Source organism: Neoarius graeffei, chromosome 2, assembly GCF_027579695.1.
Source record: "Neoarius graeffei isolate fNeoGra1 chromosome 2, fNeoGra1.pri, whole genome shotgun sequence".
Taxonomy (NCBI): Eukaryota; Metazoa; Chordata; class Actinopteri; order Siluriformes; family Ariidae; genus Neoarius; species Neoarius graeffei.
In genome coordinates, this window is record NC_083570.1 from 45,219,248 (window position 1) to 45,291,336 (window position 72,089).

The 72,089-nt window shown below is 42.3% G+C and overlaps 2 protein-coding genes across 2 annotated transcripts in view; both read right to left on the reverse strand.

Moving 5' to 3' along the window:
* Positions 1-27,999: 27,999 nt before the first annotated feature.
* caprin2 (caprin family member 2) lies at positions 28,000-56,093 on the reverse strand. The gene is made up of 22 exons (XM_060907912.1): positions 56,017-56,093; positions 55,837-55,875; positions 54,217-54,460; positions 54,069-54,131; positions 53,897-53,983; positions 53,568-53,803; positions 53,335-53,417; positions 49,810-49,932; positions 49,695-49,732; positions 49,256-49,513; positions 49,115-49,156; positions 48,895-49,029; positions 42,629-42,710; positions 42,369-42,421; positions 42,167-42,286; positions 41,910-42,002; positions 31,364-31,486; positions 29,946-30,117; positions 29,564-29,749; positions 29,260-29,357; positions 29,102-29,168; positions 28,000-29,009 (listed from the first exon to the last, which is right to left on the reverse strand). Exons 2-22 carry the CDS (start codon positions 55,839-55,841, stop codon positions 28,468-28,470), a joined length of 2,850 nt encoding a protein of 949 aa, XP_060763895.1. The 5' UTR covers positions 55,842-55,875; positions 56,017-56,093; the 3' UTR covers positions 28,000-28,467.
* Positions 56,094-71,646: 15,553 nt separating this feature from the next.
* The window catches only part of sinhcaf (SIN3-HDAC complex associated factor), a 23,688-nt gene continuing 23,245 nt past the window's right edge, over positions 71,647-72,089 (reverse strand). Inside the window, exon 6 of the mRNA XM_060907922.1 lies at positions 71,647-72,089. This exon is cut by the window's right edge and continues 1,351 nt beyond it. The gene's annotated coding sequence lies outside the window, so the exon portion shown is untranslated.

The following is a 72,089-nucleotide window of genomic DNA, read 5'->3' on the forward strand; positions in this document are numbered from 1 at the left end:
AAAAAATATCCCAGGGAGCACCATTAAATCCATTATAGCAAAATGGAAAGCGCATGGCACCACTACAAACCTGACAAGAGAAGGCCGTCCACCAAAACTCACAGACGGGGCAAGGAGGGCATTAATCAGAGATACAACAAAGACACCAAAAATAACACTGAAGGAGCTGCAAAGATCCACAGTGAAGATGGAAGTATCTGTCCATAGGACCGCTTTAAGTTGTACACTCCACAGAGATGGGCATTCTGGAAGAGTGGTCAGAAAAAAGCCATTGCTGAAGAAAACACGTTTGGAGTTTGCCCAACAGCATGTGGCAGACTCCCCAAACACATGGAAGAACATTCTCTGGGTCAAATGAGACTAAAATTGAACTTTTTGACCATCATAGGAAATGCCATGTGTGGCGCAAACCCAACATCCTGAGAACACCATTCCTACAGTGAAGCATGGTGGTGGCAGCATCGTGCTGTGAGGATGTTTTTCATCTGCAGGGACAGGAAAGCTGGTCAGGACTGAAGGAAAGATGGATAGCACTAAATACAGGGCAATTCTGGAGGAAAACCTGTTTGAGTCGGCCAGAGGTTTCAGACTGGGAAGAAGGTTCACGTTCCAGCAGGACAATGACCCTAAACATGCTGCTAAAGCTACACTGGAGTGGTTTAAAGGGAACCATTTAAATGTCTTGGAATTACCTAATCAAAGCCCTGACCTCAATCCAATTGAGAATCTGTGGCATAACTTAAAGATTGCTGTACACCAACACAACCCATCTAACTTGGAGCTGGAACAGTTTTGCCTTGAGGAATGGGCAAAAATCCCAGTGGCTAGATGTGCTAAGCTAATAGAGACATGTCCCAAGAGACTTGCAGCTGTAATTGCAGAAAAAGGTGGCTCTACAAAGTATTGACTTTGAGGGGGATGAATACCCACGCATGCTCCAGATTTCTGTTTTTTCATATTAATTATTGTTTGTATCACAATAAAAAAAAACAATGTGCACCTTTAAAGTGGTAAGCATGTTGTGTAAATCAAATGGTGCTAACCCCCCAAAAAAATCCATTTTAATACCAGCTTGTAATGCGACAAAACAGGACAAACACTAAGGGGGATGAATACTTTTGCAAGGCACTGTAGATGACTGGTCTGAGCATCTCCAAAATGGCACATCTTGTGGGGTGTTCCTGATATGCAGTGGTTCGTACCTACCAAAAGTGTTCCAAGGAAGGACAACCGGTGAACTGACGACAGGATCATGGGTGTCAAAGGCTCATTGATTCACATGGGGCACAAAGGATAGCCCATATGGTCCAATCCCACAGAAGAGTTACTGTAGCACAAGCTGCTGAAAAAGTTAATGCTGACACCTTTCTGTTTTATCCTATTGGAATCCGGCATCAGAGCAAACATTAATGCTCACTGGAAAATATTCCAAGTTACTCAATCAAACAAGAATGTTGTAACCAAATTTAATTAATAATTGTGTCCATTTAGATTAAACACACCCATGTGTGATTACTGCCAGCCCTGATGAATCTAAACATCACTAAAATAAAACCTTTCCAGCTGTGCAAAGAAGACTAAAAGGTCTCACCAAAGCAGCACACTGTGCTTCAATTCAAAGGAATCTGGAGTCTGGAAAGGGTTACAAAGCTCTAGGTCTCCAGTGAACCACAGTGAGAACCATTATTTCCAAATGGATAAAACTTGGAACAGTGATGAACACAAGGTGGCTGCCCAACCAGATTTCCTCAAAGGGTGCATCAACAACTCATCAGGGAAGTCACAACAGAACCCAGATGAACATCTGAAGGAACTGCAGGTCTCACTCACCTCAGATAATGTTCATGATTCCACCATTAGAAAGAGTCTGGGCAAAAATGGTATTCATGGGAGAGTTACAAGGCAAAACCACTGAGGAACATAACATCTTGCCTCATTTTTGCCAAAGAAAAACAACTTGATGACCCCCAAGCCTTTTGGGAAAATATTCTGTGAACAGACTTGAAAGTGGAACTTTTTGAAAGACATTGGTCCTACAAGCAGTGAAACATGGTGGTGGTAGTGTGACGGTGTGGGGATGCTTTGCTGCTTCAGGGCCTGGGTGACTTGCCAGAATTGACAGATCGAGTTCTGTTCTCTACCACAAAATGCTGAAGGAAAATGTCCAGTCATCAGTCCATGAACTGAAGCTCAAGCACAATTAATTTATACAACGAGACAATGATCTGTAGCAGAAGAGCAAGTCCAACTCTGAGTGGCTCAGAAGAAACAAAATTGATGTTTTGGACCAACCTAGTCAAAGGCCTGACCTGAACCCCACTGAAATGTTGTGACAGGACTTTAAACTGGTAGTTCATATTTGAAAGCCCTCCAACGTGACTGAATTAAAGCAATTTTGCTAAAACAGAGTGGTTCAGTTTTCCTCCAAAGCGATGTGAAAAACTGAACTCCAATCATCAGGAGCATTTGGTTGCAGTTGTGGATGCTAAAGGTGGCACAACCAGTTATTACTGCTGCATTCAACGAGAGGTTGTAACTAGCAATTCCTAACCTAGGATCAGAAGAAGCAAAAGAAAACACCCTTCGCAACTCAAAATCCCTACTCATGACTTCGGGGTCGTCTTCTCAACTGGCCGTTCCATCACTGGAACAGAGGTGGTGGTCTAAGACACCATTTATCAGCCACCTACAATGCAGTCCTTGGCACACTTCCCAGACAACTGAATGCACACCAAAACCCAGCTGTTTTCAGTGCTAGTGACTCACAGGAGGACAGAGAGGACCAACAACCCATTGATCACCCCAACGACTCTCTAGGCCGTTCACACCCAGCCCCCAGTGACCCACACCAACAGGATGGCTCAACGATGCCTTAGGATTGCTTTTCATCCATGAGAGGATAAATACCTGATACTCTCCATTAGTCAGACAGAACTGAAGAAGCCTTTCGGATGAGAGGTGAAACGTCTTCAAGAATCTTCAAGCAAGTCCAGCTGCTCTCTTTTACCACCCACAGTTTACTATGACCTGGCTGACTGAGAATCTTCACAGACATGTTATGGTAAGTATTAGGGTTAGACATTTAGTTGTGATGGTTAAGGTTAGGGTAAGGGGCTAGGGAATGACCTCAATGAGACCAGTGAATTAGTATGGTGGTGTAGTGGTTAGCACTGTTGCCTCACAGCAAGAAGGTTCTGGATTCGAGCCCAGTGGCTGACGGGGGCCTTTCTGTGTGGAGTTTGCATGTTCTCCCCATGTCTGCGGGGGTTTGCTCCTAGGTTAAAATGGGATAGCCATGGCCTGAAGGTTGGGCTGAAGTGCCCTTGAGCAAGGCACCTAACCCCCAACTGCTGCTTGGGCACTGTAGCATAGCTGCCCATTTCTCTGGGTATGTGTGCACATGTGTGTTCATTGCTTCAGATGAACTGTACAGTGAAATGCAGAGGAAACATTTCACTGTGTTTAAGTTTGTGCTTGAGTGTACATGTGATAAATTAATGCCGTGTTCACACTTATACCGGTACGAAAGTGGTATAACTGTATCGATACAAAGTATACCGGTACAGTTTAGTGCATCTGTCCACACTAGCGAGAAATGTTTGCGGTTTTCTTTCACGGTAGTTGAAATGCGTGTGCGCGAAATGTTTCCGTGGTTACCGAGTAACTTCCTTCCGAGAATATATGGCATCCGTTATTTCGAGATCTCGAGAAAACAAAACAATTATTCCGTGATCTCGAGAAAACAAAACAATTATTTCATGATCTCAGCTGGATCACTGTATCTCCGTCGGTAGAGACGAAGCCGAGCCAGTCTTCTGCGGAGGTGCCGCAGACTAATTTTGAAATTATCCCTTATTAAAAGACTTAATGCAATCTCTCCCTGTGTCAACCCCTGATCAAAATATTGCCTTATTAGGTGATCGATTATTCCAGACATTCTAATGACCAAAGTTGCGTCTATACAGAATGAGAAATAGCCCCAAAGTCAGCATATCACAAGTCTCTTGGCGCACCTGAATGAACCATTTCTCAGCTGTTTACTCGAGATCATGAAATAAATGTTTTGTTTTCTCGAGATCACGGAATAATTGTTTTGTTTTCTCGAGATCTCGAATTAGTTGTGTTGTTTTCTCGAGATCCTGAATTAATTATGTCGTTATCTTGGGATAACAAGGTGAATAAAAAAAGGATTATATGAAGGGCCTCTCTCGGCTTCCGTACGGATGAAACAACGTGTGTGCGCTTTTTGTTGTCAATGTACAGTCTGTATTTCTGGTGGTCATTTATTCAGTCGAATCGTATAAAACACACGAGGCAGTTGAGAAAGAAACAAAGAAAACAAATTTCCGTTCTTCACTATTTTATTCAGCGAAGACATCGATTGAGGTGTGTGACTTTGCGCATGCGCATTATATTTGTATCGATACAGAGCCGCTTCATCTGTCCACACTACAGCGACGCGCTACAGTACCGATACAGTTATACCGCTACAGTACCGGTATAGTTGCTAGTGTGGACAGGTGTTGCGGTACGAAAGTAGTTTCGTATCGGTACAAAATCCCTAGTGTGGACAGGGTACAAGTCTTCTTGTTGAAATTGTCAGTGAGTGTCCCCACAAAGGTTGAAGTACAAGAGTGTGTGTGTGTAATGGAAGGGTGCTTTATTTTTAAAATAATATAATGATTAAGAAAGTCATCACACAATGTATGGGTCAGAAACTCTGCCCATGTGACAGAGAGCTATTTTACTCCAAGCTACATTGTCCAGTGAAGCTCACAAATTCACTCAGACACACTCAGAGAGAGAGAGAGACTGGACCTTTTCAATTTCTCCCTCTTTTTTCTCTTTCTCTGCTAGTTTGGCTCAACGAAACACATAATCGTGCATAGGATGGTCATTTCCCCTAGAACAGAGACTCTTATTCAGGCTTGTGTGATTACAGTGACCTGTGACTTGCCGCTTGGCCTTTGTTCTCTTTTGGGGCAGTACACCAAACCGTGTCACAGTCATCACTATGGCACCTGAAACGTAAAAGAAATAATCTGTCAGATGTAATAAGGAAGGGAGTTTACATGGAAATTTTAGCCTTGCACAAAATCATCAGGAATGATTCATAAACATGTTCGAACACTTTTCTTTTGCAAGCTTTCTGATGTAAACCTTTGTCCTTCTTTTTTAAACTTCTCCTTTAAAATGTGCTGTCAGCATTTCACATCTCTCTGGTGTGTGGTTTGTTTATGTGCACAAAAGAAAGTGTGTGTGTCGGTAAACTCACTTGTGAATTTTTGTAAAATTCAGGCACAAGGGTATGTTTTGTTTTCTTTATAATTAACAATGATTCGTGATTATGACTCAGTATTTACACACACACACACACACACACAGACTGCGAGTATAGTCTCCAGCGGTAACTCTAAGATGAATGCACACATTAGCTTTAGAGTGTGTTTAGAGCATTTTGCCTGATGACTGGCTGAACTGGAAGCTTCTACTTGTGTCATGAATCCCTTCAGAGTACGGTGCGCTTGCCAGCACAACATGCACAGCCTGTTCTCTTGGGTCACGTGATCTTTGTTTTGCTTCTTGGCCGTGTCTCCACCCCATGCTGTCATTTTCATATCACCTGATTCATCTCTAGCTGTTTTGTATTTAGTTTGGAGGTTCTTCAACCTTTTCGGGCAAACGACCTCAAGCCTTTTCCGTCCTACATTTAATTACAGATTTATACTTGAGAACATTTGAACGTTTGATTATTTCAGAAGGAATATTCCTCACATGGATTTAAATTTAGTGGGAAGAGTGAACTTGTATTTCTTGACACACCTTTTTTAAAGGGCGCATCTCATTCTGCTTTCACATCCAGCTTTGAACAATATATAAGGTATAAAACATGACAGGGCATGTTGTTATATAAAAATAATCCACACTGGGGCCTGGTTTAATGCCTGATCCATGACTTTGTGTGTCTGTGCAGGAGTAGCGATTGTACATATGTGCGGCATGCATTCACAAGATGGCAGACATCAGCACCAAAAAATCCCTGTCCGTCCGGTTTTAAAGCCAAACAGCAAAATGTTTACCGATTTCATCATGCACAGTGATGTAAAACACACTGCCTCTTGAAAAACTTCCTGCTGTCTTCATGATCGTTATCATGAGCTACGTCTGACGTCAAAAATGCTGACCTTACATTTAAAAGTATTTGCTAATCTAGAAAATCCACAGAACTTGTACGCAAAGTCGATTTGAAGTCTACATGAGAGGGTTTTAAAAACAACTGTAGTATTATGAAGCCCGTTTGGTGTTAATACTTAATTACAGTATGTACTGTATGAAAGTATGAAAATTGAGACACAGCACTAGTTTATTTAGTGGAGATAAATGGATGGGGAATTTTTTCCATTTCTTTTACTGAATTCCAGTAATCATGATGTCAAGATAGTGAAAAGACGACAGTAGTATGTACGCTCTTCATTTGAAATATTAGAACACAAAATCTGTCTTTATAATTAGAGCAATAATTTGTTTAAAAAACCAAAACAAAACAGGAGATTGTGAGTTTCTCCCACAACCATGTTCGTAAATTAAGTGAACCAACGTAGGGTGTCGACCCTGACTTTGGGAACTCCTGCGTGAGTGCATTATTATTTAGCCTACTCCATCATGCTGTTGCATGCTTTCCAAACTAGGCCTTTCCTGACCGTCATGTCTGTCTCAGACTAGTTCAACCACGAGCCAAGGTACTTGAAATCAGAAATCTCATCAAGACATTGACCTTGGTGGGAGCGAAGTGGGATGTTGCTTGGAGTGTGACAGACTAAAACTTTATGCATGACGGATGTTTGGCTATCAAATCTATCTAGACAGCTAAAGCTTTGTTTCTTCTCAGCTACTGTCGAATCTGTTTTGCTTTATGGTTGCGAGGGCTGGACCATCACAGTTGCATTGGAGAAATCCCTAAATGGCACCAACACGCGCATGCTGCATAGGGTACAGTGTCTTGCAAAAGTATTCATCCCCCTTGGAGTTTGTCCTGCTTTGTCGCATTACAAGCTGGAATTAAAATGGATTTTTGGAGGGTTAGCACCATTTGATTTACACAACATGCCTACCACTTTAAAGGTGAAAATTGTTGTTTTATTGTGACATAAACAATAATTCAGATCTCATCTCATCTCATTATCTGTAGCCACTTTATCCTGTTCTACAGGGTCGCAGGCAAGCTGGAGCCTATCCCAGCTGACTATGGGTGAAAGGCGGGGTACACCCTGGACAAGTTGCCAGGTCATCACAGGGCTGACACATAGACACAGAAACCATTCACACTCACATTCACACCTACGGTCAATTTAGAGTCACCAGTTAACCTAACCTGCATGTCTTTGGACTGTAGGGGAAACCGGAGCACCCGGAGGAAACCCACGCAGACACGGGGAGAACATGCAAACTCCACACAGAAAGGCCCTCGCCGGCCATGGTGCTCGAACCCGGACCTTCTTGCTGTGAGGCGACAGCACTAACCACTACACCACCGTGCCGTCCAATAATTCAGATGAAAAAACAGAAATCTGGAGTGTGCATAGGTATTCACACACCTACAAAGTCAATACTTTGCAGAGCCACCTTTTGCTGCAATTACAGCTGCAAGTCTCTTGGGGTGTGTCTCTATTAGCTTAGCACATCTAGCCACTGGGATTTTTGCCCATTCCTTAAGGCAAAACTGCTTCAACTCCCTCAAGTTAGATGGGTTGTGTTGGTGTACAGCAATCTTCAAGTTATGCCACAGATTCTCAATTGGATTGAGGTCTGGGCTTTGACTAGGCCATTCCAAGACATTTTAATGTTTCCCTTTAAACCACTCTAGTGTAGCTTTAGCAGTATGTTTAGGGTCATTGTCCTGCTGGAGCATGAACCTTCATCCCGGTGTCAAACCTCTGGCTGACTCAAACAGGTTTTCCTCCAGAATTGCCCTGTGTTTAGTGCCATCCATCTTTCCTTCAGTCCTGACCAGCTTTCCTGTCCCTGCAGATGAAAAACATCTCCACAGCATGAGGTTGCCACCACCATGCTTCACTGTAGGAATGGTGTTCTCAGGGTGTCGGGTTTGCGCCACACATGGCATTTCCCATGATGGCCAAAAAGTTCAATTTTGGTCTCATCTGACCAGAGAATCTTCTTCCATGTGTTTGGGGAGTCTGCCACATGCTGTTCGGCAAACTCCAAATGTGTTTTCTTCAGCAATGACTTTTTCTGGCCACTCTTCCATAAAGCCCCTCTCTGTGGAGTGTATGGCTTAAAGTGGTCCTATGGACAGATACTCCCATCTCCGCTGTGGATCTTTGTAGCTCCTTCAGTGTTATCTTTGGTGTCTTTGTTGCATCTCTGATTAATGCCCTCCTTGCCCCGGTCTGTGAGTTTTGGTGGATGGCCTTCTCTTGTCAGGTTTGTAGTGGTGCCATATTCTTTCCATTTTGCTATAATGGATTTAATGGTGCTCTCTGGGATATTCAAAGTTTGGGATTTTTTTTTATAACCCAACCCTGATCTATACTTCTCCACAACTTTGTCTCTGACCTGTTTGGAGTGCTTAATCAACTAATTATGTGACTTATGAAGTGAATTGGTTGGGCCAGCTCTTATTTAGGGATCTCATACGAAAGGGGGTGAATACCTATGCACACCCCAGATTTCTGGTTTTTTTCATCTTAATTATTGTTTGTGTCACAATAAAAAAAAATTTCACCTTTAAAGTTGCATGTTGTGTAAATCAAATGGTGCTAACCCCCAAAAATCCATTTTAATTCCAGCTTGTAATGCAACAAAACAGGACAAACACCAAGGGGGATGAATACTTTTGCAAGACACTGTACTTAATATCAGCTGGAAAGACCATATCACCAATTTTGAGCTGTACGGTGAGACAAGATTGGCTACAGGAGGCTTGGCCTTGTTGGTCATTGCTATTGCCACCCTGACCTTCCCGCAAGTCAGCTGGTGCTGTGGCGCCCAACCCATGGTCATCTGAGGAGGGTCCGCCCTCCAGCCACCTTTCTAGACACACTAATGAGGGACCCTGGGACTCAGAGTCTCTCTGAACTAACATCGTGCATCAACAATCGTGATGACTGGGCCCCAGGTGTATAGATCCGCTGAGGCCACGTTGATGATGATTTAGCCTACTTCTTGTGTCATTGTGTCTTTGTGATTCTTGCTTACTATATTGTATGTTGAGAAGCCTTGTTTGCTGTCCTGTTTCTTATTTCCATGTCTAATATCTAATGGTTTAGACCCTGTTTTCCATGTTTTGGATTCTATACTTGCTGATTTTTGTATTAATCTTGAAAATCTGACTTGTTCAAAACGTGAATCGTGTCATTATTTTGTAAGGAGAATAGTATTGACTCAATCTGGTCTGTAGATACGATTAGTAATAACTCAGTGGTTCAGGTCCTGAGCTGGTGACTGGAAAATTTGGAGTCCACATACCCAGGGCCGTCAGAGAACCATCCTTGAGCAAGCCCTCAAACACTCAACTGCTTAGCTACATGCTGGATTGCATTCTCTCTCAACTGTCAAATGAAAGTGTATCATACACAGGCACAGTGAATGCTACTGACTTTATGTTAAAATAACGTGACCTGGGTTCCTGCTGTTTACACCCATCAAGTCCTGTCGTTTTCCTTGTTCGATGTCTGGTTGTTAGTATACCAGTGGTTTCTTTCTTCTTCAGGACATTCCTGATTGTTATATTAGCTATGCCCAAAGTTTCTGCAATGACTGATTGATTTCCCTTCTTTTCTCAGCTTCAAAATGGCTTACTTTTCTCCCATAGACAGCTCTCTGGTCTACATGTTGGTTTATCCTTTTTAACAAATACAGCCTTCGCAGGGGAAACAGGACTCAAACTGAGAGCAGACATTCAGAGTTATTCATCACTTAAACGATCAATGTAACAGAGCACACCTGGGCAACAAGAAACACCCATGAGTCACGTGTTTCGATAATTTTGATCACTTGAAAAATGGGTTCAAACAAAAGGTGCCATGTTAAGTTAACACGTGTAGATGTAAATATCAGGAAAAGAAACTGCAATTCTGAGCTGTCATCTCATATTCATTTTTTGATCTCAAACCCAAACATCTTCAATGTACAGCAAAAACAAAAGCATAGTTCTCATCATTCCAATACTGTTGGAAGAGTCTGACAAGTACTTGACTCAGGCTGTTACAAAATGTGAGTGGAAATTTTTATTTGGTCGCTGTGCACTTCCTGCTGATGTAAGAGACTTTAAATCCATTGGTTTATTCTAATTAAAAAATGGTTGCTAGAAAATCAGGAATATCAATATGATGATTCATCATACAGCATGTTCATAATGCTCACATGCAGGGGCGCCGCCAGAAATTTTGGGCCCCATGAAAGATTAGAATTTTGGGCCCCCCAACTTTCAACAAAAGCAGCAATCCTAAAGCATTTATGGGTTGTATTGCTGCTTACCTCCTTCTCCAAAGGGGGGTTCAGTGGTTTGGTAGGGCGGAGGTCCCCCTGAGGCTGAATTTGTGCATATTTAGGGCACCCCATTAGTTATGAAACTGGTTATTAGCACTAGTTATTAGCACCAGCATAACGTAATATTTCATCTTGTTTATCACACAAGTCAGTTCAGTTATTAAAATGGAAAAAATGTCACTGTACAAACTGTAAAAGTGTTCTCTTGATAGGCTAATCCAACCACGTTCATACTGTTCATTTACCATTGGCTAATATTTTGAACACACGTGAGCGATAGCTACCTTTCTTTGGGAAAAACTGAGTGACCAGTTGCCTGCCTCTCCGGTCCCTCTCAGCTTTCAGCTGTCTTTCTTTACGTTTTTGACAGCCACTCTTCATATTTAGCAATCATAGACTGTACGCACTCCACTGCTGGCTGGCTGCTGCACCGCGACACAGCAGCAAGTAGCGTTGCACTGATCAGCACACAGATTTAACGCGTCACGCTTCTACCAGAACTGGACCGTACCATTTCGCAAAAGGGGGAGGGTTAAATGACCATATGTTGAAGAACTCAAGAAATAGACAACCTTGTTCAATTAGCTCATTTTACCAGATGGAATATTGCATTGTTGTTATTTCAAAAGTCTTATTAAAATCATTAAAAGCATATTATCAGCCCCTTAAAGGGCCCCATGGCAGTGCTGGGCCCCTAGAATTGTTCTAACCTTTCCCCCCCGGCGGCGCCCATGCTCACATGAACCAGTACTGAGATTCTATTATGCGTTTCTAGTCTGTTTGGTTAGTTTGTGCAACTTTTTGTAATATTTTTCTTAAACATTAACCTGCCTGTCAACAGCAAACAAAAATCTGACACATCATGAATAATGATGTTGATGATGTGTATTGTTCATTACTAATCTACCATGCGTTTTTAAATATTACACAGATTTAGACGCGTCTGATGCTAAAGTTTTGGCGTGAAGATAGCCTTCCTCTGGTGTTAGCTTTCTGTTACTATCTCTTATGTTAACGGGTCGGTTTTGACCCGTGTCTTAAATCAGCCATAAAATACCCTAAAAACAATTATTTATCATCCAATTTGTTTCTTACCTCTTGGTTACCTTGTTAGGCTCCCTTATCCATGAAAAGATTGGTTTTAATATTTTTGTTGTGGCCCCCTGGGCCTTTCTTTTAACAGCATACCCCTCATTTTCAATATAAAAAAGTGGTCATATGAACCTCAAGAGAATAATGTAAACAAATAAAAGGTTGTTCTGTTACCTGGCTATTACTGAGGGGTATTAGATCACATCTCTTAAATGTTCAAAAAAAATTTAATTTTAATATTATCAACTATAGTAACATCTATGGTGCTTCGGGTCAATTTCGACCCATATATATTTACTTCAAGAAAAGGGCAAAAAACAAGTCTTTTTTTTTTCTGTTGACTATCAGTGGCCTCATTGCTGGATCTGTACACTCCAGCAAGGAGAACAACACCAGTGTAGGCATCCAGGCATGCCCAGATTTTTATTTTTATTTGCCTGGCTTACTGGGCATGTATTGCCGGAACGGGCATTTTCCACGGAAAGGGAGAAAACGTTCATCTATTGTCACCTCTGGCCCTGGGTTGAACATCAGTGGAAGGAGTTGCACCTATCTCTCCCAGACATCCCTGATGGGAGCAAGCTTGTCAGATTTTGCTCTGATGTCTCTGTTGTCAAATCTGAGGACTCTTGATATCATTCGAAAGGTCTGAAGTGACATTGTTGCCCAGAAAATATTCCTGCCTGTCGATGCGTCCCAGAGACTATCAGTGGCCTCATTGCTGGATCTGTACACTCCAGCAAGGAGAAGAACACCAGTGTAGGCATCCAGGCATTCCTCATCAATGTCATTCCACATGTTGCCATGGACTTTTTTTTCCTTCAAGGTTTGTCATAGCAATTATGACTTTTTTTTAGTGACAATGGTATAAACAGATCAAAACATGACTTGATGTCACTTACTCTTGTCACAGCAAACCTTGTGTCACAGCAAACCTTGAATTGTTACTTGTGCTAGGACCACATACAGCTAGAAGTAAGTTTTCTGATTACACAGTAACTCTGGATGGCCTTTCTGTTTCTTCACGTGCAGCAGTAAAAGACCTCGGAGTGATTATTGACCCCAGTCTTTCATTCGAAACTCACATTGATAACATCACCCGGATAGCTTTCTTTCATCTCAGAAATATTGCAAAGATAAGAAATTTAATGTCATTGCATGATGCGGAAAAACTAGTCCATGCTTTCGTTACCTCCAGGTTGGATTATTGTAACGCCTTACTGTCTGGATGTTCCAATAAGTGCATAAACAAGCTCCAGTTAGTTCAAAATACAGCAGCAAGAGTTCTTATTAGAACTAGAAAATATGACCACATCACCCGTCTTATCCACACTGCATTGGCTCCCAATCAAATTTCGTATTGATTATAAAATACTACTATTGACCTTTAAAGCACTAAATGGTCTCGCACCACAGTACCTGAGTGAACTTCTGCTCCTCTATGACCCGCCACGCCTACTTAGATCAAAAGGTGCAGGCTATCTGCTGGTACCTCGTATAGTGAAGGCTACATCAGGGGGCAGAGCCTTTTCTTACAAAGCCCCACAGTTATGGAACAGCCTTCCAAGTAATGTTCGGGAATCAGACACAGTCTCAGCATTTAAGTCTAGGCTGAAAACATATCTGTTTAGTCAAGCCTTTTGTTAATGGTGTTTATGAGGTAAAGGAGTAGATCTGGAGGGTCCTCAGACATAGAGTGTTTTGGTAAACTGGGATGTATGGATGCTGTCAGTCCCCACTCGCTTGCTCACTCGAGTTTGTTGACAGTGTAGTGGCTGGCTGCTTTATGTCCCGGGGCTCCCTCATGCCTGTGTTACCTTCTGGCTCTCTCCTTTTAGTTATGCTGTCATAGTTAGTTGCCGGAGTCCCTGCTTGTACTCGGTGCAATATGTATACTGTTCCTACTTATTCAGGTGACATTGGGCATACCTAACCACCTGTGTTTTCTTTCCCTCCCCCCCCACCCCAAATCTGTCCCTCTGAGTTACATGGAGTCAACAGGAAATCTTTTGGTGGAGAGGGTGGAGACCTCGACTGGCTATCGTAGCCTGCAAGGAATCGGCCGTCAGACATTCTGTTGCATGTCCCAGACCCGGTGAAATGTAACTGAATTGTCTTGGCCAGCCCTAAGGGTCCCATCTGAATCTCATCATTGCTGAGGAGTGTGCTTCCATCACCCAATCAAGCATCCAGCCAGAGCAGGTCATGATATATTTTACCATATTAACATGCCATTGTTGTGTGTTATGCCTGATGTAAAGACTCTCGTCTCTGTGAGCCTACCACACAGATTTAATACTTGTCATTTTTAGGGCATACCTAACAACGTGTTTTCTTTCTCTCTCTCTTCCCCCCCCCCCCCCCCCATCTGTCCCCCTGAGTTACATGTTGATCCTGGGATTGAGATGCTGGCCTCTTCTGCCCCTCGGACCTGCTTGATCCATCCTGGTGCCCTGTGTCTGGTCGGAGTTTTATCGCACCACTCCTGTGAAGGACAGCCCCATGAGGACAGTTGAGGGTTATACCTGTTAAAACTGTTAATATTATAGTCAGGCTGTCTGTTGTTGCCCAAATGAGGATGGGTTCTCTTTTGAGTCTGGTTCCTCTCGAGGTTTCTTCCTCATGTCGTCTGAGGGAGTTTTCCTTGCCACCGTCGCCACAGGCTTGCTCATTGGGGATAGATTAGGGATAAAATTAGCTCATGTTTTAAGTCTTTCAAATTCTGTAAAGCTGCTTTGCGACAATGTTTATTGTTAAAAGCGCTATACAAATAAACTTGATTTGATTTGATCCCAGGGGTCATTTTGATGACATTTGCAGCAGCTGTCCTGCCATGTACGTCAGGAGGTACTGAGCTCCAACAGATGTTGCCACTTTTGGATCTGAATGTTTCAGCAGGAGCAGCTTCAGCACCGGTGACCTCCTCATCAGACTGATTAGATGTGTCTGTGTCTTCCGGTTGAAACGCCACATCATCTTCCTCCTCAGAGACCTGCTCATCTCCATCGCTATACTGCTCTGTGTGCTCTGCCTCATTATCGGCAAAGATATGATCCAGAGCTTGCCTTACATTCAGTCCTCTTCTCATTGTTGCATGCTGTAAATTTGAGATGTGTACTCTGCAAGTCACCAACTCTAAACTCAATTGGCCTTACATGCCTGGACATGTCTGTCTTTGTGTGTTCTGTCAAACAGGCAAAGAGAAAAGCCCCTGACTGAAGCTCAAGTGGTTGGAGGAAGAGCTGGCTGTAGGCTGTTGGCTGACTGTGTGTTTATGATTTCAAATTTGGCATTTATTATTGTTTCATACTCTTATATTTTAACTGGGTCGAAATTGACCCTAACAACACAAAGGTCACAATTTTCACCAGAGCATTTTATAATTTAGTAAAATTATTTTTTTGGATTTTATTTTGTTTAAATAGAAGTTCCTGACAAAGTCAAAGAGTCTTGATGCAATAAACAAATTTATGTAGTACTTTTATGCATGCTAAACCTAAAAACGGGTCGGTGCCGACCCTAACACTAGAGGAAGGTTGAAATTGGCGTACGCAGTGAAGCGTTTTGCGTCACTCTTGTCCTCTGCAATGATGAGCCTAAACCTGAGTCAGCTTGTTGCTTTCACTCACACACACACACACACTTAATGACAAGGGCCAACCAGATAAATCACATCACAGATGGAATAAAACACTCATTCTCTCTGCTCTCATTCATGCGCGCACACAAGCAATTCATATGATACTGATTTTTAGATCACAGGCAAAACACAAGAACTGGATTTGCCTGCTGAACACCTTCAGGAACCAGACAACAGATACACCGTTACACCCTTTTCAAACACAGATGACTATCCATCTTATTATTGACTGATACAAGGTGACGGAATTTAGATTTGCTCAGTTTTACTTCTTTGAGCAAGTCACATTTGGAAATAAGCCATGAAAATTGCAGGGAGGTTTTTACAGCTCCAAATGAGAATGGACAAATGATGACCACAGTGCCTGTGGCTAAACACACAAACATGGGAAACGTTAATTTCGCTGCTGATTACCAGGTTGTGTGATCAGTCCATTTGATTACAGTGTGCAAAACCAACAATTTCAAGTTTAATGATGTAATGCTGGTCAGCCCTGTTGAAGACTTACATACCCCATAGACTACTTACATACAGAAAGCATCAAGAAGACTGTGCTGAAACTTTGGTGTGTGTATATATATATATATATATATATGTGTGTGTGTGTGTGTGCTATAAATAAATGAATGAATGAATGAATGAATGAAAAACTACTCACATTTTCATTTCATGTTGAATATTTTTATATGGAGTGCTGCACAGAGAGATATAGAGAGATCACACACTCCACACACAATTCCAAGCAATCCTCCTCAATGATTACAGGGTCTTGGAGCCGGATAACTGAAAGATAAACTCAGTGAAGTGTGTGTTTGTGAGCGCATATATATATATATATATATATATATATATATATATATATATATATATATATATACACACACACACACACACACAGTACTGTACGAAAGTCTTAGGCATGTAAAGAAATGTTGTCGACTAAAAATGGCTTTAAAAATAATGCAATGAAATGTTTCAACATTAAAAAAATACTATAAACAGTCATCAGGAAGCCATAATAAATGAAACAAAAGGCAATATTTGGTGTGAGACGACCCTTTGCTTTAAAAAAAAATAGTAGTCTCAGTTATAATGAGTGCAGTATTGTAAGGAAATGAACTGTAGGTTTTACTGAGCATCTTGCAGAACCAGCCACATTTCTTCTGGACACTTTGACTGTCACACTCGCTTCTTATTTTGCACCAAAACCCAGCAGCCTTCATTATGTTTTCCATTTTAATCTGAAAAGTGCTCTCTTTAAATAATATTGGCTGGAGTTGAGTGGTATATCAGATATATTCTATTCAGCTAGCATGATATTGAATGAGTTGACGAGTTTAATATCATGCTAGCTGAATGGAATGTATCTGATACACCATGAAAAAAGCCAGCCAATATTATTATTATTTTTATTATACACTCTCTTCATATCAGTATTCTCAAAGACCAATGCTAGTTTACCCGCAACTCGGTGCCGTTAGCGTGGCAGTCCAGTCACCTTCCAGCCAGTGTAGCATTCAGCAGTGGTGTTAGCGAAGGCCAACGTTAGCGCAGTCAAGCCAGTGCTATTGAGAGCTAGTATTACAGGCTAACAACTGAGAAACTAAGATTTCTGTCCCAAAACTCTTCTTCCACACACGCTCACCACAGTATTTTTCACTGAGACTTAAGTATTCATTTCCCTTTGTAATTTATTTAGTTACTTTTAAAATCACCATTGACAACTACACACAACAGAGCGAGCTGGCAGCCAAAATTCTCTCAAAATCTTCTGGTTTTAATGAAGCAAACGTCGCAGCCATGTTTGTTTACAAATTGTCAAAGTCACTCACTAACACAAGTTTTACATCTCCGATGTGTCTCTTTTCCAGTTTTTCGATGTCCGTTAGTATGTTTTTCTCTTGTAAATATGCGTGAAGAATACATAATGAAGTTTTGGTAGCCTTTTGGGTGTTCAGCGCATCTTCAGTGTCAGTTAATTTATTTAGTGCTTAATTATAGCATAGCTAATTCTAGTAGTAGCGCTGGATTAGCCTCATCTTTTCTCTTTCCCGGTGGACAAAGAAATAATTCTGTGCATGTGCAGCAGAAAAGTTGTGTCATTGGATATTCACATGAGCTCCGACGTGTGACATCATGTTGTCTTGACAATGTGCAATATTGTAACAATAGTGCATGCTCATTCTCCATTGGGTAGAGTGACGTAATACACGTAGGATAAGCGATAATATTGCATGCTATCGAACCAAATGAATGAAACCCACTAGAAGGGAATTGAAAACATGTTTTTATTCCATAAAAAAGTGCCCTGTATGTATAATATGTAATATGCTGCTCAGATACAAACATTTTTTTCTGTAACATTTTATTTTGTGCTGGAAAACGAATGTTTGGAACTCTAAAATGGTTTTGTACTGACTCGATAATGCAGAAGTCATAAAATAGAACTCTATAACAAAGTTTGTATGAAAAAAAATAGGGTGCCTAAGGTTTTTGCAAAGTACTATCTATCTAGCTCCAGAAGTTCTGGATCATGATAAACTCACAACTCTAATAAGAGCCAGCCCATGTCTAACACACAGTCTAGTCACACTTACACACCCTGGATTGCTCCATCTCTTACACACACATACCTTCTAAGGGCTGTGACATATTTAGCCAGTACCAGGCCACTCACATTACATAAGACACACTGGACACAGGCCTATAATCTAAAAAGGGCCTCTGTAAGCATGAAGCGTCAAGAATGTCTCTGGCTTATAGAGGCAACACATTGAGACCTGAACGACAAAATGCTTCAGCATTAACTCCTTCCTGCCATGTCAGCTCCTCAGCCACACTGAAGGATGAATGTGTGTGTCCAAGCAGAAATCTATATACAGTAAGAAAGGCTGGGTGGAAAGGTGAGTATGGTGGGTAGCGTAATTGCCTCACAGCTCCAGGGTCCCTTGTTCAACATTAAGCTTTGGTTCAATTCCTGTGCTGCCTACAAAAAAACAAAATAACCATTTTATCTTGGTCAGGGTGGTGGTGGATCCTGAGACTATCCTTGGAACGCAGAGAGTGAAACAAGACAAGGCACCACACACGCATCACACATCGAAACAATTTAAAGTGGTCAATCCACCTTGCAAATGTGGGAGGCAGGCTTGTAGTACTCCAGTCCAGGATTTGGACTCAAGTCTGACTCGTGCCCTAGTTTTAAGGACTCGTGATTTGACTTGGACTTGAGCACCGATGTCTCGGACTTGTAAATTGGAGACGAGGACTCAGATTTTTTCTTTATTTTTTGTAACATGCCATAATAATTTGGCATAATATATTTATATCTACATTAACTTTTGTACTAATTTTATGCAAGAGTGTCACACCTGCGCGCCTTGGCACGTACATCAGATAGACTCTCGGGTGCGCTCCGGACAGCGCACGTGCCAAGCGGACTCTCGTGCACGTGCTGTAAACGACTCACACCTGCACGGGATTAAGGTGTAATCAGTACACCTATATAAAAACTGTGAAAACACACTTACTTGGCGAAGTATTGAGTTGCATTGCTGACACATTACCGAGCCTTATTTCCTCGTTTGGTTTCCTGATCGCCGAGTTCCTGTTTCTCGTCTTTGATCCTGCCGAGTCTAAGATAGCCTGTTTGTTCCTCGCTCAACCTATTACCTGTTTCATGATTTTGCCTGCCGTTCTGGATTGTTTACCTGTCTTCACTTGTATTAATAAACACACCTTCTGCACTTACATCCATCTCCCAACCCCTCTGACAGAATACTTCACACTCCCTGACAAAGAGAATACACAGTCACCTGTACATACACTACCGTTCAAAAGTCTGGCGTCACTTTGAAATGTCCTTATTTTTGAAAGAAAAGCACTGTTCTTTTCAATGAAGATCACTTTAAACTAATCAGAAATCCACTCTATACATTGCTAATGTGGTAAATGACTATTCTAGCTGCAAATGTCTGGTTTTTGGTGCAATATCTCCATAGGTGTATAGAGGCCCATTTCCAGCAACTCTCACTCCAGTGTTCTAATGGTACAATGTGTTTGCTCATTGCCTCAGAAGGCTAATGGATGATTAGAAAACCCTTGTACAATCATGTTAGCACAGCTGAAAACAGTTGAGCTCTTTAGAGAAGCTATAAAACTGACCTTCCTTTGAGCAGATTGAGTTTCTGGAGCATCACATTTGTGGGGTCGATTAAATGCTCAAACTGGCCAGAAAAATGTCTCGACTATATTTTCGATTCATTTTACAACTTATAGTGGTAAATAAAAGTGTGACTTTTCATGGAAAACACAAAATTGTCTGGGTGACCCCAAACTTTTGAACGGTAGTGTACGTCGTGTTCAGGAACAAACTAATGTTAATGGCACTGAAACAGGCACCGTCAAATGGTGCGGTTGGAGTCTTGTTCTCGGACTCAACTCGAAATTTTCTTTAATGACTTGGACTTGAACACTGGGGACTCAAGGTTTAGTGACTCGACTACAACACTGGTGGAAGGAAATTGATACAGACTGATAATAGCATCGTGATGTTCTGCGTTGAACCAAAAGTCTCATGTTAAGCTGTAGTACACATGGTAGTACAATATTTCCATGCTCCAGTACACCACGCATACAGTCTAGAAGGAGTTTATGGGTAAACAGTAAACTGTATATGCTCCTAAATTACGCATAAGCCCTCTGTCGCTGTGGTGCCAGCTCAGCCCAGGCAATGCATTCCTTTTTGTGTTTATAAATTATTTTTCATGCTCCGAATTGTGAATGTAAACTTTATTTATACATGATATTCATAAAGTTGTTGATTTTGACCAATCATGCTGTGACACAGGACAGCACCATGAGTAAAACCATGAATGGAATATGGTTCCGCTGACTATAACAGAAAACATGAGAAGTTATGAGTCTGGAAAGGGAATCTGGGGCAACCCCCGGTTAAAATCACACACCTGGTTATTTTCATTGATTTAAGCAGACGGGTTGAACAGTGCTACTTTTGTAGGGCTGAATTCTATCACCCCTGCGAGAAAACATACAGCTGAAAGTTGCAGTCTAGTATAAGTGTAGAGTACACTATATGGCCAAAAGTTTGTGTACACCTGACCGTGGGTCCTTGTCAAAGACCCCATTCCAGATTAATTCCCCTTTCCTGTTAGAAACTCCACTCTTCTGTGAAAGCTTTCCACTAGATTATGGGGTATGGCTGTGGGGATTTGTCTTAATTTGGCTACAAGAGCATTAAAGCGATGATACACGGGGCAACTTTTTGGGCAATGTTGCCAGCAACAGGCAACCACAGGACAACAGACAACAACCAATCAGATAAGAGCAAATCTGTTGCCAGGGAGACGGACACCGCAAAGATGGACACAAAAATTTGCAGCTGTCACTTTTGTCTTAGCTTCAGCCTTTATTTCATTCAAGTAAGTATCCCTTCTGGAACAAAACTCAGTAGATTCTCTGGTCAAGAGATAATTTGCCATTATTTTAACATTTATAAGTCAAAATAACCACATTATTCTGCTAAACACTTTTCACATCTTTTTAAAAATGTGACTAGCCTTAAATCACATATGCTATAACTAATAACTGACACATCACAAAAATATAATGGCAAAAAACCCCAAACAATAGTTTAATTCTCATCTCAGTAAAAAGAAAAAAGGGCGTAGACCAGGAGATGGCTGCTGAGGAGGAAAAGGGGGTGACGGCGCTCCTGAAAGGTTCCCTTTCTTTTTTTAGATCCCGAAGTTTGTACTGTTTCACCTTCGGGTTCAACAAGTAGTCATGCTGTGCATGTGAATTAGATCAGACAATTAGTTAGAAAATCTCTATTACTACTCAAAAAAAAAAAAATCATGAGCTATCCATCACTTTTAACTTGGCGCAAGAGAGCTAACGTTATCCCTACATAGCTAGCGATAAGTTTCAGCTATGTTAGCAAAAACCACCGCTAGTTATCTAAATCCCATTCAATCTCTATGGCATGGTTGTTAGCTAACATCAGTTTACGCTTATCTGGAGAAAAAAAAAAAATGTCTTAACCCGAGCACATAAAAATAGACGTCTGTTGGTTTTCTAAGCATTTGATGAAGTAAATTCACCACTTTGGGTTTACACATAACTTACAGACATAAAAAGATAAGTTGTCTCTCTTTTTCTTCATTCCACTGATAGAGACACCATCTTTGTTGAAAATTTCAGAAGCTCTCAGGTGGTCATGCGATTCACTGCTAGCACTCTGATTGGATGATCTTAAAGAGTCGCCCAAAACAATCAAAATTGTTCAAATAGAAATTATGTTGTCCAAACTCAATGGGAAACTGTCAAAGCACAATTGCCCAGCAACATTCAGTGCGTTTACATGCACATCCAAATCGAGCTACTGTCGGTAATCGAGCTAAGGGTCCCAGCAGGGGTGCCAGAGAAATCCAATCCTACATGCACACAAGGAAATCGAGCTATTGTGTGAGGTACATTGTGCACCCGAGCCACAGGTGGCGCTACACACCCCATCGTGTTGGTACACTTCCGGCTGTAGTCATGAAGAAGAGGAGTGATTTCCACTTTACATTCACACCACATGTCATTGCCACCTGTTGGCTACAAACTGTCCTGCGCAGACCACTGTTTTGTAAGACGACTTATTTTGCACAATTGTATATTTTTCTAAAGTCCATTTTTTGCTTACAATTTAACTTATGTCTTAATAAACACACAAAAAGTTCAATTGTTTTTTGTCTCCTTGTTCCTCCTGACCTCTTCTGCTGCTCTACTACTACTGTTGTCATGCTGACCGAGCCTGTTGTGTTTCCCGCTTGTGGTCTCGTCACTCATCACTTCCGGAAGGGAAGTAAGTAGCTCGACTACGTAGCTCAATAGGGTTACATGCACCAAGTAGCTCGGCTACAATCGCATAATCTAGGTCGCATAGCTCGATTACGAGAAATCCAGTTCGTTTCGATTTCAGCCGAGCTAAGGTGTTTCCATAACATTTAGAACTTCGATTTCAGTCGAGCTACGGCAGAAATTCGATTTTCTCTATGTGCATGTAAACGCACTGAGTGTCCAAAAAGTTGCCCCATGTATCATCACCTTAAGTGAAGTCTGGGGTGCAGTCAGTGTTCCAATTCATCCCAAAGGTATTGAACACGGGCGATTGCTCTAAGACAACGAGGGAGGCTCAGCCTCCTCTAAAAATGATGAACATCGTGTAGGATGAATTGTGCTAGGCTTATGTTATAGCCGACCTTATAACATTGCTATTTCAGATCCAGAATCTTGTGCTCAACCCAACTACAGTGCGAAATCATTCCGTTATAACTTTAATGTGTGCGTGAGTTTTTCCCCCTCGTGACAGCGCGATGCAACCCAGCCTCAGTGCACTTCAATGGCATTTGGGAGCTCTGCGCTTTTCAATCTCAAAATGCAAGACGATTATTGGACAAATACTGCAAAAATGCCCGCCCACGGACTCTCACGGACTCCCAGCCTCAGTGGACTTCAATGGCATTTGGGAGTGATGCGCTTTTCAATCTCAAAATGCAAGACGGTTATTGGACAAATACTGCGAAAATGCCCGCCTACGGATTCCCAGCCTCACATGGGAGGGACATGGCAGTTTCCGCGAGGAGACTGGTGATTGGTGAAAGTGGCCGGATATTTTCTTTGATTGACAGCTCGTTTCAAATATAGACAGGCAGCGGTGACTCTCGGTTCAGTCCCATGCGGATTCGCAAGTGCTGTGGTGTATTGTAAGAGATCAGCTTACATTTGGATTTCATTCATTACATACGGTTTCTACCAGCTTTTTTAGTTTGTATATATTTTCATTGTAAATAAAGTGTAAATATAGTGTCAAGTTTGCTATCTTAGTTCCAGAAATGTCGTTTATTTGAGTGACTGAACTTGAGGGGGCTAGTCAGCTAGCAAGAAAGCTGCGCACGGAGGCCAAGCATTGCTGATTTAATTTTGGCGAAGCCATTTGCCAGTCTTCCTTTCGAGGAAAAAATTAAAATTAAAGAGCAGGGTAGACCAACGCCTCAAATTGACTTGGTGAAAAAGGTAGGGAATAATACTCGTTCCTTTCAGCTCTCCTGGTATGAGAAAGTGAATTGGCTAACAGCAAATGACCCACATCAACAACAGTAAATAGGCTACTTTAGTAATATGTCATGGATGGACCAAAAATATAGAATCTATTTAAAATGTTTATGCCGAGTATATTATATTGGAATATATATTTCTCTGGATATGAATTAAACACAGCTACAATTTGGAAAACATTTTTAAACAAAAACACAGCCAAGAACATTTCACACTACAGACCTGGATTAAAAGTGAAGGGTTATCAAAATTGTCAATAAAACATTTCTCAGTCAAAATAAGTAAAATATAGGGAAAGTGTCATTGAATGAAATGTGTGGCACCCAGCTCTATGTTTGGCTCCCCAAGGTCAGTGCTTGTGCCTATTCCAGAACACTCTGCTGTTACTGCTGAGGTTCCTGACAAAGAGCTGCTTTCAATAATGATCAATTTTTAAACAACATGCCACAATTTTAAAATATAAAATGTTAAAATATACCCCCCAACACCACCATCATGTATATTGGACAGTAGGCTAATGGGCCAAAAGAACCTGTTATTTCAGTTTGTGACGCTGCCAACAATCAGCCAGATCAGAGGCAAGAGTATGGGCAAAATTGATGTTTTTTCTTTTAAAATCTGGAAATATCGTAACCGACCAGCCTCCCCTGTTTGAAAGACTACCAGCCGCCACTGGTGTTGAAGTCAGAGCTCTGTGCTGGTCACTTGAGTTCTTCCCCTCCAAACTTAACACATGTCCTCATGGAGCTTGCTTTGTGCACGGGGCATTGTCATGCTGGAACAAGTTTAGACATCTTTCCTTTCCATTCATCTCATTATCTCTAGCCGCTTTATCCTTCTACAGGGTCACAGGCAAGCTGGAGCCTATCCCAGCTGACTACGGGCAAAAGGCGGGGTACACCCTGGACAAGTCGCCAGGTCATCACAGGGCTGACACATAGACACAGACAACCATTCACACTCACATTCACACCTACGGTCAATTTAGAGTCACCAGTTAACCTAATCTGCATGTCTTTGGACTGTGGGGGAAACCGGAGCACCCGGAGGAAACCCACGCGGACACGGGGAGAACATGCAAACTCCACACAGAAAGGCCCTCGCCGGCCCCGGGGCTCGAACCCAGGACCTTCTTGCTGTGAGGCGACAGTGCTAACCACTACACCACCGTGCTGCCCCTTTCCTTTCCAGTGAAGGGAAATTGTAATGCTACAGTGTACAAAGACATTCTACACAACTGTGTTTCTCTAACTTTGTGGTCACAGTTTGGGTGAAGAACCACATATGGGTGGGACAGACAGGGTGCACATACTTTTAGCCATATAGGAGTATAAGTATTTGCTTTAGATCAATCAACATAATCGCTTGTTAAATCTGTAACTTTGATTATGCGGTTTGCTGTTTTGAGAAGGTAAATATACTTCGCTCCTCGTAGTTATGTGGCTAGCTAGTTGCGAACAAAAGATAAAAATAAAGGCAAATGCCTGAAGGTCGAAAATGACAATTTCAAATTTCAACTGCCAAGGGAGGGCAGCACGGTGGTGTAGTGGTTAGCACAGTCACCTCACAACAAGAAGGTTCCGAGTTTGACGGGGGCCTTTCTGCTTGGAGTTTGCATGTTCTCCCCATGTCTACATGGGTTTCCTCCAGGTCCACAGTCCAAAGACATGCAGCTTAGTCTAATTGGTGCTTCTAAATTGACCATAGGTGTGAATGGTTGTCTGAGTCAGCCCTGCGATGAGCTGGCGACTTGTCCAGGGTGACCCCGCCTCTCGCCCATAGTCAGCCGGGATAGGCTCCAGCTTGCCCGTGACCCTGCATAGGATAAGTGGCTACGGATAATAGATGGACCTTCCAAGGGAAGTTGAATGCAGCATTACACCCTCACCTCAGCAATATGTAGTAGACCATATCGAGTGTTTCTTGGTTTATTGTTCATTCAAGCTTGTGCCTGGGCCCATTTTATGCTTTTGAGACCCGCATTTTGCTATTCTGGACATATCTCCACCACACAGGACCAAAGAAGATAAAAGATTGTTTCTTTAAATGATAATGAAAACTTACCCTTTTCCCTGCCAAAATTGCCACTATGTACTCTAGCATACAGTGATATGATTTTGACCTACAAGTATTACAATAAAAAAAAAATCTTATAATCAGGTTTCTGATCTTACTGATCACAGCATGTTTTAAAGTGCCAAGTCATGTGCTTACTACTACAGTACGTGGCCCATTATGAGTCACCATAGTGAGATGGTAACCACATGACCAACATAGCTTTTGTAAGATCTCTGGAGAAAATGCATCATCAAATGTGCCAAACTGAAGCTCCAGCCTCCCAGCTACTACATGTTGGCTCAAGGAGTGCTTGGCTTTACTACTACAAGAAGAAATGGTCCATTTGGTGCTAAAATAAAACCAACTGGAAAACAGCCCTGTTAACGTGTTAGTGTAAAAATGGACTGGACCATCGTCTTACCCTACTTTTGTCTCTACTTTAATCATGCTGCATTTAGCATTAAACAGTTCCTATTTACAATCTGAATCTTGTTTGTAGTCAGAACTTCTCTACACTGGACTATATGAAGATGGACCATAGAAAGACATTGTAAACAGAGTTAGATTGATTTTAAATCAGTGCAACATTAACCAACTCAAGAACCTCAATTTGATGACCTGACAGAAAAAGGTCAGTGTAACATGCATGCTTTAGCTCAAACATAACAGACTCTCTAATCTATACTTGACTTTTAGATAAAACACTTCTTCCTGGAGCTGGCTACATGTTGTTCTACCTTATTTGCACTGGATGTACAACCACTAACAGCAGACAGGTGTTAATTGACCGTCGCTAAAGGTCAGAATGATGGGATGCTAAGGATTTGGAAACGTGTGTGGAGCCATATGACGAACACTTACTCCCTTGACAATGCTGACCAGTTTCCTAACCTGATGATCCAGCTCCTGAGAAAGTACTAGTGCATCTCAAACAATTAGAATGTTGTGAAAAAGTTTCAGTAATTTAACACATTACATAAATATTTCAAGCCCGTGTTCTAGTTTTGATGATTATGGCTTATAACTCATGAAAATCTAGTATCCCAAATTAGAATATTTCCTAAGACTTAAAAAAAAAATTTTCAGGAGTTGGATGTTTCTCTAAAGTAAAATACATTCATTTATACACAATACTTGGTTGGTACTCTTGACACCAATTACTGCATCAATGCAGCATGGCATGGAGGTAATGAGCCTGTGGCACTGCAGAGGCGTTCCTGAAGCCCAGGCTGCTTTGACAGCAGGTTTCAGCTCCTCTGTACTTGAGTCAGGTGTTTCATTTTCCTCAACACCCCATAGATTCTCTGTAGGGTTCAGGTCAGGCAAGTTGGCTGGCTAATCACAGTAATAGTCAGCAAACCATTTGGTAGCTCTGGCACTGGGGCAGGTACCAAGTCCTGCAGGAAAAGTCAGCCAGAATCTCCATAAAGCTCATCAGCTAATAGAAGCATGAAGTGCTCGAAAATCTCCTAGCAGACTGTCTTTGGACTTGAGGAAACTGTGGACCAACAGCAGATGACATGGTACCCCAAATCACCAACTGCAGAAGCCTTACACCCCTTGGATTATGTGCCTCTCCACTCATCCTCCAGACTTGGACCTCAATTTCCAAATGAGATTGAAAGTTTACTTTCATCTGAAGAGGACTTGACCACTGAGCAACAGTCCAGTTCTTTCCCTCTTTAGCCCAGGTAAGACACTTGATAAAATCTCTGGTTCAGGAGTAGCTTGATCTTAGGAATGCGACAGTTGTAGTCCCTTTCCTGAAGACGTGTATAGTGGCTATTGATGCACCAACACCAGCCTCAGTCCACTCCTTATGAAGCTCTCCCAAGTTCTTGAACCAACTTAAGTCTGCAGTCATCCTTGCTGCTTGTGCACCTTTTCCAGCCAGCCTTGCAGGCCATGGCCTGCAATGGCTTACCTTCCTTGCAGAGGGTGTCAATGATCATCTTCTGGACAACTGTCAAGTTGGCAGAAGCTATAATCAAAATAGAAAAATGCTTAAAACGTGTAGTGAGTCAATTTAATGCCCTAGACTCTCGAATGACTAATGGAAGATTTTGAACTTTCACAATATTCTAACTGAGATGTACTACTAAAAGCATAAGTAATAGCTTTGACTCCAGTCACCCTCTACAAAGAACCCACTTTAGTTCACAGCAACAGAGCAATTATGTTAAACAAATGTGTTTAACAGTCTGCAAGTTGACTCAGGTGAATTATCAAACTTGAACATTAGTTGCACTTGGTGAGATACTCCCTAGACAACCAGGAGAACTGATTAGGTCAAACAAATCCAACTGGGGAATTTAACATCTGAACATCCAAGTGGTTGTGGCGTCTAGTGTTATTAGGATTTGATTATGCTGCCCCCTGGTGGAAGAACTCCTTCCACTTTTTTAGGAGGAAACACTGCTAAACTGACAAATAAACCTCCTTACACAGACATTAATCTTTGCTCAGCACTTATACCTGAAAATACAATAGACTTCAGAATAAACCCATGCAATCTTTCTGCACAAAGGCCTTGTAGAATTTAATGGAAGGTAACAAAGGACGCAAAATCAGGAAACGGAGCAATTCTGCACATCTTTTATTCAGGCACAAAGAGGGACCATTTGGTTTGTTTGCCTGACTGGCAATCAGCATTATTGTAAGTCACCCACAGTCACAGTGCTGCTGCTGCCGCCTTTTAAAGTGCTCGTGTCAAGTATTTAGATAATCTACATTCATACAAGCGATTCAAGTGCTCAGTAACCAGAAAGAAAAAGGCACAATTCTCACACACGGCTTCACATATATGGCTCCAAAAAACAGTCAGCATCTCAACCAAGCATGTCCAAGCTGGAAGATCCCCACTGACTAAACAGAATAAGCAGATATGAATGTTGCCACATCTACTTAATGCTAGTGTGCAATAAGGATGAGGGAGGGGGAGAAAAGAAAAAAAAAGTGCAATGAGTGCAATTTAGCAGGCAAGCCAACAGATCCAAAATCAGCATCCCAGTGCATGTGCCTATACAGGAGCGCTTAGAGAAGACTCAATCTGGATAGAGCAGGAAGCCTGAGAAGGTGCTATACTTCCAGCTACTGCCGTAGATAGCACCACGGTGGAGGCGCAGCCAGATGTGATCACCGACGCGCAGAGGCATCACGGCATGGTTGCTGGCCGTCTCATGGTCAGGTGCACCGTCGTTGGCATATGCTGAAGCCACTACCTCATCGTTGCGCATCAGATTGACGTACAGCGGCACGCTGATTGCCAGCTTAAGGATATGGAAAAAGAAGACGTACGTGCCTGCTGCCGGACAGGAAAAGTGGCCAGAAGGTGCATCAAATGCACCACCCTGGTTGCTGTGGAGCAGGTCGAAAGTAATGGGCTGGTCCAGGGTCCCTGGTGCCAAGTTTGTGGCACGGGCAGCTGAAAAGGCCACACGAAGTTGCGGATACACAGGCATCAGGGTGTGAGAAGGAGGTGGGCCAGTGATTGGCGTGATCGCCAGAGAGTCTCCATGAGCTGAGTCTATTATATAGCTGCCCTCTCGGTCTGGGCTGCTCACCTGGGAGGAGTCGCTCCAACCTGCTACACATTCACACACAATTCAGCTGTATTTATCCTGATTCAGCCAAGAATCCTTCCAAGAATGGCAAACTTGAGAAATAAGTAACAAGTACCAACTGAGCTGTTCCTCCGAGCTGCTGTTCCTCCAGTACGTTTATGACTTGGCTGATACCCGTTTTCCTAATAAAAACATTACGCCAGCATCAAACTGATTATTCACATGAAATCAATAGCAAAATGACTGAAGGAAGGCAAGCAAGGCGTTTCTTACCTGGGAGGTGTATAGAACAGATCCAGGCTCACGATGGGCTTGGGCACTGAAGCTCCCTCCTTGAGTACGCAAATTTACTCTGTGCACCTCATAGCCACCTGTGAAGTCAGGACAAAAAGCCAAAAGATAAACATGCAGATTCATGGATTGGGGAGAAGAAAAAAAAATAATTCTGCATTGTCCAACCCAACAATCACATGGGCCCTTTGAGAAATCCTTAAAAATCAGTGGAGAACTAATTAGAAAGCATAGACTGAAAACCAGGAAGAGAAGTCCAGAAGTATATACACTTTTGGAAAGGTACCTCTGGAAGCCCCAGATGAGCGGAGTGAGGCGTGAGAGAATCCTCTTGCGCTGTGCGTCATACCTCTTAGAGTACTGCGGGGGTAATAATGCTGGACCAGATTAGACTGAGGGGCAGAATTCAGACTAGGAGATGAATAAATGTGACTGGTAGCACTGATGTCACTTTCTGATAGGTATGCACACTCTGGAGAGGTTGGGGAAGAAAAAAAAATTGCATTCGCCTGCTTTTCATCAAGTTATATATGAAAGTATGCTTCTACAACAGTATCCATGCTGATGAATCCCCCCAAGCCTAAAAGGTCACCTGGACTATACAAGTCAAATTGTTGAGACACCAAGATCAAGTTACATATCAAATGCTACACTTGTGGCCATGTTACCCATCTGCAGGTCATCTTGTGGCACGCTGAGCTCAGGTGGGGTCTGTGTGCTAGCAGTGGAGTGGCTCAGTGTGCTTGCTGTACTGTAGCTCAGACGTGCAGATCCTAAAAAGCCACCTTCATCAGATTTCAGCTCAGAGCTCCTGGTCATAGGAACCTCCGCACTGAACACCTGGACCACAGAGACAGCTTTGAGTGCAGCACTTACAGTATGCCACTTTTCCACCAAAGCAGTTCCAGAGCTGGTTCGGGGCCAGTGCTTAGTTTGGAACCGGGTTTTCTGTTTCCACTGACAAAGAACTGGCTCTGGGGCCAGAAAAACCGGTTCCAGGCTAGCATCAACTCTCTGCTGGGCCAGAGGAAAGAACCGCTTACGTCAGCGGGGGGGCGGAGTTGTTAAGACCAACAATAACAAGACTGCGAAAGATCGCCATTTTTAAGCGACGAGAAGCAGCAGCTGTACAAACGAAGTTATCCATTATTATTATTATTGTTGTTGCTGCTTCTGCATTTTTGCTTCGATATTCGCACCAAGGTTTATGCAAATGTAGCAACGTAACTTACGTGGCTTCCCTTAGCACCGCGAGGTATGGAAAAGCAAACTGGTTCTCAGCTGGCTCGCAAGTTGAATGAGTTGTGAACCAGCACTGGCCTCGAACCAGCCCTGGAACTGATTTGGTGGAAAAGGGGTATTAGTGAGACAGCCTTTCAATTTCATAAAATCAGTGAAATTTAGTTCCCTCAAATTTGGTCACTGATGGACATTTACTTCTGTCGTACCTCAGACTATCCGGCCATTCTGTAGCTGGGAAGTTATTTAATTTGAGGGGATTCCCAAGCAAATAATGTATATGAAGTTGCTCGCTTTGCACAGTCAAGCAGACCGAGGAAATCCCTGAGCACCTGCTTACTGTGCACTGACCATTACATCAGTGCCGCTAAATGAATAGGTGATCACACTGAGGTGCTCACTGACTGCTGATATTTATTAGTTTTGTCCTGCGTTTCCTTTCCTTCGCAACATCACTTTCTGTTACTATAGTCAGTCTTTCACATTTCATTCGCACATGTCCTCCATTTTTCTCTCCTGTTTCAAATTTGTATCCCACAATGCCTTGCATGAACAGGGAAAGCCCACCACATGATGCATGACTTGGTATCTTTAATTGGGTCATGAAGCAGGAAAAAAAAAAAATAGGGAGAATTTAGGGCCATGTGGCCCCAAATTCATTAATTGTTCCATTTAAAACAAAAAAAAAAAAAAAGGATTGGGAGTCTGATTCGAACTCTAGCTTTCACGTCAAACAATAATTGGGTGTCGGGGAAAATTTATGACCTACACTTAATCTGAAAGGCAGTCCAGCTTTAAAGTTATTTAAAAATGTGTGTTTAATACAGCACTAAAGAGGAATGCTCACAGAGTGCAGGCTGCCGAAGGATGTGGTGGTCACAGGTAGAGATCGTCTGCTGGGTGGAGTGGAGAAGGTCTGTGCCAGAACAGGTGGGGGCACATCTCCATTAGAAAGTGGCTGCTTTTCTTCCTGTAAAATGTATAACATGTTAGAATAACCTGCTCAGAATCTTAAGGCAGATTAATAGGGTAGGTTTTGTTCATATGCAAATTGGATCCAAGTGTTTGTTAAAAGGAGAAACCCATCCTCTTCTGGGGTCACCACTGTGTATGGAACTTGTTAGGTGTTCTAAAGAGGGTCTACTGCAAAATCTCTGAAATAACCCTACAATATACAATAACAGAAGATTTAGTTGAGCGTCATGAATGGAGGGTTGTTTCGGCAGTATTGGATATTTAACAGTTATGCCACAAAATCAAGTTGTACATGAGCCGACAGCCAATGAGGCACGTAGCACCAAGTCAGCTATAAGCCATGTACAACAAGATTGACTGGAACATCCACATTTCACTGGATTGAGAAGCCATTTTTTTTTTGCAAATTTGATAAGCTTTATACAAAGAACCTGAATTTCTGCTTAGCAGACATGACAAACTGTCACCTCACGGAATCCAGGGACATGTCGACCAAAACGAACCCGAGGTAATCGCAAAAGAAGCATTTTTTTTTTTTCGAAATTTGTGATTTTCGGTTTCCCCCCCATAATGTGCAAGTTGAGATCTTGAATGCAATCAGTATTTCAGATAGATTTTGTTGAAAAAGCATACATTTTTTTGTTGCAAATTGTCTCGTTGTCGTCAGGACTGTAGCCTGCTGGGGGGGTGGGTAAATTACCATATTGGCCATTCATGTGACGATTTAAGTCTTGGGTTTTTTTTTTTTTCGCCAATCAGCTGTATGATACGAGCTGAGCTTATGGCTACTTGGCAGCATACAGGCATGCAATTTCACTATGGAATGAGCAAGCTAAACAGAGTGCAGAGGAGCTGAAACACCGCGAAGCAAACAGACGCACAGTATTTACATCGGAGATAACCATTTCTAGCAAAAAAACCCAACCAAAAGGAAGTGTTCTAGGACTACATTCCATCGGAGACATTGATGTGTGCAAGGTGACATTTCTCTTTCTGGTGGGGCAAGTTTATTAATCTAAGGCTGTGGGGTTATTTTTGCATGTAACGGAGAGTGTTGTGGTTTGGTTACATGAAACTAGCATTGTGTTAGTTGTGTCATCATCGTGCTAGCTTTCTTACGGTGTGAGTAATTTTTCAACCACAAAACGTTAAAGTATACTTTAGGACTTATTTTTGTACTCCATAATTGTTTTGGGCATACTTTGCATGGAAGGAAAATTGACATGGTGATTTGCTTACATGAAAGTAGCATCGTGCTAGCTAGTAGGGGGTAGAGCTTTCCTTAATGTCATGCAAATGAGCACCATTATGTGCCCGCCCTGCACCCAGAGTAGCTGAGAAGGAAAACTGAGGACGATTTTCTCCCTTTCCTGTTTTAAGAGGTATACACTTTCAAAAGGCCACATATTCTTCAAATATTGTCAGATCTCCACATGGAAGGCATCAGTGGAAAGCTTAGAAACTGTACTTCCTGGATCAGTAAATAACTCAAAATGCCCCCGGGCCGACATGTGTCCCTAGATTCCGTGATCTGACAATTGTGTACGTGTAGTAAGCTTCAAATTTGACAAGATTTACAGTCAAAGACACCATCAGAAAATTAAGCCTGAAACTTAAGTATTCAAAGCTCAATTGATTAGTTATAAATGTTATTACAATTATGGAAGTTGAAGATTGGTGCTTGTGACGATGTAAATAAGCTGGAAAAGATAACTAGCAATTTGTGAAAAGCTTTAATCCTTGGAAAGATAGATATGTTTTTACCATCAAATACTTTTACTCCACTTTGTGTGCATGTGTGGTGTTTGTCATTTCTTCCTCAGTTGGTTCAGCAATACACTCCGCCATTGTTTTTCCTCTGCTCACGGTATACGAGCTGATTGGCTACTGTACTACTAGGCTAACAGAGCACGTGATCTCATATGCAGTGAATGGATATAAATTTCTTATAAAATCAGTAACTAAATGCCACCAGAAGGATAGTGTAGGATGACCAGAAATTAAATGTATAGTCAAACAAAAGCCAAAATAAATGCCATTTGCTGATCATGGCAAGTTTCCCCCCCCCCAACATGTAGCCTAGGACTTTGCTTATGCACAATTTAAGAGAGGATAACTCAACTGTTATAGGCCAATTTGACCACGGAATAACTTGGGATGTGTACCAAAATTTGTCAGGGTGAATAGCCTGAAAATTACCAATCCAAGACAGCTACCAGTAATATGGTATGATTGTGTTAATGTTCCTGACCCTGGTTTACGTGAAACAGTTGTATTGTTTGCTGTTAAACATTATGCATTTTAAATATGGCCCCCTCAAGTCTTGGAAAGTTAGGTCCAATACTACACCCTGGCTTAAAGGGCATATGATTGGTAAATTCAGAAGCAAGACCAATGTAATTCTATTTTATATTAAACTCCTCAAATATCTGTAACATTCTGCATTCTGTGCAATTTTTTTTTTTTTTACCTTACGCAATACCAGAAAAATTCAGTTGAAATCAAGCCTTTTGAGGCGAATTGGTCCACCTCTGAAAAAACTTGGCATTTGAATTTCCCAGGAAACATTGATTTTCGTGACATCTGTGGGATGCCTCCCTCTGAATCCTACATCAGCATTTGTTTGAGAAAACAACCTGGTGGTTTTCTGCAAATTTTTGTGTTATCACAATTATTAAAATGGTTAACAGATGTATCAGAGGGTGTAGCAACACCAATCATGATGGGATTCGTACTTATTTTCCAAAAGACCGGACAGAGAGAAATGGGAGTGCTTTGTCTACACAGGCTATGCACTTAACCCTGCAAAGCTCATGCAGATATCACGATTCTGGCTCCAGACTCCCTTGGGATTTTTCCAGACACGTTTTGTTATTTTCTGCTGTAGACAGATGGCCTTGCGCAAAATTACCCTTCTGGATGTGTGTGTGTAAAAGGGACATACTTTCATATAAAAAAAATAAATAAAAAATGGTCCAGGATATGCCCTTTAATGATTCCACCCACGCTGCACGACATGCCTGGAAATGGGCTGAACATAAATGGAAAAAAAACAAACAAGTATATATGAAATCTTGCAAGACCACCTAAAAAACTACCAACTTTGTACAGATGGCATGAAAGGACTATTTTAGTAACCTCAAAGACGCAAATAGACCCAGAGTGCTGTTCAAGACAATCAACTCTTATGGTGATGATACACGGGGCAACTTTTTGGGCAATGTTGCCGAGCAATGTTGCTGGGCAATTGCGTTTTGACTCTTTTCTATTGAGATTGGGCAACATTGCTTCTTTCTGAATGGTTTTGATAATCTCTGGCAACTTTTTGAGATAAGCCAATCAGAACGCGAGTATCGAGTCATGTGACCTCCGGTGAGGTTCGGATCAGAAATTTCAAACAAATATGGCGGCCGCTCAGTGTCAGTGGAGTGAAGAGATGGAGACTCCTCATCTGTTTTTACGCCGGTAAGTTATTTTAATATTCTATATGGAGGAATTTACCTCACCAAAGCTCTAAAAAACAGACAGCTTGATTAAATGGTCACAGCAAAAATTAAGACATCGATTTTTTTTTTAGCTAACTGTAAACTGCCGTTGCTAACTGTTGTTGCCCTGAAAAGTTGCCCTGTGTCTCACCTAGTTGCCCGTTGCCAGCAACTTTGCTCGGCAACATTGCCCAAAAAGTTGCCCCGTGTATCATCACCATTAAACCCAGCTGCTCCAGTTACAGTACCTCTGCCTCCAATAATGAAACGTGAGGAATTTTTAAAAAAGTTCTTTACTGAAAAAATTTACACCATAAGGGCAAACATTCCAGTCAGTTTGATTTCAGATCGCCCCCATCCTGTTAATGTTACAGTATTTTACACCAGTGACATCCTCCCAACTGTCTGAGGTGATCTCACAGATGAAGCCCACTGTCCCTGACATCATTCCTTCGCACCTTTTTAAAAGATGTTTTCCCTTCCATTTGCCCCCTGATTTTAACCATAGTTAACAGCTTGCTAAATAAGCATGCCACTGTATAACCACTTTTAAAAAAGCCAAGCTTAGATCCTTGTATCCTAAAGAATTACCAGCCCATATCCAAGCTACCTTTTTTGTGCAAGATCTTAGAAAAGGTGGTTGCTTCAACTTTTATCCTATTTGAACATGTTCGACATCTTTGACAAATTTCAATCTGGTTTTAGAGCTCTACACAGCACCGAGTCTGCCTTGCTGAAGGTACTCAAGGATATCTTGCTGTGTACTGACTGGGTCCAGTGCTGTTTTAGTCTTACTTGACCTTAGTGCTGCTTTTGATACAATTGAGGACCTCCTTTTAACTTGCCTGAAGGACTGTTGGTCTACAGGGCCCGGTTTTAAATTGGTTTACCACATACCTGAAGGATCGAACTTTGTTCAATTGGGAAACTGCACATCCTCCACCCCCATCAAATGTGGTGTCCCCCAAGGTTCAATTCTAGGCCCTCTTACTGTACATGCTACCACTACTCAATTCTACAAAAACATTCAATACCATTGCTATGCAGATGACACAGTTGTCTGTCACAGGCAGGTACAACACCTCACTAACCAATCTATTCAACTGTCCAGATATTAAAAATCTGGATGGCTACTAATTTTCTCAATTAAGTGACAATAAAACTGAAGTAATGGTATTTGGATCCCCTGTTCTATAGCCAGCCTGACAATTGCACTTGGCCCCCTATCTGCAAATGTTCACAGTACAGTGAGAAATCTTGACATTTCAATGGACAGTTTACTGAGTTTTAACAGTCAAGTCAGCAGTGTGGTGAAGGGAAGCTTTTATCAGCTCTGAACCATAGCCAAACTAAAGCCACTTATCTTCTACTGATCCTGAAACTCTCATTCATGCTTTTATTTCATCCCGTTTGGACTACTTTAACCTTGTACACAGTTTTAACCCAGTCTAACATCAATAGGCTACAAATGGTCCAAAATGCAGCAGCTAGGCTTTTAAAATGGTACCAAAAAGAGAACATCTCACCCATCTTGGCTCATCTCCACTGGCTACCAATTAAATATAGAATTGATTTTAAAATTTCACTTTGTTTTTAAAAGCTCTCAGTCTTGCGCCAGCTTGTATAACAGAGCTTTTAACCCCCTACTCTCACCCAAGGTCACTCAGGTCATCCTCCCAGCAACTCCTCACAGTCCCCCACTCGCACCTCAAAAGCAGAGGTGACGGGGCCTTTTCTGTTTTTGCCCCAAAGCTTTGGAATGGTCTTCCAACCCACGTTAAATCCTGCCCAACCATTGCCAGTTTTAAATCTAAATTTGAAAACCTCTTTACCCTTGCTTTTTGGTCAGTCTCACAGTTTTTCCTTTATCCTGTTCTTATTTTAATCTTGTTTCTATTTATTCAAGTAATTTGTTGTTTTGGGGGCGGCACGGTGGTGTAGTGGTTAGCGCTGTCGCCTCACAGCAAGAAGGTCCGGGTTCGAGCCCCGTGGCCGGCGAGGGCCTTTCTGTGCGGAGTTTGCATGTTCTCCCCGTGTCCGCATGGGTTTCCTCCGGGTGCTCCGGTTTCCCCCACAGTCCAAAGACATGCAGGTTAGGTTAACTGGTGACTCTAAATTGACCGTAGGTGTGAATGTGAATGGTTGTCTGTGTCCATGTGTCAGCCCTGCGATGACCTGGCGACTTGTCCAGGGTGTACCCTGCCTTTCGCCCGTAGTCAGCTGGGATAGGCTCCAGCTTGCCTGCAACCCTGTAGAAGGATAAAGCAGCTAGAGATAGAGATTTGTTGATTTCTACTTATTTTAATTAGTGTATTTATTGATCATCTTTATCCTTGACTATTTTTTTTTAACTTGTATTCCTTGCCCTTCTTATGCTGTAGCCTATGTCCTGCTCTGATTTCTAAGTCTTTTTACTGCCTTTATTTGTGAAACACTTCGGGTCAGCCGTTTTTGTGCTACAGTATATAAATAAACTGACGACTTAAACATCAAGATATTGCTGCCTACCAAGTTTTGCATTTTTCCACTTTAAAAGTGAATTCCATTGATTATCTGAAAATACAATTTATTAAATCAAATAGTTGCTTTCTTATACTCCTGAATTGTACATAGGTCTCCCAAGTCCAGGATTTCATGTTTGAGGTAGGGTTCCATTTCTCATGTTTCTTTGAAACTGCAATTTTGGCCAATTCTGGTTTGTTTGTTTTTTTTAAACCTTGCCCTTGACCATAGCTTGTTCCTTCCCGCCTTCAGTCATGAGTGGTCACTAATTGATTCCCCATACCCAAAAACCCATAAAATGAGGTATTGCACATGCATCTGTGGTGAGTGGTTCAAAAATTGATATTTTCAATATGGCTACCAGCAGCCATCTTGGATTGGTAATTTTCAGCCTGCTTGCTCCAGACAGTGATTTTGGCACACATCCCAAGTTGTCCCTTGGGTTCAAATTAGCCTACAACAGTCAAGTACCCTCTAAATTACATGCATACATATCTAACCCAGTTTCTCTACTAATGCCCTAAGCAAGGTCAATTTAAACTTTTAAAAACGTATGACCTTGCCCAAAATAGCCTTACCTGGATGAAACCATTTGCACTGAAACCAGATATCCACTACTTTCATTACATAGAGCAGTGTTTCTCAACCTTTTTTCAGTCACGGCACCCTTCAGAAGTATGCAAATTCTCAAGGCACTCCCATATAAAATATACGCAGTCACGCTGACCCCAGCAGTGACCTGGGAAAGGGGGCCGTGAAAAATGATTGCATGAGGCGGCAATGATCTGCATTAGTGTAACTATTGTTTTTTTGGAATTTTAATTCATTTTATTTCAATGTTAGAATATATAGTTTTTTGACGGCACCCCTAATGAAGCCAGACGGCACCCCGCTTGAGAAAGGCTGACGGAGCCATCAAATAAAGGCCTTCAATTCTTCAAAATAAGTAAATAACCCTCTGGGTTCCACCCTTCTGTTTTCACTGCTTCAGAAGAGTTGAATGCAGAGAAAGAACTTTCACTGTACTAGAATGTATGTGACAAAAGCTTCTCAACATTTAATCAAATTCTGCAAAAAGTGATTCTTGGCCAAAAAAAAAAAAAAAACCCCACAAGCCAAACTTCACTTATCAAGTTTAAAATCTCACTGCTCGATAACGTACAGTACTCCGATACGAGTAAATCCTGTCATAGCAATGTGATTCTTGCCATCTAAAAAAGGTCGCCTCAGTGAATTTAAAAAAAAAAAGTCAAGGTTTTTTTTTTTTTTTTTTTTTTTTGGGGGGGGGGGGGGATGAGGCCAAAAGCTGGGTGTCTGTTTACACGCATGTAAACACTGCTTCAGTGATGAGGGTTTTTTTTTTACAACCAAACACCTTGGCATCTTTAGGGTTAACAATTTAGAAGTGATGCATCCACTAGGTCTCAGCATTGCAAGTCATGTACAGTAGCATGTAAATGACATCACAATCTCAGATTCTCACAATTTGTACTCCAAGCATATTTGAACCTCAGATCAACCCTGCAGCTGAAATCACTCGTTCACTACTCCCGACTCACTATATACGGAATTACTATGATTACTAGGGCGGCACACTTTTGGACACTACTCCATCGCGCTGTTATTTACATTACTGTCACACAATTAAAGTGTGTGAATCAGTCGGCTTGTGGGTTTTCAAAATACATGTACTGTATTTTTGTGATAAATCCATATGCTGAATGCATTTCCCACAAAGTACTTTGTCTGTGGGATTTCAGTTTTTAAATCAAGGCTGAATACTTTGCCACTGCTTTTTATTAAATCAAATGAGGCTTTTGATTAATTCCTCTCTGCACTAACTTATTCTTGTATTTTATGTCTTATTTCATTTTAGCTTATTCTCCCCCCCCCCCATTCTTAGCATTTAATTGTACTATAATTTACAAGCTAATGTTTATAACGCGTTTCTTCTTCCATCCATTCACCCCAACACACTTCAACGCAGCTGCATTGCATGATGGTATATATTGCTTGGTTAGTGACCATCAGTTGTATACTATTCACAATGCACTGTGGGATACTTTGAACTATATAGGGTGTAGTAATTCTCACTATACATTCAGACAGCACTAAAAAGTGACAAACTCATCATGAAGGCCAATTTATGCTGACAACCCAGTCCTCGCAGATAGCGTCGCAGACAGTGTCTGCGTAGCCCCCCCACCTTCGCAGACGCTCTGCGCACACCTCCCAAAAATTGTGACCATCGCAGATGCCTCGCGGACAAGAGGGCTCTGATTGGTCCAATCTACATCCGCTGTACACACTCCCACTTCCCTACTTTCCCGGTTTGGTTTGTTTTCACGACCGGCATTTTTAAAAACACGAGCGAAGATGGAGCAGCATGAAGAGCGGTTGATTGAGGAAGTACGTACATCTATACGACTCCAGTTCTAGTCATTATAAGTAACCGGAGGATAAACACTCCACTAACCACACCCACCAACTACTCCTAGCGACTTTGCGCCCCCTTGCGTTGTGCCGGTGAATAACATTGCGCACGCCTATTACTCCCCACTCAACAATAAATTACAACTGTCTGCGAAAAGCTGTCTGCGAAAGCCTTGTCGCAGGAGCATGCAGAGGCCTTTAGTCCACTATATAGTGAGTGATTTCAGACATAGGGTAAGATGTCTGCACCCAGGAGCATTTCTTTTAAAATAAAAATACAGTATACAGGTACAAATAAGCCAAGGAACAGTGCCTCAATAGACCTCAGACTCAAGATCACATGACCTGAAATGGGGAGCAAATCCGAAATGGCAGTCACCAAGTGTGGCCAGTGATACAATTTGGGCCAAAAAACCAATAAGTATCCACAATTATGATTGCAAACCATTTTTCAAAGTGCGGTAAACAAGTTGCAAAAAAGGTTACAAGTTCTTTACATATGCTGTGTTCACACTTATACTGGTACGAAAGTGGTATAACTGTATTGATACAAAGTATACCAGTACAGTTTAGTGCATCTGTCCACACTAGCAAGAAATGTTTGCGGTTTCAGGGGTGATAGCGTTCCGGCGCCGCGCCGGATTTCCGGCGTACCGTGGCACCGGGGGGAAAAAAAAAAAAAACTAGTTCGCCCATTATCCTGTGTCATTCTGAGATGCGCAGATAGACAGTAAAGGGAATTCAGAATTCCCTTTACTGTCTATCTGCGCATCTCAGAATGACACAGGATAATGGGCGAACTAGATTTTTTTTTTTTCCCCTCCCCCGGCACGCCGGAAATCCGGCACGGCGCCGGAACGCTATCACCCCTGTGGTTTTCTTTCACAGTAGTTGAAATGTGCGTGTGCGAAATGTTTCCATGGTTACCAAGTAACTTCCTTCTGAGAATATGGCAGATGAAACAACGTGTGCTTTTTGTTGTCAATGTACAGTCTATTTCTTGTGGTCATTTATTCAGTCGAATTGTATAAAACGCACGAGGCGGTTGAGAAAGAAACAAAGAAAACGAATCTCCGTTCTTCACTATTTTATTCAGCGAAGACATCGATTGAGGTGTGTGACTTTGCGCATACGCATTATATTTGTATCGATACAGAGCCGCTTCATCTGTCCACACTACAGCGAAGCGCTACAGTACCGATATAGTTGCTAGTGCGGACAAGTGTTGCGGTACGAAAGTAGTTTCATATCGGTACAAAATCCCTAGTGTGGACAGGGTAATAGTGTATGATGGAGGATCATGGTGGCATGTTTGTGAAAGGACTTTGCTATCAAGTCAGCAAGACAGACTTTAAATGCTACAACAACTCCCAAACAATGCAAATTTGTAAATTTAATATCACTTCTTACCAACTGAAGTCTTATTGCTTGGAAAGGAATTAAAGGATAGTAGTCCATCAGCTGAATTGTTACTGCAGCCATAAGCTGTGCAATTTGAGCTACACCAGACTTTGTAGTTCATGAACACAGATAATTCATACAAACATGGTGTGTAGGAGTTTGTTTACCCATTTCAAACCACAGCACTCCAAATGGAGCCAAGGAGGTCCATTTTGAAAGTCAGGTACTGGTATACAGTTCAAAATTTACACAAACATGCCACCAAATCTGACCCACTGGTGGTGCTAGAGCACTCAAGGTGCAAACATGAAACTGAAAAATCTGAGGACTGTCCCCAATCAGTGTGCCAAACTCAAACATTTTACCAAGTTGCCATGGAAACACCCTAGCCAACAAACAATAGGCATCTACACAGCCTTGCTGCTTGGACCCCAATTAACTCAAACTCCTAGACCAGGAACTCCATGTGTTTTTACCCAGGCAGGACCACCACCACACTACTCCCTGCTTTAAGAGTCTTAAAAGGGGTCCTTCACTGGAAAGTCTTCCATAAAATCGGATATATAGTGTACAGGAACGTGTGATGTGTACACAGACCTGTTTCGAGCTCTTGTCCTCACAAGGTCCAGAGGAGATACAGGGCTCTCTGCAGTAAAGAGGTGGAGGGGTGAAGCCCTTCTCTTGCTTTGCCTAAAACCAAACATTCATTATATAACCCAAATCGTGCATAATTTCTCCTTACATCACATGTGTAGATGATCAGGTGATCAAAAGCACCATTCTCAGAGTCCTAGAACAAGCTACAGTCACTCAACACAAATCATAGGATCACAAGGCTGGACCAAGTGGCTTACATGTGGTCCATCTTCAGTATGAAGCTTCAGGTCAGAGGTTTTTGAGATCTGATCACCATTGACCAGTGTGCTTGGGGCATCTCCAGGACACTGCTGGGTATGAAGAGGAGGAGGAGTCGACTGTATGAAGGAGAAAGAATATTTAAAAAAAAAAAAAGACATGCAGTTGGGTTTACACAATTTGCCAGACATTCACCCTTACATTCTGAGACGGAGGCAGGATGTCAGCTGGGATTTTCTTCAGCTGTCTCTGAGCTGCAGAAACCCCCCCCCCCAAAAAAAAACAAACAAAAAAAAAAACAAAAAAAACACCTCTTTAGGCTGTGTTATACAAGACCACTGCTCAGTCACATCCACTCACTCATTCTTTAAATGTTTCTTGCATATTTGCATTGCATCAAGAATTTTAGCCCCAAATCCAAAGCAGTTTATTCCCAAAAAATCCTTGGCAGAAAGCTTTACCCAGAGGAGTGGCGACAGGAGACGGGTGCAGCCCTCTGGTTCGGCCATTACCAGATGTGGCTTCTCCATCCAGAAAGGAATCCTAATTGAGATTGTCATAATCAAGACATTTCTTAGACTATTGCAAGGTCACAGAATAGACATGAAGCTCCACAGGCCTTGTTTATTACTCTTAGTAAAAGCTGTGTGCAAGTGTTTCACAAGGCAAACCAAAAAACCCCATTTCCATTACTTGTACAAAAGATCCAGATATTCCTTGCAGTCACATGCATGTGTTCATGAATGCCAAATCACCTGTAAAGTGCAGATTCTGTAGCAAACAGTACCGATTTAAAAGTCAGCCTTCATCCACCAGAAAGATGTATACACTGGACTCCAAATATCCATTCCCTCTTGAAAGCAGCAAGCACCAAGTCTTCCATCAGATGAAGTATTTGCTTACAACTAAGCCCAGACTGACTGGTTTACACCATGCCTTTAGCCTCCGTCACAACCGGCCATACGTGCTCCTACGGCCAGTCTACGTGCAAAAACCGCAAGAAACGCACGCGTGTGTGACCTGCTGATTTTCGAGCCGTAGACTAGCCACAGAGGTTCGTTGTCATGTCAAACAAACTCTACAGGCGCTTACATTTTCAGGTTGCAAGACAAACTTGTGGCCAACATGTCTTTCTCCACAAAAAAAGTGTAGTGTTCCATGCCAATTATACAATTTGAAGTTGATCAGATCTAGGTTTACAATTGTTAGTCACCTTGTATGCAAGTTTAAAGGTAGACTGCCTTTCAGATTTTTCAAGTTTAGGTTATAAATTTCTGACACCCAATAAATAAAGAGCCACATGGCCATAAATTCTCTATTTTTTCCTGCTTCACCATGACCCAATTCAAGATACTATGCCATGCATCATGTGGTGGGCTTTCCCCATTCACACAAGGCATTGTGGGATATAATTTTGAAACAGGAAAGGAAAATGGAGGACACGAGTGTGTGAAAGTAGAGAGACCAACTACAGTAACAAAGTGAGAAAAGACATTAACGGAAAGGAAACACAGGACCAAACTAATATTGCGTCAGCGAGCACCTTGGTGTGATCAGCTGTTCTTTTAGTGACCAAATGATGTAATCGTCTGTGCATGGTCAAGGTAAACCTGTGCATGTGCACACTTGCAGTCTGCTCAACTGCACCAAGCAAGCAATTTCATGCGCATTTGCTCAGGAATCCCCTCAAATTAACTTCCCAGCCACAGAATGGCCTGGGGTTTTTATTACTGCAATCTCCCAAAAAAAAAAGGAACTAAATTTCACAGATTTTATGAAATCAAAAGGCTGTATAGCTTTAAACACTCAGGAGCATTAGTGGTTTGTGAATGTTTCTGAAATCATGACATTTCCACAAACGGCAAATTTCATGTGCAAGTGCTCAAACCACTTTTGAATAAATCAATTTGTATATTAGTTTGATGAATAGCAGCCCACTGCTTAAAGTTACCATACATGGGTTAATATTTCACCAAATACAAAATCAAGTATTATTCCCAGTTTCCATAAGGAATTTACAGCACCCTCCACAATTGGCACCCCTTGTAAAGTTTAGTTAAAAAAAAAAAAAAAAAAAAAAAAAAGTGTTGGGGATCCACCTTTGGGTGAAGTAGCTTCATCTCACTGGGGTGGGGGAAGCCAACCTTTGTTGAAAGCCTTACGTTATTGGCACTCCTGGAAATTATAGTGAACACAATGAAACAAGCATGTTTCCAATTTAAAAACTGCACATTTGAGTTGAGTGTGTAGGAACTTAAGCTGTAAGCCATGACTTCCTGGGGACAAAACACGAGGCAAGACAGAGGCCAGATTCCCCTAGTCATCCATCAACATGGGAAAGAAACACAAACCAAATGAAGTTTGTTGACCTTCATAAGTCAGGGAGTGGTTATTGAAGAAAAGCTACTCACATGAAAACATCCATTTCTACTGTTCAGGCAATTTAAAAAAGTGGAGCCCAACCAGAAAGCCTCCACCAGTTAACCATAAAAGCAAATCTTGAGTTTCTGAAATGCTACAACTTTGAGCGGAACAGTGTTCTCTCGTCTGATGGAACAAAAATGGAGCTTTTTGGCAATCAGTACTCAAGGTGGGTTTGGTGAAGAGGGCGTTCAATAAGTAATGCCCCTGACCCACTTCCAGTTGTCTGATCTAGCTGAAATTTTGCATGTGCAATGATTTCTCTCTCTATGGGTTATGTGGCAAATTACAGCTCTGAACTAATTGTGGTTTCTGATTTACACGTGTTTGAACTGAGTCAGGTGTGAAATGGAGCCTGTTGAGTGTCGCACAGTGATCCGGTTTTTGTATTTGAAAGGACACACACCACAGGAGACTTTTGATGAAGTGAAAGAAACTTATGGTGATAATGCCCCATCATATGACCTTGTAAAATCAAACATGGCCAGAAGTCTGTGGAAACAGCTCCCAGACCTGGTCGCCCCCCTTCTGCCATTGATGAGGTATCTGTCCGCCAAGTTGAGGCTGCCATTTTGGAAGATCAGCGCATTACTATTCACCAAATAGCCCAAGAGGTCAAGATTAGTACAGGGTCTGTGGAAACTATCATTCATGACCATTTGCATATGCATAAGGTGTCTGCCAGATGGATTCCCAGGTTGCTCACACCTTTCCAGAAGTGAGAACGCGTCAAGTGCTCGAGGATGAATTTGGAGATGTGCCAAGAAGATGAGTCAAAGTTTTTCAAAAGACTGATTACACAGGATGAAACCTGGGTCCATCACTATGATCCAGAGACCAAAGCCCAGTCAATGCAGTGGAAGCACTTGGACTCACCACCTCCAAAGAAGGCAAGGTCATGCTCACAGTCTTCTGGGACCAGGACAGAGTAGTGATAGATTTCCTGGCAAAGGGTGCCACAATTACAGGAGCCCATTATGCTTCACTTTTAAGGAAATTAAGAGAAGCTATCAAAATCAAGAGGCGGGGCAAGATCAGCAAAGGTATCCTCCTCCTGCAGGACAACACTCCGGTCCACAACTCGCTTGTCGCCAGATCAGAAGCACAGGAGTGTGGCTATGAAATCCTCCCCCATCCTCCGTACTCTCCTGACCTTGCACCCTCTGACTTTCACCTCTTCCCAGCCATGAAGTTGTTTTTGAAAGGAAAGCGTTTCCCAGATGATGCAGCCTTGATTTCTGAAGTCACGTTGTGGTTGGAGGACCAACCTGGGGTGTTCTACAAAAACGGTCTCCAGAGCTGCATCAAACGATGGGAGAAATGCACAACTCTGGGTGGTTCCCATGTAGAGAAAGACTGATAACTGTGCCAAGTTTCATTGCTCTACTACTATGGGAAGTGGGTCAGGGGCATTACTTATTGAACACCTGTAAAATATGGTGGAAGTTATATGTTTTGGGGCCATTTTTCCTCCAAAGGCCCTGGAACCCTTGTTAGGGGACATGGCATGGATGCCATGAAACACCACATTTTAAATCAATCTTTCTGCCGCTACCAGGAAACTAAAACTGGGTCTTCCAGCAGGACAGTGATCTGAAGCATTTGTCCAAATCAACAAATGCTTAAGTGAGCACAGAATCAAGCTTCTGCCTTGACAATCTCAGTCCCCGGACCTGAACCCCATTGCAAAACTGTGATATGAGCTGAAGGAGTGTGCAGAAGAGGGTCAAGGACCCTGGATGATCTGGAGATTGTGTAAAGAGGAACAGTCTCAGATGCCCTGCTCTGTATCCCCCAACCTTATAAAAAATGTTTTAGGAGACTCCGTGCTGTTTTACTGGCAAAGCGAGGTTGTATGAAGTATTGGCACCCCAGCCTTTAATAATAGTGGAACTTGTTTTTGTTGAAAATCATTTCTTGAAGGATTCACTTTTCCCCTGAATAACTCAAAAGGTTGGCTTCCCCCCCCTCAGTTTCTCAGTGCAAGATGAAGCAACGCCACCAAAAGGTGGATTTTTTTCCCTAACCCTTTTTACTAAAAGCTTTACAAGGGATGACCATCATGGAAGGCACTGTATATCCCATGGCACTATGGGATAAACGTTAACTTCTCAACAAACCAAAGACTCCTACAGTCTGTAGTCCTGCATCACCTTTTCAGAAGTCTTTGTATCCTCAAAAGGTTATAATGGATGTGCGTTTTGCTGGGAAATGCACCACTTGTATTTCATACCAGCTACATCTGGGACATGGAGAATCAAGTGCAACAAATCAAGTCACTCATGAGGAAAGTTTTGATAAATTTGGGTACTTTGCATCTATATAATATAAAAAAAAAATAAAAAAAAAAAAAAGCTTGAAGATATGATTTTCCATGCTCAAAAACTCATTTTGTATTAAAAAAACCCATCCCAGATCTGAGTAACATATCCCAATATTTCACTCTGATGACATCACTCCCAGCATTTTCCCCCTCTGACTTGGTACACAGTGCAAAATGGTGAACTGGTTCAAAATGAAATTGTATTTTTGTGGATAAGTCCATATAATAAAGAACATTACACAGTGATGTGAAAGTTTAACACAAACTTCACCACTCAAAGATAACCATATCGATGCACCACTAATATCCTCTATGGCTAACACCATAATCCATCCATCCATCATCTGTAACCGCTTATCCTGTGCAGGGTTGCAGGCAAGCTGGAGCCTATCCCAGCTGACGATGGGCAAGAGGCAGGGTACACCCTGGACAAGTCACCAGATCACAGGGCTAACACAGAACCATTCACACCTACGGTCAATTTAGAGTCACCAGTTAGCCTAACCTGCATGTCTTTGGACTGCGGGGGAAACCAGAGCACCTGGAGGAAACCCACAGACAATGGGAGAACATGCAAACTCCACACAAAGGCCCTCGTCACCCACTGGGCTCAAACCCAGGACCTTCTTGCTGTGAGGTGACAGTGCTGGCCACTACACCACCATGCTGCCCCCTAATACATTCATTCTGTCAAAGTACCTCAAACGTACCATTTACAAGCAAAAACTGGGGGAATCCATCAGGTGTAAACTCCTCTTGGCTTGGCACAAATTTTGAAAAAATGAACTAGGAGTGAAATTACATAAAAAGGTGACCAATAAATGCCAGGAAATGGATAGACCCAAGTGTGGTTCCATTCAGGATTAAACTAAACATCCAAGATGTCATCAATAGTTTCAAGTCTCCCATCCAGCTGAGATGCTCACAATTACATTTCTTTAAACAAGAGTCATCAGGAGAGGACAATCTCCCCCCAGCTTACACATGAAACCCCACTCCAAATATTCCCAAGTTGAATTGGTTGCCATGGAAATACAGAAAAACAAGATCAACTGTGAGCTACTGCTCACTTATGTATCCCCCCCCGTTCTCACTCATCAGAATGCAAGCAATTGAAGGAATAGGACACTTATGAATGTTGACTTCAAAAAAAATAATTAACCCTGAAATAAGTAAAGCAGTGTTCCCACTCCTAGGCATTTCAAATAGCATCAAAATCCACTCTAGGTTTCGTAAAGTACATCGTCAGCAAACAGGAAGTCGATGTAGGACAGACCTGAACATAGTATACATGGTATAGAACCCCAAGCTGAAGTATGGTACCAAAATATCAAGCAATTGTGATTTGTAGTTGCTGAGAAAAAAAAAAAAGCTATGAAAATTTTGTAAATCCATGCCATGTTTCGTAAATACGTTGTTGGTAAACAGGAAGTCAATGCGCAACAGACCTGAAAACCATATACATGGTATAGAACCCCAAGCTGAAGTTTGGTACCAAGTGGCTATGACTTGTGGTTGCTGAGAAAAATGATGTTTCAGACAGAAGTAAACCAGTATACCACCCCTTTGGAGTATAATAAAAAAAAACAGACACCCCAAAATGTCAAGACAACTCCTCTAGTCACTTAACTGTCAGGTTTCGTAAAAAGAAAAATCCTAATAGTTTGCGATAGGCTCCAGAAACTAAAGTGTATACAGACAGCAATAGCTATATCCCCCCCACATGATATGCCAGGGAGACAAACAGTGAAGAAACTAAAGCAGGAGTTGGTTTCCCAAAAGCCTCTTAACTAGGAGTGTTCACTGTGATGCTTGCTCTACCATTTAACAATGATGCTTTTGGGAAACCCACCCCCAGATGGAATAAGGCTAGTCCAGTTTGGAATTACTTCCAAAACAAACAAGCCATTAAAACGCAACAGTTCGCACCCCAAAAACAAAAAGGCAAAACTGAAAAGAACAAGCACTGATCCTGATGTGTACCTGAATAAAGCTGAAGGAGCCAGTGATCTGACCCATCAGGTGATCCAGCTGCTGTTTGCGCAAGGCAGGATCTTTAGCCAAAGAGGATGGAGAGTCAAACACCTCCACAGGTACAGCCTTCTTCACCTCACCATCCTGTTAGAGCACAGGATTAGCATGCAAGAACAAACATGACTAAAAAGGAGAAAAAAAAAAAGACACCAACTGGAGAAACACTTACCAATTTGGAGTCCTGGTTTCCTTTATTTTTTCCCTGCTGCTTCTAAGTCATTAAAATAAACATTTGTTATTTGATCAGGCAACCACTAGCCATTTCTACAACGAACCACATTTCAAGAGCAAAAGGACAATAAAATGTCACCGGTTTGGTCTCGACAGCAGCAGCAGACTCCACAGTGACCGTGGTTTTGGGGATGAACCCTGAGGTTTCTTTCCAAGGCTTCTGTAACTCTGTTTTGGAGGACTCCGGTGGATCAGAAAACTCCATATCCCAAGAGTCTGGTGGTTCCTGTTCCTTCAGGGCTAAAAACTCTGCTTTCCAGCTTGATTGCACATTCAGATCCTCACCCTGACCAGGTCCCACGAGGTCACGCTCCATTGTGTAGCGTCTGTTTAAAAACTGGCATCATTCTAAAGTTACTGACCAACTTCAGTGCAAAGAACAAGCATTCACATGTATGAATTAGGGGGGAAAACTTGCTCTAGCAACACAAAAAAAAAAAAAAAAAAAGTTGCTTCAGTAAAGAAAAACGTATCCAAATGGAAACTGCAGCAAGGTGGGGAAAAAAAAAAAATCTTACCTGCCTTGAAGCCATATCAGAGTTTAAACTGACCACCGCTGCAACAGAAAACACCAGATCAGACAAAACAAGCCAAGATGCTGCATTGTTACTGTACAGCCATCGTGATTCTCACCAGATGGGGCACTTGATTTTGATGAAGCATCGGGTTTTTGTCCATCCTCCTTTTTAGGCTCTGGGATGTGATTGAATAAACCAGAATCCACTAGTCTGAGCAGCTTCTCCTTGAGGTATTTATCTTGTGGAAAAAGACATTTATATATATAAAAAAAAAGTTTTAAAAAAGATGAATTGACGCATAAAGAATCTAGACCAGGGTTTCCCCAGGTTTGACCACCATAAATTTAAAACTTTAAGACCATTTAAATGAGAATTAAGACCTACATCGCACCCATTATGCGGTCGTAGAACACCAGATCAAATTCCCAATAATGACAAATGTTTCAAGTAAAAGTACCTTTATTATAAAAGTTACATACAAAAGTCATTATGTGCATTGCTTGTCAAATCTTCACATTCAAGACAAGCAAGACCGAGTTTTGTTATGCAAGACGTTTTTTCCACAGGAGAATGTTGTAGCGACTTCCGAGTCTGGGAACACAGCCTTAAAGAGTTCGCTTATGCCCTCATTCGAGCTGTACGAGTGGTGTTCCGTAATTGTTTTTAAAATCCAAAGCACCTCTGCCCGAAGTGTCGGGGTTCCACCGACACCCATCATGCCACTGCTCGGCCCTTGTGTTGCTAGCCTTGCCGATGATGTCTGGCTTGGCTGATGCTGACGTTCGACAGTGGTGCTAGTGCCAACTCCAGGTGCATTCGGAGATTGAACCGTGCAGAACTGAGCGATGGGCTGGTGGCGGTGGAGGGCAGATGCAATGTGCTTTGAGCTCTTCATGTGAGACTCTAAAGCGAAATGACCTATAGTGGACAACTTGAAGGTCTTTCGACAAACACAGCATCTTGCTTCAACATCGCTTCCAGGAACCTCCCTCACCCAATCACGATATCTTTCATCTGAAAGCCACTGCTGATTAAAACGACACTTCCCCATGCTGCGATTCGCAGAGTCTCCTCTCCACCACGGACTCCGACGATTGCGCCGGCGCGAAAATGTATCAATATTGTTTTCTTTGCGCATACTCCAAGAAATTCACTGATGTTACACAAAACCCACATTTTCACATTGTAGAATAGTATGAGTAAATTTAAGACCTTTGTCCAAAAAATTAAGACTTGGGCAAAGCAATTTAAGGCCTTAATTTTGGAATATTAAATTTAAGACTTAAGACCCAGCGGCTACCATGTAGACAAGCAGTACCACAAGTCTTGGATGCACTTCATTCCATGAATCTACTGTGCTCTACAGAATTACTGGCACCCTCCATTAAAATGAGGGAAATTCCTATATAAAATAAAGATTACACAGAATAACCTCCGATATGCAAGTCTGCAAACAGTCACTTTATAAGTCTGGCTGCGTTTATAAATTTATAATTGCGGGCTCATGTGTATCCCATTGGATTGCTCATACTTGTGAACATGTGATATGAAGTCATCGTATTTCTACATGGGCTATGTTTTGTCACTACTGAACTGCACTACCAGTTACTGGATTGTAAGAGAGTGTCTCAACTTTAGTTAAAATAAAATTCATGGATTCAGCCCAAAACTTAACGGCTTCTTCCATGGCCCATGCTACACCCTTCCACCAAGGGTTACAGAAATCAGATCAGTAGGCTTTGTGCAATCCTGCTTACAGTAGGAAACAAACCGCACTAAAAACGAACTTGGCAGAGGTTTAAATAAATAGCCCCACACCCCTTTACTCAACCCAAGAAACTCTTGTGGAAACAAATGTCACTTGCAGTATTCTCAAACATACAATAATCAAACTTAAGGAATTTTAAATAAATCCAAACAAGCCTTCAGTAATCATTAAAGCTCCCCCAATCATGAAGATGCAGACTTGTAAAATCCCCTTAGTCATCCATCACCATGAGGAAACCAAAATAACTTTTCAAACAAGAAGAAAAAAAAAAAAAAAGTGTACAAATCAGGTACTCTATATCAAATAGACACCATTAAAATGCCATTAGGTACAAACAGCCATTAAGTTTCAGACCTGAAAGGGTTCCATATGCTTCCTGATAGCAAGTCACTAAATCTCACCAAGCATTAAAGCTGGGATCAAGCATCTTAAACACGCAAGACTTTTGTTCATGCACACCATCAGCATGTTTGATCACAACAGGAGCATGCACTGGAAAAACACCACTAAGCTCTATATAAAATCTGGAGCCTATGAGCACTCAGAGTGAAGCCATCTGGCCACCATCTTACCACTCCCATCACATGCATTTGGTTTGTGTTAAACCATCGTATTCAATCAAACTTACCCCCAAGAAAAGTCTCCCCCGACTCCTCCCCCCCCCCCCATTTCCTCGTCTTATTTTCTCAGCTTTACCCACATTCCTTACATATCTTTATAGCACTCCCTTTTACTTTTCAGTCCAGTTTCTGACCTTTTTTTGAATGGCTTTTACTACTATAATTTCACTTGAGATGGTTAGTTTCTCTTCCACAGTGCATCTTTCATATAGTTCTCTCGATTATCTAAATATCTATTCCAATACAAAAGCTGTACAATACTTCCTATTTAGGACAGTTGCTGAAACAGGATTTTCATGTTATTTGCCATTTTTCACTTCTCAGACAGGTCTCAACAGTATTGGTCGCAAGCTGCATGAATATTGACCGTGAATTGTGTCCAATAAATACCGTTAAGACATGACTGAAGTGAAAAATGGCAAATAAGATGAGAAAATCCTGTTTCAGCAACTGTTCAAAACAAAGGAAGTATCGTACAGCCTTTGTGTTGATCTAATAAATAAAATGGATAGAAAGGACAAAAAGATACACCACATAAGGAAAAATTTCCATTAATAGTAGTAAAAGAGCCGTTCCAAAAAAAGGATCAGCAACTGGACTGGAAAATAAAGTGAAGGGGAGCGCTATAAAAGATGTGTAAGGAATGGGGGTAAAGGTGAGAAAATAAGAGGGAGTCAGGAAATGATTCTCAGGGCAAATTTGATCAGATACGATGGTTTAACACAGCCAAATGCACACAATGGGAGTGGCAAGATGGCAACCAGATGGCTTCACTCGTCTCGACAGCAGAGAATGGGCTATGAGCGCTCCAGATTTTATATAGAGCTCAGTGAAAAATACACCACCTGATGAAAAACATGGAGGTGGAGCATTAATACTTAGACTTAAGATGGACAGCACCATGAATTCTGCTAAGTACTGAGATTTTTGCATAAAACCTGGTTGCCTCTGCCAGGAGCTTCAGATTTGGCTAGAGACAACCAAATAAGCCAAATATCTATCCCAATAAATAAGCCTGTGGTCTGAATAGAAGAGGAACATCCACATGCACAGATGTTCAGCATGGAAGTATGGACAAAACCTTCTTTAAAATGTCCAAGCTTGATTGCTGAGAATTTTCAAACCAGAAAAAAAATAAAATAAAGTGTAAATGCCCTATTCTCATGAAGGGTGATGTTCATTCGGGTGGGGCACCAGAACATTATAAGGCTATGGCAATATGAGGTTTTGAGAGGGAGGAATGTGAACGCACATGTCGAGCCAGCAACTGGTTGGTCACTACCATTCAACAGGTCCAGGTAAACAAAAGATGCCCGTTCCATCTGATCCTCCAAACTGCAGGAAGAAAAACAGGCATGGCTGTGATGTGCTTACAAATGACTGACCCAGACATTCCTCATTTATCCAAAACAACTGCTAAAAATGTTATGTACAGACATAAAACCTAGTCATGGCTTCCTTAAATGCATTGCTACTTGCACAAACCTCATGCTCTGATCCCTCTTGCAAGCTAATAATGAAGCCAGGTTTAGCAGCTTATCCACTTCCGGCACTGGCAGGTAGCGTGCACGCTCATATGCATTGAAGATTTTCTTGAGGTCGTGCCTCTGGAGAGTGCAGAGGATATACTGCACCTGCAGCATCGTGCTCAAACGCCTCTGCTCGGTCTCCGCCCTCTGAATCTGCTCGCGCCGCATGGCCTTCCTCTGAGCCTTCAACAGCTAATTTTATTTAAAAAAAAAAAAAACCATTTATACTGAAGACATTGAAGGGCAAATCCTAAACCCAAATCCTAAACCCAAATCTGTTCTTACATCCTGAGTGAGAGAACAAAGGGTCTTCTCCAACTCTTTGGCAAACTTCAGGTTGTGAACCGCTTCATCATACCTCCCTATTGCATCCTGAAACAGGAATAAAAACTCAGCTATAGAATTTCACATTTGTTCAAGGTCAAGAATATTTCAGATAAAGAAAAAACCCACCCACCATTTGGTCTTGATTCAGCGTTTCCCCATTCTTTAGCCGCATTTGGTAACCTTCCAGCTTGAGCTGCACATGTACAGTATTTAAGCAACAAATGAATAAAGTACAAGGAAGTTTGTCGGTGTTTGAGAGTTTATGACGGACACAGTACCTTCTTTTTCTCAATGTTGCGGATCTTGTGCCTAAGACAGAGGAGCCCGTCCTCGATGTAGGTCTCATACCCATGGTAGACAGTGGCTGAGGGGTTTAGGGCAAGCTGTAAGGCCGAGAGAGCACGAGGAGATTCAGCGCTCGAGCTGCCATCCGGTCGGACATCCCTTTCTTCCGCCGACTCCGAGAGCACCATGGCGTCCGAGGCTGGAGACGGAAACAGCTGAACCATGGCCCGTGTCTCTCTGAAGCACAGACAGACATTAGCCTTTATAAAAGATTAAACAAAAACATACAAAAGTTTGTGATGCTCTACAGCAGTGTTTCTCAAGCACCGGGCCATGAAATTCTCAAGTTTGAAGCCAAATACTAAATAGCTCAGGATGTTGTGTCCCGGATCCAGTAGTTGGTTTGCTGTATACGTCAAGTTGAATAAATACACTTGTGGGTAAATTAAGAACAATAATACTTTATTTTTGTCACATTTAATCCACACAGAGCACAAGAGAAACAACTTGCTTGTTTGCTGTACACAAACACTGCAATAAGTTCTTGTGTTAATGGACCAGACTCTACTTTTGGATCATTAATCCCTTTTGACTGAGAATGTATGCATGCATGTACGCACGGGTCAACTTCTAGCACATCCATACAGTTTTAAATGCAAATAAATAATTTATTGCAAGTTTAATTCCTGGGCTCCCATCTGTAACAGGGAGTGATATCGCAGCCCATCAATACACTTTACAATAGATTATTAGAGTCTAGGGCGGCACGGTGGTGTAGTGGTTAGCACTGTCACCTCACAGCAAGAAGGTCCAGGTTCGAGCCCTGTAGCCGGTGAGGGCCTTTCTGTGTGGAGTTTGCATGTTCTCCCCGTGGGTTTCCTCCAGGTGCTCCGGTTTCCCCCACAGTCCAAAGACATGCAGGTTAGGTTAACTGGTGACTCTAAACTGACTGTAGGTGTGAATGTGAGTGTGAATGGTTGTCTGTGTCTATGTGTCAGCCCTGTGATGACCTGGCAACTTGTCCAGGGTGTACCCCGCCTTTCACCCGTAGTCAGCTGGGATAGGCTCCAGCTTGCCTGCGACCCTGTAGAACAGGATAAAGCAGCTACAGATAATGAGATGAGATATTAGAGTTTTTTTTTTTTTTTTTTAAACAAGCGCCAACTCCTTACAAGTATGAATGAGTGGGCCTTGAAGCAGAAAAGGTTGAGAACCCATACTCCACAGCATCTTCATCTAGAATGCACTTAATGAAAACCTGAATTGGTATTGTGCATAAATAATGGCACCCAGAACCTAAACACCAAATTGGAAGGAATGGCACATCAGTTACACCAAAGGAAAGGGGGGGAAAAAAAAAAAAGTCTGTACTGGTGTATTGTGAGCCAGGAACTTTCTGTGCCTCTGACTAAGCAAAAGTATGCAGGCTCCAGAACCATCCTCATCAAACTGCAGCCAAAAAAAAAAAAAAAAGCTACACACAATAGTCCCCAGTGCAAACACACAGTGATGTAGAGAAACAGACCAGACTTTGCATTCTGTGCTGGAGATGATCATCAAGTGACATCCAGAGCACCATGACAAAACATGCATTAATAAAAGCATTGACTGACCTCATGCGTGTCTCCTGCTGGGAATGCAGCCTTTCCAATCTGAGTGAAACACAGAAAAGAATGAAACCGAGCTTGGTGGCCTGGGGATGGGGAAGGGAAGAGAAGAGGAGAGAGAAAGAAAGAGAAAGAGAGAAATACAGCAGTTGTTAAATGAAAGGCCAACCATGAGGCTCCTCTCACCTTTTTATGCACTCTCATCAAGGGACCCTCAGCAGCTGCGAGGGCAATCATGACGTCATGACGCTAATGGAAGCTACAGCCTCAGTGCGCCATATGGAAAGCCAAAAGGGTCAGAACGTCTGTAGAGGAAGGGGAAAAGGGTCCACAACATCCATCCATCCATCCATCCCATTATCTCTAGCCGCTTTATCCTTCTACAGGGTCGCAGGCAAGCTGGAGCCTATCCCAGCTGACTACGGGCGAAAGGCGGGGTACACCCTGGACAAGTCGCCAGGTCATCACAGGGCTGACACATAGACACAGACAACCATTCACACTCACATTCACATCTACGCTCAATTTAGAGTCACCAGTTAACCTAACCTGCATGTCTTTGGACCGTGGGGGAAACCGGAGCACCCGGAGGAAACCCACGCGGACACGGGGAGAACATGCAAACTCCGCACAGAAAGGCCCTCGCCGGCCACGGGGCTCGAACCCAGGACCTTCTTGCTGTGAGGCACCACCATGCTGCCCATCCATCCATTATCCGTAACCGCTTATCCTGTGCAGGATCATGGGCAAGCTGGAGCCTATCCCAGCTGACTATGGGCGAGAGGTGGGGTACACCCTGGACAAGTCGCCAGATCATCGCAGGGCCGACACATAGACACAAACAACCATTCATACTCACATTCACACCTACGGTCAATCTAGAGCCACCAATTAGCCTAACCCAGAACCTTCTTGCTGTGAGGCGACAGTGCTAACCAGTACACCACCGTGCCACCCATTCACAATATCCATACTTGCTAACTCTACCGATTCACATGGTAGTCCACTGCTTTTGACAGGTGAATACCACCGACCAACAGAGGTGGAAAAACTGGATTGACAAAGTAAAAGTCCTGCTTAGGTTTTCCTTCTGCCTGTGCTCTCAACACAGGTGATTTCACCAATTAGCTCATCAACCTGGCTTAGGGGATGTGGTAATTAGGATCAGCTGGTTCAGTGAATTGGCTGGAGCAAAAATGTGGCAGGGTTTTTACTTTCTGCACCCGGGTTTTTCCACCTCTGCCGACCAATTTTCATTCTAAAAACGACCACATTACAAGATAATCAGTGAACACTGTTGGATTCGCTCTTCAGATGTTTTAGGCACAGAGGATACAAGTATTTATTCTGTCCACATACACTGGATATGAGCAATCGCACGCTCTGATTGGCTACTCTACTACTAGGCTATCAGCTCATATACCATGAGTAGAGAAAAACAAAATGGCAGAGCGTGTTGCTGAACCAACCAAAAACAAAATAAAAACTCTACTCGAAAACAAAACCCCCAAAAATGCACAAAAAGCAATAAAATATGGAATGAATATTTATGGTAAGAACATCCATCCATCATCGCTTATCCTGTACAGGGTCGCAGGCAAGCTGGAGCCTATCCCAGCTGACTATGGGTGAGAGGTGGGGTACACCCTGGACAAGTCGCCAGGTTATCGCAGGGCTGACACACAGAGACAAACAACCATTCACACTCACATTCACACCTACGGTCAATTTAGAGTCACCAGTTAACCTAACCTGCATGTCTTTGGACTGTGGGGGAAACCGGAGCACCCGGAGGAAACCCACGCGGACACGGGGAGAACATGCAAACTCCACACAGAAAGGCCCTCGTCGGCTACTGGGCCCAAACCCAGAACCTTCTTGCTGTGAGGCAACAGTGCTAACCACTACACCACCGTGCCACCTTGGTAGGAACATATCTTTTTTATTTTTCAAGAATTATTATTGCATTTTTTCACAAATTACTATTGTCATTTCACCGGTTTGTTTACATTCTTCTTCTTTAAGCATTAAAATGACGTATGTATGCAATTTGTCATGTGTCCCCTAAGCGGAAATGATTTTGTCGGACGTTTTGTATAAAGTTTTTATTTATAGAATTTGCAAAAAATCAAAATCAAAATGCTCTGTTTCTCAAAATCCAGTGAATGTGGATATAATAAAACAATCATTCCACTCAGTCAGCTATCAGCTCGTGTACAACTCGATTTCATGGAATAATTGTTAAATAGCATCAAATAGTCATATTAAGTGAAGTCAAGAGCCAATGGAATGGCGCGATAATGATGTTGAATCTAAATTGTATCTCTGTATCATGTTATTCCATTGGTTCTTGTTATTGTTCTAGCCAATCAGCAATAAGGTCACATATTACAACAAATCGTGCCAGTATTTGTAAAAACTAAACATGGTCTGGTGATCACAAACAATGTAAACTCTGAAGAAAAAAAAGACTCTCTATGACAACAAGTTCAAGACGACTTGGTTGTCAAATCATCCATTCATCGAGGCAAGATGAGAGGCATGCATTTTATGAAGTACGTCGGTACGATTTCTCGATCAATTTTCTTCAAACATGGCAGTCAGAATACAGGAGAACGCACCTTACCTTTTTTTTTTTTCAAAATTTTCAGAGGGGGCATGCCACTGGACCCTCCTAGAAGGGTGCGACTGCATCATGCAATACTGATCTACCACTTTTCATTCTCAGGGAGTTGGCAAGTATGACAATCCACACCAGGGATGTAACTGAATATGAACACACTATTCTGATTGAACGGATAATGGGGTCTAAACAAAGATGAATAGGAGGCGCACTAATCATTTCACAGACACTACAGGCATGTATCGGATTAAAACCTGTGATCCCGCTGGACGCTTAAGTAATATCACACTTGCAGTTGCATGGTTTTACCGAATAAATATTAGCATGGCTGTGATTCGGCTGTAGGCACGAGGCTGAGTGCTGGAACTAATCCCAGCCATGATAATATTTAGTATAACCACACAACTGCAAGTGTGATATTGCTTTACTACAACAGTTAAAACAGTTATCTCATCTCATCTCATTATCTCTAGCCGCTTTATCCTGTTCTACAGGGTCGCAGGCAAGCTGGAGCCTATCCCAGCTGACTACGGGCGAAAGGCGGGGTACACCCTGGACAAGTCGCCAGGTCATCACAGGGCTGACAGACACAGACAACCATTCACACTCACATTCACACCTACGGTCAATTTAGAGTCACCAGTTAACCTAACCTGCATGTCTTTGGACTGTGGGGGAAACCGGAGCACCCGGAGGAAACCCACGCGGACACGGGGAGAACATGCAAACTCCGCACAGAAAGGCCCTCACCGGCCACGGCGCTCGAACCCAGACCTTCTTGCTGTGAGGCGACAGCGCTAACCACTACACCACCATGCCGCCAGATAAACTAATAAATATATAAATAAATAATTTTAAAAGTTATTTAAAGCAGCAGTCATCACTCGCAAACATTCACATCCTGTGGTGTGGAGGGCATTACATGATCCCATATTGTATCATATTGTATTATTGAATGTACAGGTTTGCTTTATTTAATGCCCTTATGGCACTGGCATAGAAACTGTTCCTAATCCTGTTTGTCCTAGCTGTTAATGGCCTGTAATGTCTGCCCGAAGGCAGCAGCTCAAACACAGTGTGTCTGGGGTGAGATGGGTCCCTGAGAATGTTTTGTGCTTTTTTAGACTGCGGGAACTGTACAGATCCTCCAGAGAGGGGAGAGGGCAGCCGATGATCTTCTGAGCCATAGTGACAACCCTCTGGAGCGCTTTCCTGTCTCCTACTGTGCAACTAGAAAATCACACACAGAAACAGTAAGTCAATATGCTCTCAATGGAGCAATGGTAGAAGGACACCAGTAGTTTTTGTGAAAGATGGTAGTTCCTGAGCACTCTCAGGAAATACAGTATTTGCTGTGCCTTCTTGATAACAGTTGTAGTGTTGACGATCCGGGTCAGGTCATCCTGAATATGGACCCCCAGAAACCGAAATTCTGAGACCATCTCCACACAGTTCCCACTAATAAATGGGCAGAATGTCCGTTTTCTTCCTTCTAAAGTCTATGATCAGCTCCTTAGTCTTGGTGGTGTTTAAAACCAGGTTGTTATTTGTACACCAATCTGACAGCTGCTCCACCTCATCTTGGTATATGGACTCATCACCCCCAGAGATGAGCCCCACCACAGTAGTATCATCAGCAAACTTGATAATGCTGTTACTGGAGTGGGCAGGGATGCAGTCGTGGGTGTAGAGGGTGTAGAGTAGGGGGCTCAGCACACAGCCCTGAGGGGAGCCAGTGCTGATGCTGAGGGCAGAGGAAATGTAGGAGCCTACTCTCACTCTCTGGGCGTGATCAGTGAGGAAGTCCTTAATCCAATGACAGATGGCGTGGGATATTCCCAGGTTTGTAAGTTTGGTCACCAGTCTGTTCAGGAGGATGGTGTTAAAGGTGGAGCTGAAGTCTACAAAGAGCACCCGTACATACGGTAGCTCCCCTGCTGCTCCAAATGGGACAAAGCAAGGTGGACAGCCATGGCTACTGCGTCCTCCATGGCCCTATTAGCTCTGTAGAGGGTCAAACCTGGGTGAGCGGTGTGAAATAATTTGAGTTCAAATCAGTTTCTCGAAACACTTCATAATGATAGGTGTAAGAGCTACTGGATGGTAATCATTAAAGTTGCTAATGGTGTTCTTCTTTGGGAGGGGGATGATTATGGAGGACTTTAAGCAGGGTGGGACAGCAGCCTGAGACAGAGACAGATTGAAGATCTTCATAAAGACCCCAGCCAACTGATCCGCGCAGACCCACAGCACCTGTCCTGAGACGCCGTCAGGTCCTGCAGCTTTCCACAAGTTTACCACGCTCAGCATGCACCTCACCTCATGCTCCTCCACCATGAGAGTGTGGCTGTTGTGGGCTTGTGAGTGTAGTATGGCTGCCTCTTGTGTCTCCACCTCAAAGCAGGCAAAAAAGTGGTTCAGCTCCTCTGCCAATGAGGAGTCACCATCAGCTATGAGGTTGCTGGGTCTGTAGTTGATGTACTGGACCCCCTGCCACACCTGCCTGGAGTTGTTGCTCTGAAAGCAGTCCTCATCCTCCTCCTGTAAACAGCTTTGGCCTCTCTGATGCCTCCCTTCAGATTGGCTCTGATAGCACAATATAATGCTCCATCACCAGACCTGAAGGCGATATTCCTCTCCCTGAGCAAGCTCTGCACTTTTTTGTCAGGGCTTTTTGTTGGGATAATCCTGGATACACTTATCCACAGTGGCAGTGTCTGTGCAGAACTTGATGTATCCCAGGACAGCTGTTGTGTACTGCTCTAAGTCCTGATGCTCAAAAACATCCCAGTTTGTTGACTCAAAGCAGTCCTGCAGCTGTTGAGAGGCACCTTCGGGCCACATTTTAACAGTTCTGGATATGGTCCAAGCACTTTTCATGAGGGGGGTATATGCCGGGATCAAGAACAGGGACATGTAGTCTGACTGCCCCAGGTGTGGTAGTGGCTTTGCCCTGAAGCCCATCTTGATGTTAGAATAGACCTTGTCCAGTGTATTTGCTCCCCTCGTAGCACACTTGACATACTGATGGAATTTAGGGAGTACTGTCTTTAAATCAGCATGATTAAAGTCCCCTGCCATGATGTGAACAGCCTCACTGTAGGTATCATGCCGCCATCTTGTGTCAGAACTACAATTCCCAGTCCACTTCCGTGTGACCTACGTCACGCGTGGGCGGGATCATCTACGTCATCATACAAGGAAACATAAAACAATGGGACAACGCTTCCATCTTTGTCTCTCACGTCTGGCTTCCGATGAATCTGGATGTATAAAGAGGCGCGCTCTCCACCCAAAAAGACGTCTTCTTTCTTGCAAGATCCATCACTCAGCGCGATCTTCTTACCCTTGGCAAAGGTAAACTCTAGAATCGCGCGATCTTTAAACTCAACCTGAGTTACAACCGGTTTACTTGCATTAGAAGTGACGTCACGACTGCAGCCCAGGCAGTCAAAAGTTAAGAAGCGATTGAATCCTTTTTAACTCAAAAGCGCTGTGCATCTTATTCTGATCAGAGACTTTTCCTCACGAACGCTGAGGTTCGGACCAAGAATCCTCTGCTTTCCACGGGAACCACCCAAGTGCTCCGCTGGACCAGAAAGTTTTCTCCGCCTCCATCACGAGCGGCTCACGTGCTCCCACAGCGAGGCCTGAAACTACACCGGCGAATAGTTCTTCATATCTTGCTAAAGGCAGGATTAAGTAAGATTTTGGCATTTGGGCATAATTAGGATAGTCTTAGGAATTTGCTTTTATTTGAAATAGTGTGAATTTAAACCCAGGTTTATCTGTTACACTGTTAGACACGCAGCGTGTTGATTTATTTTGGTTCTATGTTCTCTCAATTGTTTAATAGATAGGCTGCGCATGCTTCTCTCTTTTATTCTTACTAACAATATAATTTCATTATTATACATCTTGATCTCATTAAGATTTCAGTGAATTCAGTATGGTTATGAGCTAGTGGGTTAGCTACAGCTTCCCTTTTGTCTGCTTAGCAACACAAAGCTAATCAAGGCCTACCATGTGCTCAGCAGGCCATCAGGCCTGATAAACCACACCTCAGCTAGAAATCCACAAGCTAGCTTTTAGTTAGCTACGGCTAATACCCTTGTCTTTAGCAACACGTGCTCAGTAGGCCTCACCAGGCCTAACAAACACACTTTAGCTAGGCCATAGGGCCTTTAGCAAACTCACACTAGCAACACAAGGCTAAACACAGAGTTAATCCTTTGTTCTGTTTAGATAACATTCTTTTGTTTAGCTACCAACAAGCTAGGCCTCCACCACGTGTAGTTAGCTACACGAGGCTAAACACATGGTCAAGTCCTTCACACACACACACACACACACACACACACACACCTCACTGCTTGTATATATTGATTTTTTTTTTATCTTTTTATCTTTGTATAATAAAGTCATTTATTAAACAAACTGTGTTTATTTGTGAACAACAATATCTGAAGTCCCCAATCTTCTCAAAGAATTCAGAAAGGGTGCGTATGTTATGTAAATGGTAAGTGATCGTAATAATTTGGAAATATACCATAATTTAGCTGTTTGGTAATTTATTATTAAGCACCAGGATTAATGGTATGATTCACTAAATGATTCACTAAACGATTCATTGAATGATTCACTAAATGATTCACTAAACGATTCATTGAACGATTCACTTCAAATGAGTGATTCTATGGTATGATTCAATTCAAATGAGTCAAAGTAAACGATTCAATGGGATTGATTCATTTTAATTATTAACCTTCAAAATTTAATGAGACTGATTTAACGAGATTGATCACTTAATATCAATAATTAACTGATTGCAACCACAGTTAAACTGGTGCCTCGTGTGAGGAAGATTGGTTTGTTGACTTCTGGGATATTGTTCAACAACAAATAAACTATCAGTTGATTCAGCAACTGCTAAGGTATATCCCCAAGTGTGTTAAAACGGTTAACAGTAGTGTGATAACCATATCACAAATACTCATAACCTATTTAACTTAGAATAAGAGAGCATTTCCAAATAAACCTTATTAATCAATTACATCGTTAATGTTAATAATGATTAAATTAATAATTAACTTGATTAATTATCTAGTATCCAGCCTAAGTAAAATGGCGTCTCCTCGTGTCTCAAAAATGGAAGACAACGCTCAAGACGTGTCTCTCCTTGAGGTCATCGCAGACCTCATTCACTGCTCTGCTTCCGAAAAGGCAAAAATTAAGTACACGAGTGAGAGTGAATGCCAAAACAACTTAGACAATTCAAACAAACATATGAGAGATCCAAAAAGAACAACTATTAGTGTCCAAGCGGCACTAGGTAAGCTATTCCTATCATACTTCCAAAATGCTGATTCAGAAATCAGATGCCTTCGCGGAGAGGTTGAAAGGCTGACCACCAGCACTCAGGATACATATTCTGTTGACTGCTAATGATCTTATGTAAACATCCAAGGGCCAAGTTAGCATTAGCATCTGGTGGAATATACACAGCAGTTACCATGACAACAGTAAACTCCCAAGGAAGATATATGGGCCTGCATTTAACAGTCACATACTCCAGGTCTGGAGAGCAGTGACTATTAACAGTCTTAGTATTGGTACACCAGCTGTTGTTCACATAAATGCATAACGCCCCGTCCTCTGCTCTTACCGGAGTCCCTGGTCCTGTTGTGCCGATGTAATGTACGGCCTGCTAACCCGACAGCTGTGTCCGGAATGGATGAGTGAAGCCAGGTCTCTGTGATGAGCAGGATACAGCTATTCTTCATGTGTTGTTCATTGCAACCAGTAGTTCCAGTTCATCCATCTTGTTAGTGAGAGATCTGGCATTGGTGAGAAAAACACTAGGAAGCGGTGGTTTATGTGGCCGCCTTCGTAGCCTCGCCAGCACGCCGGCTCTGCAGCCTCACTTTTGCCTCCTTTCCCCGCACTGCCTTCGTCGCCTTTCCGCGGGTATGGTAATTCACGGAGCACTGGGGGGCCTAGCGATATCCAGCAGGATGTCATGGGAGAGGAGAAACTCAGCTGTAACAGTCTGCTTGCTGTGTAATCCCATTTCAATAAGATCATGCCGGCTATAAATTTTATTTGCCCTACAGAATGTTGTCAGGACGAGTAACAATTCACACACAAACAAACAAACCAAACAAAGCACTGAAAAGGAGAGCACTGAGCCGCTGCATCTATGCGTGCCACCATCTTGCAGTACCCACTGATAGTAACTTGCTTCTATAACAGTATCCTATATAATCACAAAGTATAACTGTGTAACTAGGAAATTCATTATAGTTTGAACATGAAGTTCATAGTTTATATGAAGTATAATAGTTTAACTTTTGTTAAAGTTATAAACTATTCATTGATGGAAACTTGAGTGAAAAACTGTTCATGACAACTGCAGTCCTAAACTTAGCAAGTTAACTGTAGTCCTCAGCCATAAAAGCATTACTGTAAGTGTCCAGAGCATCTTCGAAGTGCGACTTTCGACTCTCCATATGGGGCCGTCCTCCACAGGAGCAATGCGATGAGACTCCAGCCAGACATAGGGCATCAGGATGGATCAGGCAGGTCCGAGGAGCAGAAGAGGTCAGCATCTCGATCTCAGAATCGACATATAACTCAGAGGGACAGACAGAGTGGGGGGGAGGGAGAAAGAGAGAAAAAGAGAAAACACAGGTTGTTAGGTATGCCCAATGTCACCTAATGAGTAAGAACAGTATACATTTTGCGCTGAGTGCAAGCAGGGACTCCGGCAAAACTAACAATGACAGCATAACTAAAAGGGGAGAGCCAGAAGGTAACACAGGCATGAGGGCACCCTGGGGCATAAAGCAACCAGCCACTACACCGTCAACAAACCCGAGTGATAGAGTGAGTGGGGAGCCGACAGCATCCATACATCCCAGTTTACCAAAACACTCTATGCCAGAGGATCCTCCAGATCTACTCCTTTACCTAATAAAACTATTAACAAAAGGCTTGATGAAATAGATATGTTTTCAGCCGAGACTTAAACCCTGAGACTGTGTCTGAGTCCCGAACACTACTTGGAAGGCTGTTCCATAACTATGGGGCTTTGTAAGAAAAGGCTCTGCCCGCTGATGTAGCCTTCACTATACGAGGTACCAGCAGATAGCCTGCACCTTTTGATCTAAGTAGGCATGGTGGGTTATAAAGAACCAGAAGTTTGCTCAAGTACTGTGGCAAGAGACTATTCAGTGCTTTAAAAGTCAATAGTAGTGTTTTATAAACAGTATGAATTTGATTGGGTGCCAATGCAGTATGGAAAAGACAGGTGTGATGTGATCATATCTTCCAAGGAAGCAGCACTCACTTTATAGCATGTTGGCTAGCAGGCTAATATGCTCATGTTGATTTGTACATTCAGGTAAAAAGATGTTTCCAGTGAAAGTTTCTTCACTTCTTCCTTTTCATCTTGATTTGAAGAGCTTTCATATTTTAAGCTGAAAGTTATATTCCTGAATATATCGCTTGCCATGTCCACTGATGATGTCGCTAACACTACTGTAGTAACCGTTTCCAACTAAGAAGTGGCGTTTTATGTGATGAACACATACACACAGTGAAACATCCCATCCCAGTGCTGTTATAGTAAATATAAACACAGGTTCAAGGGATCAGGGTTGCAAAATGTTTCAGGGGGATTTTTAATCCTGTAGCTACTGAGCCTTTCAGAAAATGTTGCCCACCAAATACTTGAGCAGTTCAACTACGCTGATGACCCATACTCCAGGATGTGCGACCTCAATTTACTACGCTGCATAAAACACACCTCCAAAGTGGGAAGTCTACTCGATGCACCTGAGCTACAAAGTGGGGGTGAAGGGTGGGGGGGGACATGGATGCTTCATGGATGTTGGTCTTTTGTTAGCAACAAGCTAGCCAGCTAACTGTGATGAGTGATGTATGTTTACCTTCTCCAGATCCTCATTTATCTAACGTAAACACGTGTATTACAGTTTCAGTTCATGTAATGAGCGGCCATGTTTATCGAGGCTGAGCAGACCATCCTGAGTTCTTGACCAGGAACTCTGAGTTGAGGAGGTGTTGTTTTTGCTTTTTCCTCATTGGAGGTTGAAAATGATGAGTTATGAGCTTTATTACTCACCAAAGACTTTCATCAGACAGAAACCCAAGTTCATGATGGAACTGTGAACCTCTGCAGCGTCCACCAAATGAGAAACCTGTTTATCTCCAATTTGCTTGTGGATTCTTTCGTTTCAGACTAACATTGTTGTTAATCATTTGCTGTAAAAGTGTGTGATGAAATGCAACAAATGCTGGATGTGAAGAGCGTCAGGTCATTTGGTTGGAAAGGGAAAGTGGCTGAACCATAGTTTTAGCAGCAAGCACTTTTTTACTTTACATTAACTTTAAGAAGGTACACGTCGGCTTTTTGTACAACCTTAAGTAACTGAGAAATAAACTAACTAAAAGTTGACAATTTAAAAAAAAAAAAATTGATCTTTTCCAGGCAGTACAGTGGTTAGCACTGTCACCTCACAGCAAGAAGGTTCTGGGTTTGAACTTCACGGCTGACGGGGTCTTTTCTGTGTGGAGTTTGCATGTTCTCCTCGTGTCTGCATGGGTTTCCTCCCACAGTCAAAAGACATGCCATTAGGCTAACCGGCTACTCTAACTTGTCCATTGACAATTCAATCTTGGAGAGGGATGGGCTCCTTCAAGTTTAAATGCCCTAGACACACCAATGATGGGCTGTTAAAATGTCATCAGTGGTGCCCCTACAGCCCTTGCTGGCTATGGGGAAAGCACTACACTACATTAATGGCATTTAGCAGATGCTCTTATCCAGAGCGACTGCGAGTTGGCCTCGTGGTTAGCATGTTCACCTCTTGACCAGGAGATCGCAAGTTCTACTTGCGGTTAGGTCATACCAAAGACCATCATAAAAATGGCACCTACTGCCATCTGGCAAGTCTCGCTGCAATACAGACGTGAGTGGGGAAGTCAAACTCTTGCGGTTACCAGAGGACTAGCCCTCCACTGTAACCCTAGCTGTATAGGTGAGAGGCCGAGGGCTATGGAAACAGAGATCAGCACTGCACCCATACACCTCAAAGGGTTGGTTAGTACCGGGACAGGAGACTGCCTGGGAAGACCAGATTCTGGTGTGAGAGGGACTTTGTCTTTGACTTATCCAGAGCGATATACAACATACCTGGAGCAGTCTAGGGAGCAGCTGGGGGTTAGGTCAAGGGCACTACAGCCATTCCTGCTGATCCAGGGAATCAAACCAACCAGCAACTTTTTGGTCCCAAAGCTGCTTCTCTGACCTTTAGGCCATGGCTTTCATGGAAAAGAAGACATATGCAACAGCATATGATTGAAATTTACACTGAACGTTCACATTTTATCTATTACAGGCCGATGAACTACATTGATTGAAATATCCATCCATTATCTGTAACCGCTTATCCTGTGCAGGGTCACAGGCAAGCTAGAGCCTATCCCCGCTGACTACGGGCGAAAGGCGGGGTACACCCTGGACAAGTCGCCAGATCATCACAGTGCTGACACATAGAGACAAACAACCATTCACACCTACGGTCAATTTAGAGCCACCAATTAGCCTAACCTGCATGCCTTTGGACTGTGGGGGAAACCCACGCAGACACGTAGAGAACATGCAAACTCCACACAGAAAGGCCCCCATCAGCCACTGGGCTCGAACCCAGAAGCTTCTTGCTGTGAGGCGATAGTGCTAACCACTACACCACCGTGCCACCCTTGATTGAAAAAAAAAAAAAATATATATATATATATATACACACACACACACAGGCATGCAAAAGTTTGGGCACCCTTACTGAAAATGTCTGTTACTGTGAATAGTTAAGTGAGTAGAAGATGAACTGATCACCAAAAGGCATAAAGGTAAAGACAACTGTGGCTTGTTCAAATTCTTTGTTAGGAAAGGTCAGATGATGCAGATTTCAAAGCTGTATAAATTCTCTGACTCCTCAAACTTGTCCCTAAAATCAACAGCCATGGGCTCCTCTAAGCAACTCCCTTGCATTCTGAATAATAAAATAATTGATGCTCACAAAGCAGGAGAAGGCTACAAGAACATAGTAAAGTGTTTTCAGGTAGCTGTTTCCTCAGATTGTAAATGTTAAGAAATGGCAGTGAACAGAAACAGTGGAGATCAAGGTGAGGTCTGGAAGATGAAGAAAACTTGCTGAAAGAACTGCTTGTTGGATTGCTAGAAAGGCAAATAAAAACCCCTGTTTGACTGCAAAAGACCTTGAGAAAGATTTAGCAGACCCTGGAGTGGTGGTGCACTGTTCTACTATGCAGCGACACCTGAACAAATATGACCTTCATGGAAGAGTCATCAGGAGAAAACCGTTCCTGCGTCCTAGCCACAAAATTCAGCATCTGAAGCTTACAAATGAACATCTAAATAAGCCTGATGCATTTTGGAAACAAGTCCTGTGCACTGATGAAATCAAAATAGAACTTTTTGGCCACAATGTGCAAAGGTATGTTTGGAGAAAAAAGGGTGCCGAATTCCAGGAAAAGAACACCTCTCCAACTCTGAAGCATGGGTGTGGATCGATCATGCTTTGGGGTTGTGTTGCAGCCAGTGGCACAGGGCACATTTCATTGGTCGAGGGAAGCATGGATTCGAATAAATACCAGCAAATTCTGGAAGCAAACATCACACCATCTGTAAAAAAGTTGAAGTTAAAAAGAGGATGGGTCCTACAATAAGACGATGATCCAAAACACACCTCAAAATCTACAATGGAATACCTCAAGAGGCCCAAGCTGAAGGTTTTGCCCTGGCCCTCACAGTCCCCTGACCTAAACATCATTGAAAATCTGTGGATAGATCTCAAAAGAGCAGTGCATGCAAGACAGCCCAAGAAACTTGTAGAACTGGAAGCCTTTTGCAAGGACGAATGTGTGAAAATCCCCCAGGTAAGAACTGAAAGATGGATGGATAAATATTATCTGGATGACTTATCAGCTCATGGCATATGTAGGTGCAAAGTAACAACAACCACCAAATGTCACAAGCTACATTTATTGAGATACAAGTAAAAAGTAGAGTATGTAAAAAATACAAAACCTGCTTCATATTTCTTTTCCTCATAAAAGGTTCATACAAAGTGCATAGCTACAATACATGCCTGTAAAGTACAAACAACTGAGAGAAGAAACTGAAGCAAAGTAACAGGCAGGTACTGGACAGAATTTTACCTGAATTAAAAAAAAAAAAAAGAAAGATCAAATACAGCCGTCATAATGTGCTTAAAGTGAGAAATCTGTAAAACCATGGGTTGGGTTGTGATACGTGCTCCTTGAATATTTTTATCTTTCAGATATGTGAGGTTTTGCAAATAAATATGAAATAAATAACAGAACGAATATTATTATAACCATTCAGCTCAACATATCTTAAATTATTTACAGAGAAGCGAGTACTATAGTGCGAGAGAGACAATCCGAGAGTTGAGAAAGAACAGAAATACATGAGAACAGATGAAACAAGAAACTCTGCAGAGATACAGTTACAGTTTAATGTCATTAGAACGATGTCACACAGCTGCCAACATTCATTGAAACACTAATGTACAAAAGGCCAAAAAAAGGAAAAGAAACAAAAAGAATAACCTAATTGATGGAATGGAGTGTTTCGTTTTTAAAAGGATAAAAATCAATGTGTTTCTCTGAGAAAGAAAAAAGGAAACGGATCGTTCCCTCGCAGGCTCCGACATGACACAACCCTCTGAACTATGAAATGTTTTCTATTGCTTATGGGGTATTAAGAGTCGTCTGCTCTTTAGTGCCATCTTCTGAAAAGCCACAATGCATGAAAAATATGGAGAAATTTTTAAAAAGAAAAAAAGACGTTTGTTGTACATTACAGCAGGAAGAATTACAAATCAATGCGGAGGAAATGCCAATGTTTTCGGGTGAAATAAAAGGACTTTTCAGCATTCGAGACAAAAAGTAAAAGATTCGGTTGCAAAACAAAATGCTCTTGCATAAACTAACCAACAGAACAGTGAAATGAGTGAAAATCTGATACGGACATACACACAAAAAAATTCAGTCCTTAAAAAAAAACATTAAAATAACGTATAACCATTTTTTAGGATTTTAGTACAATATTTACAAAAGCAGACTGAAGACAGGAGGTACTGTTTGCGAAAACGAGTGTTAGTAAATAAATAAGAATTGATTTTGTATCAAATTTTTTTTTTAAATCATTTTTGTATTTGGCTAAACTGCTGTCATGTTCCAAAGAAAAAAAACCCACACCATTTTTGATCTCAGAACACAACATTGCCATTGCAGTGACTATTTTAATTTTCTTTTTTTTTTTAATTTACAAAAATATAATGTGTGTATATGTGTATCTTTATTCATTTCTTAGAGTTGTATCAAAACCTGGCTAAAACATCAGACCGTTAGATAAACGACCAAATGAAAACCAATCTGGAAGTCTTCGAGAAAGGCCGTGCAAGATTCATGCGGATTCCCTTCAGGATGAACGGCTTTGCTTACGTAGCTTTCATGCAGGACGTGGATATTGCTGAAAATTGGAGCGTGAAATATTTACACAACTACACGTGGAGTGATAGGAAAGTGTTCGACTGGCCATTGTGTAGTGAGAGAGAACGAAATCAGTGCTGGAATCAGTGACTAGATTGATGCTGCATTCAACTAACAAAGTGGGAAATAGGAGCTGATCAGTGATGTGATGAGTGAACTGGAGACTCAGTGTTATAGATTTAACGAGTGAAAGTTGATGGATCTAAAGTGAATACCTGTATATACAGTGTACCTCCTTTAAAAGGTAAGAAGTGCTGCTGAGTTTACAGCTGATGCTGTGGGCGACCATGTTGACTTGACCGTCCGGAGAGCTGACCTTTAGTCAAAAACAGCATGAGTTTGGAGTCGTAATGAAAAGGAACTGGTTAAAATGTTACACCCACTGAGCTCTAGATCAAAACTGAAACGCTCAGACTCGTCAGAGTGAAGCCATCTGGCCGCCATCTTACCACTCTCATCGCGTGTATTTGGTTTGTGTTAAACTGTCGTATCAAATCAAACTTGCCCCAAGAAAAGTATCTGACTCCCCCCCCCCCCCTTCATTACCTCTTATTTTCTCAACTTTACCCACATTCCTTACGTATCTTTATAGCACTCCCCTTCACTTATTTTTTTTCCCCTTTTCCAGTTCAGTCTCATCGTTTTGTTTGAATGGCTCTTTTACTACTAGGGCGACACGGTGGTGTAGTGGTTAGCATTATCGCCTCACAGCAAGAAGGTTCTGGGTTCAAGCCCAGTGGCCGACAGGGGCCTTTCTGTGTGGAGTTTGCATGTTGTCTGCGTATAGTGAGCTGGGATAGGCTCCAGCTTGCCCGCGACCCTGCACAGGATAAGCGGTTATGGATAATGGATGGATAGATGATTCACCGCCACAATATTCACGCAGCTTGCGACCAATAAATACTGTTAAGAATGAAATGAAAACGGCAAATCCATCCATTATCTGTAGCCGCTTATCCTGTCCAGGGTCGCAGGCAAGCTGGAGCCTATCCCAGCTGACTACGGGCGAGAGGCG

What these genes read in the sequence shown, in the direction of transcription:
- caprin2 (XM_060907912.1), bottom strand. An exon ending in TTTGTTCTCTCACTCAGGAT is followed by an intron (nt 53,804 to 53,896) that starts GTAAGAACAGAT and finishes AAATAAAATTAG; the next exon opens with CTGTTGAAGGCTCAGAGGAA. An exon ending in CTGATATGGCTTCAAGGCAG is followed by an intron (nt 49,514 to 49,694) that starts GTAAGATTTTTT and finishes GAATGATGCCAG; the next exon opens with TTTTTAAACAGACGCTACAC.